The 72,089-nt window shown below is 42.2% G+C and overlaps 1 non-coding gene across 1 annotated transcript; it reads left to right on the plus strand.

Moving 5' to 3' along the window:
• Positions 1 to 33,329: 33,329 nt before the first annotated feature.
• Positions 33,330 to 33,436, plus strand: LOC141624213 (small nucleolar RNA R71). The gene has a single exon (XR_012534024.1). It is a non-coding gene; the product is annotated as a small nucleolar RNA R71 (small nucleolar RNA).
• Positions 33,437 to 72,089: the final 38,653 nt, after the last annotated feature.

Raw genomic sequence — 72,089 nt, forward strand, 5'->3', positions numbered from 1 at the left:
GGGGATTTTTATACTCGGCAACATGGATGGCCATCTCCTCAATAAGGTGCCACCCTTGATTATCCTCTACATTCTTCTGAAATCTTCCCTTAGCTGCATTATCAAGGATAGCCCTCTGGTCCGGATACAACCCATTGTAGAATTGGGTATATAAGAATCAGCGCTTGAAACCATGATGAGGCACAGAACGGACGAGATTCTTTTATCTACGGTGGGAAATATCGCCTGTAAAAGGCCAAGGCAAGGGAATTCCAGTCGGTTACACCGTCAGATTCCCTGTCTAAATCTCTCAACCATTCCCGGGCATCATCAGTCAAAGAGAAGGGGAAAAGGACTCCCTTCACTCTGTCTTGTGTTACCCCAGCAGCAAGAGGAATGGTGGAACAGTACTCTGTAAATAATTATATATGCTTGCACGGATCTTCTCTAGGTACCCCCTGAAGAGATTTCTCTCGACCAGTTGTATGTAAGAGGGGTGGATTCCAAAGGTCCCCGAATCAGTAGTGGGTAATAGGAAACCTTTTGGAAGGTAATCCACCGTAGGCTCTGAATGACTGGCTATATTTGGCATCCTAGCAGATAGAATTTACAGTGAATCAGGTACGACAATGTTCTCTTCTAGAACGGATATCCTGCAAAACTTATCAAGAACTAACAAAAAATATGAGATCAATCTGAAGGAATAAATTCCTTGAGATGAGAGATAAACTTAATACAAGCAACAAAATTACGCCACCTCGCCGGCAACGGCGCCAAAATTTGATACCGCCGTCAGGTACCAAAAATAAATACCTAGATACAACTAACAGAAGTTAGCAGCAAGTAGGGTCGATCTCCACAAGGAGATGCGAAAATGTCAACTTAATTAAGTCCGTCTAGTAACAGTTCTGGGGGTTTTAATTGTTTGTTCTAATCTAAAAGAGATCAAGAAAGAGAGGAAAAACAAAGGAATAAAGGTTAAGCAAATAGAGAGAAAACAGCTAAGACATTAGGTTCACCATGATTATTTAGTCATGCAATCTGGATCTCAGGTCAATGCAAGTATGGTCTATGGGGCAATGAATATCTCCTTCCGGTCTCAATTCACCCTAAAGCACAGATAGCTTAGCTTCCGCCCTCACCACGTTCCCTAATGTTCGCTACAAGTCTCACCCTTTCCAATCTTCCGATCTAGGTCAAGGTTTACTGCGGTTTAATGACTAATTGCATCGACTCAATTAGGCAGAAACAATTAAAGTAGCGATTAACAACATAAACTACACTAGCATTAAACCTAATAATTCGATTTACAATTCCTTCATAATCATGGATTCCCTAAGTCTTAGCAAGAGAAATTAACTATGCATTATTATTGTGATAGTAACAATCATACACAAGCAAGATGAAAAAAATAGTAGCAAGTAACAAAAGATTGATGATAACAAATATAAATAAAGAGAGAATGAAATTAAAGAGAAGCAAAAGATAAAGATTAAGATAAGGAAAGAGATACCGATTACAAGATTCGATCCAAGCAATAATACAAGAGTAAGAGTATGAGAGAGTAGAGAGGAAGAGAGAGAGGATCGTAGTCTAAGAGATGAAGAAGAAGTAGTATCACGTCCTACTTAACCTAATTAAATACTAATTACAAAGCCCACTCTAAATAAGGCAAAAACACACGTACAAGGTGAAACCTCTCGATCGAGTGGAATGAAACCACTCGAGCGAGGACATAACCAACAATCCCTCTCGGTCGAACAGAATAACCATTCGATCGAGTACTTCTCGTTTTAGCCCTATCGATTGAGTATCAAAACAACTTGATCGAGTGAATCTTCAATAGATAAAGCATTCGATCGACTGAAAATTGGTCGATCGAGCTATATTAGCACGTAGGACTCCTTGACACCTTCCGAGGTCAGCTCACGCGTCTTTCAAGTGATAGATTCCAAGCTCCGATTCCTTATTCTCCACAAATGCATGCAAATGAGACAAGTTTAGACTCGGTTTATCTCCTTTCTGGTCCGTACCTGCAATTTACACAAGATAAACCAAAGTAGACTATTCGGGGGTATTTGTAGCTAGATGCTACATAAATAGTACAGAAATGCGTGTAAAAATGAGGTAAAAACCTTATATAAAATACACGCATCGTTGTTGTAGATCTACGGACAATATTTTCTCGTTTCATGTTGTTGTTGTTGTTGTTGTTGTTGTTGTTGTTGTTGTTGTTGTTGTTGTTGTTGTTGTTGTTGTTGTTGTTGTTGTTGTTGTTGTTAATGTCGATTTTATGTGTTCCAACAGTTTGTGCAAAAAAATTAGGGTTAAGACATGATAAAGTTTAGTAATAATGTTCGTTTTATTTTGTACTTGTTAAATTGCGATTTATTAAATTAACTTTCGTAAAATACTCGACACCTATTACTATAACATTGTTACTGTAACATTGGTACTATAACATTGGTTCTGTAACATTATTACTCTAACACATTTACTGTAACATTATTACTGTATGCCCTGATGTAGTTATTATTGAGAAATCGTTCATTACTGTTGAACTGAACTTGAAATATTGTTACAACATTGTATATTTGATATTGTGTGATTTAATCCAATTAAATTTGTTGGTATAACATTGTCTTTAATTCCCAAGAGATGTTGATCACTAATGATGGATTATCGGCTTTCACATATATTTTAATCATTAATGGTCCAATGTTTTGTTTTGAATGTCAGGAAATTTGAAGAAGAAGGTTTGAGAAATGAACCAACATATAACAAGTCGCGCAAAGAGACGGTGTATACAAAGAAGAGAAAGACGCTGACAAATCAGTTATGAAGATAGGAGTGAAAAAAGAAACTTTATTGAAGTTGAAATGCTAGTAGAGACTTTTAACATTCTGTGTGATTATGATGTATATTTCCTGTAAACTTTTCACATTATTGTGATGTGATATTGCAAAAACATTTTAGCATATCATGGTCGGCTGGACTGGTGTGTATTCACTGGCGTTTTGTAGTGGAAATAATTTAAGTTTGAACTTTAAACATTTTTTTCGTTTTACTTTGATGAATCAATGTTGTTACAGTAACATAATTAGTGTATCATTGTTACTTTAATGAACAAATGATGTTACAGTAACACCGTTACTTTAAATATGTTTAAAATTAATCTTTACCATTACATTTAAGAACTACATTATACTCTGTCTTATATAATAAATGAAATAATTAATTTTTATTGTAATATTAATACAGTAACACGATTACATTAATATTGGTCTACCTTTGATGAATTAAATAATGAAACGTAGATGTTACAGTAACACTGTGTTACTCTAATGAATAACTGATGTTACTGTAACAATATTACTGTAACATGGCAGAATAAGGAGTGGTTGTATCAGAATTAAGAGGAACGCACAGAGTTCTCTAATAAACTAAAACAACAAAGCGGTATTGATCCTACAATAAGCAACATTAGACTATACGGCTTGTTAGAAAAGTTGAAATACAATCTTAAAGTAACTAGATAAGCCTATCATCCACTTTTTGGCGACATTTTTGTGTTGTTTGATTTCTCAAACCTTCTTTTCCAAATTTTTTGACATACAAAACAAAACATTATTTAGAGTGGAGGGAAGAAATTTGAATAATATCGTCTTCTTCACGCCTATCTTGTTGATGACTTTTAAACGAAGAACATGCTCCAATCTCTATGTTTCTTCCTTCTTTCTTGCATTGCTATATGCCGTCTCTTTGCACAACTAGGGTTTTTTGTCTGTATCGTCTCTTTACACAACTCAACTTTTTTGTTGGCTGATTTTCAAACCTGAATAATAAGTATATTATTCCATGAAGTAATAATGTTACAATAATAATATTACAGTAATAATGTTACAGCAATAATATTACAGTCCGCAATGAAATCCGCAACGAATTTATTGAACAGGTAAGTAACAACACTAAAAATAGTTAAAAATTGACAAATCAAACAAAACGAGGACAAAGCAAACACATATATCAATTAAAAGTCAACAAAATTGAACCGCTGTAATTGTATAAGCATTTTAAAAGCAACTACAAGATCTAGATCTAGAAATAACCTATAAATTAGTTGAAAGTATGTGATCGAAATATGCAATTTTAATTAAAAGATCTGAAATCAGAGATTAATTAAGTTGTTCAAATTACTAAACTGATTCAATCTTGGATTGATTGAATCATGAATTACTTGAACTGATTAAGCTAATGGAATCATGAATTGCTTGAATTGATAAAATCAACATTCTAACTTGAACATCAATTAAAGAAAATGAAATTTAATAATAAAAACGATTTGTTGTAATTGAATAAGAATTACGAAATCAAATAGAACAAACAAGGAAATCGATTGAAAACGAGCGATCGAAGTTTGCGAAATAAGGGTTTAATTAAACTGCTCTGATTTATTGAATCGTAAATCATAAATTGTAAATCGACATTAGGTATGCGATCAATCCAATGATCTGAAACGCGAGCTTGATTGAATTGTTCAATTGATTGATTCTTGAATTACAAATTAACACTGTAACACCCCCATACTCTAAGTGCCTTATCAGGACCACTTAAGGTATGAGAACGCTACCATCTCGGTTACCCGAGGCAATGATAATCAAATGGACAATAACGAAACGTACTTAAGTAATAACAATGTTTAAGTGATACAATCCCAAATCCCAAAACTGATAAAAGAAATACAAATGTTCTCAAAACCCAAACGACTAAAAGCAACTAGTTCATGACACAGCGGAAGACACTACGACATGTGATGACTCCATCCCAGCTATCCCTCGCGTAAGCCATCATATCTTCTCAACAACTGCTCACCATCCCCGAATGGATCACCACAGTTTTTAAAACAATTAAACGGGGTCAGTACGGATTACACAAAACAACAGCTGCAATGAAACAACACTACAAACAACTCAATCAGCACAACTCAATCACCACAACTCCATCTCATCTCCACACATCTGACTACACACTGAAGTGTGTAGTACTGCCAGAGTACCCATCGCAACAAGTACTGTTCGCCGCCAGTGGGGGGCCGCATCCGTTCCCACCTAAGCCCCGCTCATCTCATCCGAGTGATAAACCCATGTTCGTTAATGTGCACATCCCTTCTGTGGCGGGTTCCACGGAAGGCGAATCAAGGGCGTGAAGCCACTCCCGCAAGTGAGTCCACTCAGCCAGGGACGCACCCCGAAGATCACAGACAGTTATACAACAATTACCTTACACAATCACAATCACCAAAACCAATTCCAATATGATAAATAATCAATCAAAAACAACAAACAATCACCAACACATTATGTAACCAATACTGAGTAGGGACACCCTACCTGAAAAGCAATCACCACTGACGATCTAGCAGCTAATCAGAATTTCTCCTTAACGAATTCTCCTTCTATAACACGTATACATACAATTACTACCAATGCCATACTAAACACCCTAAACCCCAAATATTACCCAATTAGGGTTTAACCAAAGTTATCAAAACATTATAAAAATTATATAAGAAGCTTACCCTCGACACAACGATCACAATGGCGTAAAGAACGAGTGTAACACCCCAGTTATTGAGAGTAAGGTTGTCCCCCATCGGGGAATTGAGGAGGTTGTGATATGTTTATAAGGGATTCCACCCACCACTTAGTAACAAGGCCTTGTACTTTTGGGCTTAAGTGAGGACAAGTAATGGGCCCAAAGGTAGGTATCCCATATTATTGGGTTGCGTTACGATCGTGGTGGGTCGGGTTGTTATAAATGGTATCAGAGCGACCCTGCGACCGTGTGGTGAGCCCGTGGTCGGGAGTACCCGGGTCACACACCTAGCGGGGGAGGATTCTGGGCTTGGCTGCGGTCAAGTTGGAGGCACAACGAGGACGTTGTGTTCTTTAAGTGGGGGAGATTGTAACACCCCGGTTATCTAGAGTAAGGTTATCCCACATCGGGGAATTGAGGAGGTTGTGATATGTTTATAAGGGATTCCACCCACCACTTAGTAACAAGGCCTTGTGCTTTTGGGCTTAAGTGAGGACAAGTAATGGGCCCAAAGGTACGTATCCCATCTTATTGGGTTGTGTTACGATCATGGTGGGTCGGGTTGTTATAACGAGACAATCCGACACTCCTAGCCTTGGGATTTGTTAACAATGCGATGTATGCGATGTACGTAACTGGTAATCTTCTCTTTGAAAGGTTTTTAGAATGTTATAAGTGATTAAACAAAGTGACGGAACCCCTTTTATATTAATCTCGCATTATTAACAAAACCCGGCTAATCAACCCGTAAAACACACTTACTCGATCGAGTGGCCCTTACTCGATCGAGTCCCCAACTTACTCGATCGAGTACCCTACAGGCAGTCTACTGTTTTGCGTCAAAAACTACTCACTCGACAGAGTAAGCCCCACTCGATAGAATACCCATAGACACATAAAACCGTAGTATTACAGTCTTACCTCCTTAAATAGAACTTCGTCCCCGAAGTTCAACCCATAGACAAAAACAAAACACACTATCACCACTCCGACACAATAACATAACCAAAACTCAAAACACACCTCCCAAAACAACACTCAATCCGACTCAAGACAACTACTAAGTGTACTAAACTAACATAAAACATGCAAAAACTCCGTGCGACCATCTCCTACCCCCCTAAAGGAAACATGGTTACGTCCCCGTAACCATACATACCTGATCAAAAAAGAGACGGATACCGCTCCCTCATAGCCTCCTCCGCCTCCCAAGTAGCCTCCTCAACCTCATGGTTAGACCAAAGAACCTTAAGCAACACCGTTTCCCCATGTCTTGTTTTCCTAACCTTGCGATCAAGAATCTGTTTCGGCACCTCAAGATAAGACAAGGACTCATCCAGCTCAATGTTCTCTACATCTAACACATGTGAAGGATCACTCACATACTTCCGCAGCTGAGACACATGAAACACATTATGCACTCTATCCAAAGCAGTTGGTAAAGCTAACCGGTAAGCAACCTCACCCACACGATCCAAAATCTTATATGGTCCGATAAACTTCTGGTTGAGCTTCCCTTTCTTCCCAAATCTCATGACCCCACGCATAGGAGACACTTTCAAAAGAACCTTGTCCCCAACCTGAAACTCGATGTCACGACGTTGTAAATCAGCATAACTCTTTTGTCGATCCTGGGCCACTTTCATCTTCTGTCTAATCAGCTTAACATGTTCAACCATCTCCTGTACCATCTTTGGCCCTAAAACCACTGCCTCAGCTTTATCATCCCAGCAGATCGAACTCCTACACCTCCTCCCATACAAAGCCTCAAACGGTGCAGGATTAAAAGCAGTACTCATCTTCAAAGTAGTCCCCATCATCTCCTGCAACTCTTTCCAAAACCGTGATATGAACCTCGCATCTCTATCGGACACTATATCCTTAGGCACCCCATGAAAACGAACCACATGCTTCCTATAAGCAGAAGCTAACTGTATCTTGATCCAATTATCTTTCATCGGCACAAAGTGAGCTGACTTGGTCAAACGATCAACTATAACCCATATCATGTTATTACCACATTGACTCCTCGGCAAACCCACTATAAAATCCTTAGAAATGGACTCCCACTTCCACTCAAGTACCTCAAGAGACTGAATCTTATCTTGTGGTCGTCACTGCTCCCCTTTAACTCGCTGACATGTCAAACAACGAGCCACAAACTCAGCTATTTCCTTCTTCATCCCAGGCCACCAGAAAGTCTTCTTCAAATCTTTATATAGCTTGTCACCGCCTGTATGTACCGAATATGGTGTGCAATGAGCCTCTGTCATGATTATCTTCCTCAATTCCTCATCGTTGGGTACACACCACCTCCCATCGAATCTCACACTGCCATCTGTATGAATAGAGAATCTAGACACTGTCCCTTTCTCTACTCCTGCTCTCCACTCCTCAATCTTGGGATCCAAAGCCTGTTTCCTGCGAATATCATCATAAAGGTCTGGCTCGACTGTCAAATACCCTATAGCATCCCCTTTCTGTATCATATGTATACCCATCTTCCCCACCTGATCTCTCAACCTTATCAAAGACATAGATGTGCATAGAGAATGCACACTCTTCCTGCTCAATACTCTTGTGATGAAAACACCTTAAAGGTTGCCCCATAAAGATAGTGCCTCCAAACCTTGAGAGCAAACACAACCGCACCCAAATCTAGATCATGTGTCGGATAGTTCTCCTCATAAGGCTTCAATTGCCTAGAAGCATAGGCAATTATTTTCCCGTTCTGCATAAACACACAACCCAGCCCATTCTTTGAAGCATCTGTGTACACTTCAAAGTTCTCACTCCCTTCATGTAATGCTAAGATTGGAGCTGTGGTCAAATGCTCCTTTAATGTTTGGAACGTCGTCTCACAACTTTCATCCCAACGAAACCTGTTTTCTTTCCTCATCAAAGATGTCATCGGTCTGGCTATCTTAGAGAAATCCTTCACAAACTGACGGTAGTACCCTCCCAAACCCAAGAAACTCCTAATCTCAGCCACATTCTTTGGTGCTTCCCACCGAGTAACCGCCTCTATCTTTGCAAGATCCATAGCAACACCCTTCTTTGAAATCACATGGCCTAGAAAAGCAACCTCCTCTAACCAGAACTTACACTTAGACAACTTTGTATACAGCTGATTGTCTCGCAAAGTCTGCAACATTATCCTCAAATGCTCCTCCTTAATCTTAGAAAAGACTAAGATATCATCGATAAAGACTACAACAAACCGATCCAAGAACTGGCTGAAGACCCGGTTCATCAAATCCATAAACACTGCAGATGCATTAGACAACCCAAACGGCATCACAACATACTCATAATGACCATACCTCGATGTAAAAGCTGTCATCGGTATGTCCTCCTCCCGAATCTTCACCTGATGGTAACCCGACCTCAAATCGATATTACAAAAGACCGCTACACTGTTCAACTGATCAAACAAATCATCTATCCTCGGCAAAAGATACTTGTTCTTCACTGTAACTCTGTTCAGCTCCCTATAATCGATGCATAACCTCAAACTCGCATCTTTCTTTTTCTTAAACAAGACTGGTGCTCCCCACGGTGATGCACTAGGTCTAATGTGTCCCTTCTCAATCAGATCATCCAGCTGTTTCTTCAGCTCCTCCAACTACTTAGGACCCATACGGTACGGTGCCTTAGAGATTGGCCCCGTCCCCGGTTTCAACTCAACACTGAAATCTATCTCCCTCTTCAGTGGCAAACCCGGTATCTCATCTGGAAAGACATCTGGAAATTCTCCCACCACTGGTATCTGCTCAAATATCGGACTTTCCATACTATGGTCTCTCACATGGCATAAGATCAATGGACACCCCTTCCACAGATAAGACTTCAAGGTCACTGCTGCAATCAACTTAACTTTGGGTTTGACAACAAACCCACGATAAGACACACTAATCCCCTTGGGACCTCTAAAAGAAACCCTCTTTTGATGACAATCTATCTTAGCCTTGTACTTACCCAACCAGTCTATACCAACTATCATCTCAAAACCCTCCAAAGGAAACTCTAACAAGTCAACTGGTAGGTCAACCTACCCAACTATCATAGACACACCTCTATACAACCGCCCACAAAATACAAACTCACCCAACGGTATAAAAACTTCCTCTTTTACAGACTCATACTCACTCAAACCAAAAGTTTAGCATGCCTTGATGATACAAACGATTGTGACACCCCCGAATCAAACAAAACAAAGGTAAAGACTCCATTAACAAGAAAAGTACCGGTGATAACGTGAGCATCATCCTCTGCTGCTTTCTTCTCCATCATAAACAGCTTACCACTGGTCTTCTGCCCACCTCCCTGGACAGTACTAGCTGAGGTAGACGGCTTAGCAGCCGACCCCTGGTTATTATTGTTCGTCATCGGTCTGTGATATGAATTACCGCCATTGCGGTTAGCCCCACCATTGTTATTACTCTGACCACCCCGATTATTCCATGACCCCGTCGGCCTGTTACTAGCATAACTCTGAGACGGACCCTGAGAGAAACTCCCCTGTGAAGATCTCTGGAAACCCCCACTCACAGCACTGGTACACTCATGCCTCTTGTGGCCCAAACGCCACAGTTAAAACAAGACAGACCCCAACTGCTGCTACCACCACCACGGCCACGCCTGTAAGAAGCACCACCGCTAAACCCCGACCCTGAAGAATAAGCTCTCACCTGGTTATGGTCACCCCTCTTATAACTAGACTGACCACCACCCTCACTCTCAGCCTTTCTCTTCTCAGAATCTCTCTCTCGGTTCTCCTTGGTCATCTCAACTAACCTCTCCGTTCTCCCGGCACGCTCATACACCTCCTTGACATTTGTAAGGACCCCTACCGGCAACTTTTCCATGATCTTGGGTGTCAACCCCTTCTCGAATCTCAGTGCCAAGTTCTCTTGGCTCTGCCCCATGTCCTTAGCGTACCTAGATTTCTCGTTGAACTTATGGTAGTACTCAGCAACAGGCATGTCAGAAGTCATCTTAAAGTCATCAAACTTCCCTCTCACCTTACTACGCACATGCTCCGGCACAAACTCTCGCCTCATAGCCCTCTTACACTCATCCCATGGTATAGCAGGTAACCCCTGTTTCACATATAAGTCCAGATCACTCACCTTAACCTTATCCCACCACTCACTAGCTGCTTCCCTCAAGTAGAATGCAGCTTATTCCACTCGAAGTTCCTTTGGGAAATGAACCAAAGTGAGTATATTCTCCATCTCTCTATGCCAATTATCGAGCGGAATTGGCGCCCCAGTTCCCATCTACTCCTTAGGATTAAATCTCGCTATATGTATACTTTTTTTGGAGTGATCTGGCCCCACCTCTTTATCTTTCCCCGCTTTCTTCAAAGCCTCATTAAGAGCATCTTGGTGCTCCAACATCTTAACAATCACGTCTACAATCATGTTTTCGGCCCTAGCATACAACGCGTTTCTTTTCGGCGGCATCTTGGAACTATTTAAGAAAAGGTAAACATGAACATATATCCCATATCTCAAAACACAAAACGACCTGTGCAGCACCTACTCGATCGAGTGCCACAACCCACTCGATCGAGTTGAGCCCACTCGATCGAGTTGCCCACTTACTCGATCGAGTGCCTCGACTCCAGAACCTGTCTACAAAGTACCCAAAAACGTACTCGATCAAGCCACCTCCTAACTCGATCGAGTTGACCCCACTCGATCGAGTGCCCAAACCTGCTAGATCGAGTGCCCAAAAATAGACTACTGCCCAGAAACGAAAAACTACCTACTCGATCGAGTCACTCCCCTACTCGATCGAGTGCCCCCCACTCGATCGAGTCATGCTGACTCGTATACTACCCGCATGCATATCTCAACACTTTCAACCCACTATACTTAGATATAAAACTACAACGACAAATACACTACTCTGCATATATGTATAAATATCACAACCAACAACCCTACTCCACATGTTCCTAAAATGCCACGTTATAAAATATTCGTCATATAACTTTCTCTATCCAACCTACATATATACACACACTATCATCAGTCACCTCAACACCTCATATCCTCCACATGCATTCATCCACCAATTCACACAACACGTTACTATATAGATACATAACACACAAGGTAAACACATAGCGATCCCGACTCATATCCGATGGTGACCGGTTCAAAGTTATAAGGTGAGTTCGCGAATTTAGGACGTCTCCCAAGTCTTTACATTAGCTCCTACAACTCCTACCCGGGTTCATTTTAATTTGACTCTCTATGTTCATTAGGTTCATTGGTTACAGGTTTCAAGATCGTCGCTCAGATACCACTTTGTAACACCCCCATACTCCAAGTGCCTTACCAGGACCACTTAAGGTATGAGAACGCTACCATCTCGGTTACCCGAGGCAATGATAATCAAATGGACAATAACGAAACGTACTTAAGTAATAACAATGTTTAAGTGATACAATCCCAAATCCCAAAACTGATAAAAGAAATACAAATGTTCTCAAAACCCAAACGACTAAAAGCAACTAGTTCATGACACAGCGGAAGACTCTACGACACGTGATGACTCCATCCCAGCTATCCCTTGCGTAAGCCATCATACCTGCTCAACAACTGCTCACCATCCCCGAATGGATCACCACAGTTTTTAAAACAATTAAACGGGGTCAGTACTGATTACACATGTAACAACCCGGATTATAAAACAAAGGAAAAACATATGATATAAAGATATTATCAGAGGATGTGATAATAAAAGGGTCCAAGTGGCGGAAACACCTGCCCAATCCGGTTTGCTACTAAATCCAAAACCAAACTAATACATTATTAAAGGTTCTCAAAACATAAAAACAAACTCCTAATTTATTATTCGTCTCGCTCCTCGATGCATCCCAACATCTTCCAAACAGCGACGAGCATTCAACCTGAGAATGGGGGTCGACAATCAGTCGGGATTAACTAGACGCTCTCCCACTCATGTTTACAACAATTGAATATAACCAACAATCAATAACGGTTGAAATTCATAAACAGTAAACATGTGAAATCATCTATACTCATAAAAAATCAAACTGAGACTTACTACTCATGACATTCATAACACTAGATGGATGAGACTATATGAACTTAAACCATATGTAACCACTAGACCATGGACACCTATCACCAAACTACACACGATCCACAACACATAAGGCACAAAAGCTAGCAACAAAGCATAGCAAATAGAGCGAACGCCGCTAGAACATTTAACTGATGAACTAGCAGATGGAACGTTTAACTGATGAACCATCGGTTGTGAAGTATTTAATTGATACTCCACGGTACTATGTATAGCGTATCACCACTGCCTATATGCTTAAGACCTGGCCAGACCTCTCGATGCATTAACTGTACACCGAACGACACTCGGTACCCAGAATGTTTAGCGGCGATTAATCGGCCACCCCGAACATAGACCAATAAACCTCCGAAGAGCAGCTCTTGATTCATTCCGATAGTATTTAACTGATACTACCGTCATCTATTCGACCAGCCAACAAATAAATGTACAGTATAACTGACTGCACACGACATGCGTGAACCACATCACGACTTAACTCAGAAGAACAATTTAACTGACTGTCCAACTCATGCAAATGCACAGTTTAACTGACTGTACAACTCATGCGTGAATAACATCATGACTCAACACAGTAGAACAGTTTATCTAACTGTCCTACAAACATATGAACAAGAGTAACCAACGACACATGCACACATTGTCATATAATAACTGAACACAACACTACATGTGAAACAAGTATAAACAACAAAGGTTATAGTAACCTTAGTCATGACATGAACTCTGGATGTGAGGTTATACTAACCTCGACTATAACTTCAATATATATAACTTGAAGTTATACTCACCTCAACCATAACCTTGACACGAAACTCAAAGTTATACTAGTTCCAACCATAACCTTGAGCCACAAATCTCAGGGTACGTTAGTTTCAGCTATAACTTTCATGAGCCATAAATCTCAGGGTATGTTAGTCTCAGCTATAACTTTAACTCGTATCCAATGTTATAGTAGATTCAGCTATAACCTTGAATTCATATTTCCAAGGTTATAACTCAAACAGCCATAACTAGAGCCACTACAAGAAAAACTAAAATAGGCGACCGAAATTTGGCGACTGATAATAGTATTCGCCAATTTGGCGTCTGATTAATAAATTAGCGACTAAATCAGTCGCCAATGTGGCGACTGACTTTTTTAAAAAGGGTATCAAATTTGGCGACTGATTTTTCAGATTTGGCGACGGATTTCAGGTAGTCGCCAATTTCAGTCGCCAAAATGAATTTCAGTCGCCAAATTTTTTATAGAAACCAGATCCTCCTCTCTCCTGCTTTACTCTTTCGAAAAAAAAAAAAGGGAAGCAGCGACGAGCGACGAAGATGACACAACCACACTTCCACCGCCACTTCCACCGCCATTTCCACCGCCACTTCCACTCTCTTTAATTAGGTTAGTTTTTTTTGTTTAATTTCAGTTTAATTAGTTTAATTTGTTAGATTAATTTGTAGTTAGTTTGATTAATTTGTGGTTTGTTTGTTAGATTTATTTGTAGTTAGTATGTTAGATTAATTTGTAGTTAGATTTAGTTTAATTTGTGTTTGAATTAAAAGGGAATGATTAAGGGGGTTTGTGTTTAGGTTTAGGGTTATGGGTGGGGGGTTGGTCGGCCGTGGGTGGCGGTTGTCGGCCGTGGGTGGGCCGTGGGTGAGGTGGGTCATGGGGTGGCCTTGGTTGGGTCGTGGGTGGTGTTTGGTGTTGGGTAGCTAAGTGAAACCGTCTCATTATCATTAGTATTAAGCTAAGTGGAACCGTCTTAATTAATATTATTATTATTATCACTAAGTTAAGTGAAACCGTCTTATTATTATTAATATTAAGCTAAGTGAAACCGTCTTTTGCATTAATGGAATTAGCTAAGTGGAACCGTCTTTTGGATTAAGAGAAATTAGCTATTAGCTAAGTGGAACCTTCTTTAGGACTTGATTTTGATAAATTTAGTTTGATAATTCATGTTATTGATGAATTGAGGTTGAATAACCCTGTTTTTTTTGTTTTTCTTTTCTCCTTTCGGGGTTGTCATCATGTTCTTTGAGCAGCACCACCGTCATGTAGTAGCTGTTGCTTCTTGTTTTCTTTTCATTTTTGCTTTTACTTGTTTAGGTAACCTCCTCTTACCAGTTACCTTTTAAATTTACTAATTTTAGTTGAAATTGTGCTACGGACTCTAGGATAGAAACCTTTATTATGTTGTTGAATTGTGCTATTGATTGACTTAATTAATTTAGTACCAAGTGTTGTTGTTTATCTTACACTCTAAATTAGTGTTAGTTTGATTTGATGTTGACTTAGTACACGTTCAAGAATTAATCATTAGGAGTAATTCTTGAATAGTCCCCATTTTGGGACTGTCTTTGTACGTTTCAAGTCATTTAGGTAGTAAACACGTACTTGTGATTTATTAATGAGGAATGAGTTTGGTGGCAATCCCTTTAATGTTCTCCGAATACATGTATATGTGGAGTAATTAGTTATTCTAAATTGATGTGTATTTGGAGAACTGAAGGGAATTGCTGCCGAATTTTTTCCTCATTAATAAATTACAAGTGTGTTTGCTACTGAACTTGAAACGTACATTGAAGGGTTTAGGTTGGAGTGATAAGGACCCCATTCGAAGATGGATTACTTATTGACAATATTTATATATTGTTTTCATATGTTTATTGTATAATGTGGAGTATAATGTTTAAATTTTGTATGTAATATTATTGTTATTTTTTAAAAATGTTTAAATTATTGTGGGGTCTTCTTTAGATTAAAATGAATAGATTGGAACGTTCATGGATGTATGAAGGAAGATTAGACCATTCCAATAAGAAAAGACGTCCTACCGCTAGATTTATAAAGGGTGTTAGCGAGTTTATTGAATTTGCTAAACAACAAGATGAATATGACTTGATAGACAAAAAACTTAGGTGTCCTTGTGCCAAATGCAAAAACCTAAAATACCAGCTTGACATTGTAGTAGAAGAACATCTCATTATAAACGAGTTGAAGGCAAATTATTACAGTTGGATTTCACATGGAGAAGCATATTCTCCAATTCATGAACAAGCTCACACCCAACAAATACAAATTGATGAGAACCCATATAGAGAGATGGTTGTTGATGCTATGGATTCTACTATTTTTAATAGTGATGACAATACAACCATTTCTGAAGAACAACCGCCACACCCAAAAGCAAAAGCCTTTCTTGACATGTTAAAAGCCTCAGAAAAACCCTTGTATGAAGGAAGTAGAATGACATTGTTACAAGCCGCTTCTAGGCTAGTTACCTTGAAATGTGAGTTTAATATGCCATTTCTTGCTGTTGATGGCATTGCCTTGTTCCTTGAGGAATCTTTCCCCGATGATAATATCATGACCCGAAGTTTCTACACTACCAAAAAAGTAGTTAAAGGTCTTCAGTTACCGCATGAAAAGATTGATGCATGTCCTGAAGGATGTATGTTATTTTGGAAAGATGATGCTTTGCTTGACAAATGCAAAGATTGTGGGGCGGATAGATATGAGACAAGTGAAGGAGATACAGTTTTGGTGTTGAAAAAAGGCAAGGGTAGTAAGAGGGCCAAAAAGAGTAAGAAACCAATAGCATGTAACCAATTGTTTTACTTTTCTCTCGCACCAAGACTTCAAAGAATCTATGCCACCAAAAACATTGCCGAACAAATGAGATGGCACAAAGAAAACCCACGTGCTCCGGGGAAGATGAGTCATCCTAGTGATGGGGAAGAATGGAAACGATTTGATCAGATGTATCCTGAATTTGCCAAGGAACCCCGCAATGTACGACTTGGCTTGTGTACGGATGGATTTGATCCTTTCGGTATTTTTGGGAGGAAGTATTCTTGTTGGCCCGTTATGGTCACACCATACAACTTACCACCTTGGTTATGTATGAAAAGACCATTTATCTTCTTGTCACTTATTGTTCCCAGACCAAAAAGCCCGAAACATAATTTGGATGTTTATTTACAACCATTGGTGGAGGAGTTGAAATATTTGTGGGAAGTTGGGGTGGAAACTTATGATGTGTCTAAAAAACAAAATTTTTAACTTAAAGCTTCCCTTTTGTGGACAATAAATGATTTTCCCGCCTATGGTATGCTATCTGGGTGGTCTACACAAGGACAAAAAGCATGTCCTTGTTGCATGGGGGAAAGTAAAGCATTTTGGCTTCCCAACAGCAAGAAAATAAGCTGGTTTGATTGTCATAGATGCTTCATACGAGAGGGAAATCCACATAGGAGGAACAAGAAAGCTTTCAGAAAAGGTAAAGAGGTGCTTGATGCCCCTCCGAAACGAGTGCTTGGGGATGAGATATAGAAGACGGTATGTGATTTACCATCCCCTGTTGATGGTACCAAAGAAGAATTTAAAGAATTGAAAAAGCAGAAAAAACGGTTGGTTTAAAAGAAGCGTTCTTTGGGACCTTCCTTATTGGAAGACAATGTTGATAAGACATAATTTGGATGTAATGCACATAGAAAAGAATTTCTTTGAGCAACTAATTGACATGATCATGGATGTAGAAGGTGAAAAATGTGAGAGCATTGCTTCTAGAAAAGATTTGCAGAAATTTTGTCATCGTCCCAAATTACACATTCGCGGCGACGGGTCTAAGCCAACATCCATTTTCACTCTCGACAAAGTCGATTTGTTGATCTTAAGAAGCTGAAGTTGCAAGGCTTGAAAAGTCATGATTGTCATGTATTCATGGAGCGATTATTACCCGTTGCTTTGAAACACCTCGTGCCGACAAACGTTTGGAATGCAGTTGTTGAGATTAGTCAATTCTTCCGAGATTTATGTGCCTGTTCAATATGTGTTGATGACATGATTCGTCTGGAAGAGCAAATACCACAGATATTGTGTAAGCTTGAAATGATCTTTCCTCCTGCATTTTTTAACTCCATGGAGCATCTACCGGTTCATTTGTCATATGAAGCCAAAGTTGGGGGACCCGTCTAATATAGGTGGATGTATCCATTTGAAAGGTAATTAAGATAATCTAGCTACTTTTAAATTAAAATTAATAATAATAACTAATCTATTTATTATATGTTAACTTTATTATTAATAAAACTCATCATTAACTTTTATAGGTTTCATAATCATTTGAAGAAAAAAATTGGTAATAAAGCTAGGGTGGAAGGTTCTATATGCAATGCTTATTTAACGGAAGAGATTGCAAACTTTTGTTCTCTTTACTTTGAAAAACATATAGAAACCAAAGCAAAAAACTTGAATGTTGAGAAACCGGATGAAATAGACGGAAGTTTACCTGAATTTTTTCAAATTCAAGATGATGAAGGGTGTTCATCAAAGGGGGCAAACAAGATATTTGGATGATAAGGAGTATAATCGTGCCCACCTTTACGTGCTATCTAATTGTGACCTCTTGGAGTCATACGAAACACAGTTTGTTAATGATTTCATTGAGAGGAATCCTAATATAAGTAAGGATGATGTTTGGGACAAACATGAGGACCAATTTCCAACATGGTTTCAGAAACATGTAATTGAGTTGAATATTCAAGATGATTTGATAAGATGTTTGGCGTTTGGTCCTTCAAAAATGGTAAGAACGTGGAATCGATACTCGGTTAATGGGTTTAATTTTCAAACATTCAACCACGGTAAAGATAAGGCTAGGTGCAATTGGGGGGTTACTATTTCTTCTCTTGATGACAACGAATACTATGGTATAGTTGAAGATATCTTTGAAATTAGTTATAATGGACGTGACCGAGCTTATAAAACTGTCTTATTCAAGGTTGACTGGAAGGATAATTCTGTGGCTGGAATGAGAGTACATGAACAATACAAGCTTTTAGAAGTGAACCGTACTAGAACATACTCTAAGTATGATCCATTTATACTTGCACATCAGGCTCATCAAGTGTATTTTGCTACTTATCCAAGCACAACAAATGATAGAAATCAAAATGCGTAGTGTGCAATTTTAAGACAAAGGCACGGTCACAAGTTGATACAACTTTTTTCCAAGAAGAAAATGTTTCAAATGAAACACTTTTGTCTCCACCCGATGAAATCAACTATGAGCATGAGAATAAAGATGGTGAAGACATAGAAGAGGAAGAATATTATGATGTGAAAGAGAGACTGCCGGGGGAGGAGGAGGAGGAGAGGAGGGAAGAAGAGGAGGAGAAGAGGGGGGGAGAGGAGGTGAGGAGGAGAAGGGAGGAGGAGAAAAGGAGGAGGAGGGACGAGGGGTTTGGAGATGAAGATGATTATGATGATGATGATGATGATGATGATGATGATGATGATGATGATGATGATGATGATGATGATGATGATGATGATGATGATGATGAGGATGAGGAGGACGACGACGACGAAGACGATGATGAGTATGATTAAATTTGTATAATTTTGTATTCCTTAAGAGTAAATAATTAAAATTTAGAAGTTCGTATAATTTTCATTTATCATTATTTGTGTTATTTTTTATTATTTGTGTTATTTTTTATTTGTATTACTGCAGATGGCTGGAGCAGGTCGAGGTAGGAGGCGTGGAGGCGGCTCAGGTTCTGGACAGAGTACGCGTGAGGAGGAGGAGGAGTTTGTGCATGAGGATCCGATGCAGACAGACGGTGACGGTGACGGGGACGAGGATCAGGCTGACGCTACCGACGAGGCAGTACAGGTGCAGATACGGTACACTTCGGATCATCGAATGATACTTGAGCCGACGGGATTATGGTAAGTCTTATTCTTTATTAGTCTACTATTATTATTATTATTATTATTATTATTATTATTATTATTATTATTATTATTATTATTATTATTATTATTATTATTATTATTATTATTATTATTATTATTATTATTATTATTATTATTATTATTATTATTATTATTATTATTATTATTATTATTATTATTATTATTATTATTATTATTATTATTATTATTATTATTATTATTATTATTATTATTATTATTATTATTATTATTATTATTATTATTATTATTATTATTATTTTGTTAAATAATAATTGTTTCTAATTTTACATGTTTAAAATAAATGCAGGTTTATGGACGATTGCGTGATACGAGGTGTAACGAAAAGCACGAAGACTAATTTCGTGGGTCCAATTCCTACATCGTGGACACAAGCTTCTAATGCACAAAAAGAGGCGTGGTTCAATAACTTTCGGGTATATATTTTCCATAGTTCTTTGTTTTAGAAACCAAATAATTAATTTTGATAAATTTTTTAAGAACCAAGTTAGACTTTTATTTTATACTGATATGAAATTTTGTCGCCTTTTTTTTGTAGCAAGCATTTGCTTGGGAACCGTCTCAAGAATTGAATGTCCGTAACAGGTACAATGAGGTCGGTACTCGACGATATCGGGACGTGATCTGGAAGACGGTCAGGCGCCCGAAGGAGCCAGACAACATGAAAGGTATTTAATTAACTTGTTTTGTTATTTGTATTAATTAGCATATACTCTCTTATATTATAAATAATATCAGTAACTTATTAGTTATGATTTCATATGTGTAATTGCAAGTGAGAAGTAAGAAGGCTTAATAAAGCATACCAAAAGTGAAGCTTTTCAGAAAACGTCTAAGCAAGCATCCCTCAACAAAAAAGGAGGAAAGATAGATGCCGTGGTCGAGCCTACTCATTACGGGGGATCCTGATCGTTCTGGGATCGTGTATTGGGTGTAAGTTTGTCTGTTATTTCACACTTTTTTTGGTTTTCAACATGTTTATTTTATGTTAGATTTTTTGTTGATTTTCTAACATGTATATTTTTTTTTCATTCAGAAAGGAAAGAAGAAGTCAAAGCAGGATTCTGACAGTACGGAATCTGCTTTCGGACACGCATTCCAGGGTTGACCACAAAGGGATTAGAAGTTGGACTAAGCCAAAAGACAAGGAATTATATGTAAGTTTTCCCTAACACTTAATTTTTGTTAATTTATTCTCTTTTAAAATGTCTTATATAAGCTGGTTACCATATTAATTTACTACCATTTGTTTAATATTGTAGGTTGCATTTGAACATGAAAAAGCCGCCAATCCAGAAAACCCGGATAATGACATATGGTTTGAGTTGGTGAATGGCTTCAAGAAAGGGCACATGTATGGTACCGGAATTTCAACACCGGCTTTCTTTGAGAACACGCGTAGGAGATCGACTTCAACAATTCCCAGCAACACGTATCAACCGGGAATTATTAGTCAACTTCAAGCTCAAGTAAGAGAGCGTGATGAACGTGAAAGAAAACGTGATGAAGAATTCCGCCAAATGAAGGAAAAAATGGCAATGTTTGAGACTTGGTGGCAAGGTTGTAACCCCGGACATAGACCCGACTACGATCCTTTTGATCCGCACGGTCCACAAGGGAGAGTGGAGCCGGTGTTGGCTTCCAAGTAGTTAAGTAAGTTTAATTTAGCATGTAATAAGACTTGAACTTTAGAATATGTTAGCTTGTAAAACTTTCATTTTCAATATATGAAATGAAGTTTGGGAAAATGTGTGGTGTTGGGTTGAAATTTGAAATGTATGGTGTTGTGTGTGTTGAAGTTTGGGATGTATGGCGTTGTGGAACTTCGGTTTGTATGCAGGTTGTAAATATTTGGCTAGCAATGAAAACGAAAAAAACCACCAAAACATTCAGTGGCTTTGGCCACTCAAAAGGGATTGGGCGACTGAATTTCAGTCGCCAATTTGGCGACTGATTAAAAGTAGTCGCCAATTTGTCGACTGAAATTCAGTTGCCAAATCCCTTTTCAGTCGCCAAATTTGACTCAGTGATATTGGCCTAGTCACCCAAATTTGGCGACTAAAAGTCAATTTAGCGACTGAATTTCAGTCGCTAATTTGGCGACTACCTTGTTTCAGTCGCCAAATTGGCGACTGCCATTTCAGTCGCTATTTTTATCATTTGGCGACTGATTTGTCAGTCGCCAAATTTGGCGACCGACATTAGTCGCCAAAATTAGAAAAAGGCGACTAATGTCTGCGACTGGCGTTTGGCAACTAAAATCAGTCGCCAAATTGATTTTAGCGACTGATTGCAGTCGCCAAAATCGGTCGCCTGTTTTATTTCTTTTTGTAGTGAGCAACAACCCAAAGTTGTACTAACTTCAGCTATAACACTCGAATCATCATCAAGGTTATACTAGCTTTAGTTATAACTTTGGAGAGCACTCTTGGCCGCCTATCATGCCGCCACTAGGGTTTATTCGTAAACCATAGTTATGCTCATGACGCCCATATTTAGTGCATAAACAACATATGATATATAATTAAGACATTAAAATATATATAAAAACATGCGAAAAACATGATTAACATGATAATAAATAATCAAACATGTACCAATGATACAAATCAATCATTAAATCACATTAATTACATCAATTGCCATAAACACAATTAAAAGAGAAACACTTAGTTATCTTATTAAGCAAATATTCCTAAAGATCGTCTTCAACGTTATAAACGTCTTCTCCATGTGCAGTCTCCACGCCTTTATTGAATCATCCATGTGCCAAAGATAACGAATCTAATATATATAGATCCAAAGAGTAGGATCGATCTAAGCACGAAAGATGATGAAGGGAGGAGGAGGAAGGAGGCGCGACACAAAACCCTAGAGAGGGTGGAGGCACACGGCACAAGGGAGAGAAGAGAGGAGAGAAATAGGTTTAGAGTTTTGTGGGAAATATGAGAAAAGAAGCAAGGGTTTGGTTTCCCTTCTTATTTATAGAAGAACTCATGGGTTTATTTCAAGCTTAGGCCCAAAACTTACCCATCTACACCAAGAATCATGTGAAAACCCAAGGGAGGAGCGGGTCTTCACCGTTTTCGAGCCCAACGAGCCCAAAAGACAAGTGACGGATATTTTCCCGGAAAATAAAATATGAAATATGGGAAAATAAAATTAAAGAATTATTTTAAGGAAAATAGGGGTGTTACAATCCAACCCCCTAAAAAGAAGTTTCGTCCTTGAAAATTGATAAGAGAACTACCTAACTCGAAAAGATGTGGATGCTTCTCCCACATAGACGCTTCGGTTTCCCAAGCCTCTTGCTCAAACTTCTGACTCCTCCACAGAACCCGAACCAAAGGTACAACCTTATTCCTTAACCTCTTCTCCTGACGTTCCAAAATGCGAATAGGACGTTCCTCATAAGTCAAGTTAGGCTCAACCTCGATAACATCAGCCTGTAGAATATGAGAAGGATCACTACGATAACGGCGCCACTGCGACATATGGAAAACATCGTGAACCTTTGACAGATTCGGAGGTAAAGACGACCTATAGGCTACCTCGCCAACTCTCTCGAGCACCTCATACGGTCAAATATACTTAGGACTAAGCTTACCCTTAAGCCCAAATCTCTTAACACCTTTGATTGGCAAAACCTTAAGAAATACCTTATCGCCAACCTCAAATTCAATCGGCCTACACCGCAAGTCTACATACGTCTTCTGTCGATCCTGGGCTGTCTTAAGCTTCGCGCGGATCAACCTCACTTGCTCAATCGATTACTGAACCAACTCTGGACCAAGAACGATTGCCTCACTAGAATCGTCCCAACACAAAGGACTACGACACTTCCTTTCATAAAGTCCCTCAAACGGAGCCATCTGAATGCTAGCTTGGTAACTGTTGTTGTAGGAGAACTCCAAAAGCGATAAACTCTTCTCCCAAATAACTTTGAACTCCAAAGCACAAGCTCGCAACATATCCTCAAGCGTCTGAATCGTACGCTCAACCTGCTCATCAGTTGCAGTATGAAAAGCCGTACTCATCTTAAGCTCACTGCCCAAAGCCACCTGTAGCTTCTTCCAAAACTGAGAACAAAACCTCGGATCACGGTCGGAGATGATATCCTTAGGAACCCCATGAGGACGAATGATCTCATGCTAATAAGCATTCGCTAGTTCCTCGAGACTCCAAGTCTCCTTCATCGGAATGAAATGCACGACCTTAGTCAAACGATCAACCACGACCAAAATCGCATTCATTCCTCTCGGCGACCTCGGCAAACCCATAACGAAATCCATCAAAATCGAATCCCATTTCCATGTGGGAATCTCCAAAGGTTGCAGTAGACCACCAGGTCTCTGATGTTCGAACTTAACCTTCTGACAGATCAGGCAACGACTCATAAACTCGGCGATCTCTTTCTTCATACCCGGCCACCAAAACCTTAGCTTCAGATCCTTATACATCTTATCACCACCAGGATGAACCGAATAGGGAGTACTATGAGCCTCCTTGAGAATCTTACATTTTAAGACCTCACAGCTAGGTACACACCAATGACCTTGGAATCGGAGACCATCATCAGGTCCAACGTCGAAGTCTCTGGCGCGTCCTTCGCTTATAGCGACTCGAACTCCTTCTAATTATTCATCCTCTCTTTGCTTAACTCGGATCTCATGAAGGATCTCGCGTTCAGCAACCATCGCACTCAAATCTAAAGTACCAGGAAGAACTACCTCAAGGCTCATCTTCTGGAACTCTCGACTCAAGTCATCAGGTAACACCAACACAGATCTCATGGCATGACACACCTTGTGACTCAAAGCATCAGCAACCACGTTTGCTTTCCCCTCATGATACTGCAGCTCAACCTTGTAGTCATTAAGCAGCTCCGACCAACGTCTCTACCTCATGTTCAGGTCTCTCTGAGTGAAGATATACTTCAAGCTCTTATGATCCATATAAATGTTGCAAGAGACTCCATACAAGTAGTGTCACCACAACTTAAGCGCAAACACCACTGCTGCTAACTCAAGATCGTGAGTCGGATAGTTCATCTCGTGAACTTTCAACTGACGGGAAGAATAAGCCACAACTCTGCCCTTCTGCATCATGACACAACCTAACCCAAACTTTGATGCATCGCAGAAAACATCGAACTCAACACCCTCTTCTGGTAGAGTCAACACAGAAGCGGTAGTCAACCTCTTCTTCAACTCCTGGAAAGCAGCTTCACAAGCCTTAGTCCAAATGAACTTGGATTCCTTCTTCATTAACTGAGTCATCGGTCTTGCAATTTTAGAGAAGTTATGCACAAACCTACGATAGTACCCAGCTAGTCCAAGGAAACTCCAAACCTCGTTCACATTCTTTGGACTCTTCCACTCGACCACAGCTCGAATCTTCGACAGATTGGTCGGTCCGCTTTAAGCTTAGATTTCGGTTACTTGTCGTTAGGAGCACCTAGACCAAAACAATATTTATAACTTCACAAACAACTCTACTACTAGTAAAGAGGCAAGTAAAGGTCGGATCCCAAGGGACGGGTATTGATGTAGGATTTTCTATTGCGAGTAGTGGTGTCTAGGGGTGTCACAATTTGGGTTGAGATAAGAAGATCACTAAACTAAATATCAATAAAAGTAAACAAGCAAGATGGCTAAAAAGAGAAGTAAACAATTGATTAAAAGCACTAGGGAGTCATGGGTTCATAGGGGATTCATGGGAATTGATCATACAAACATATTCTCAAATTATAAGCAAGCAATTATTGTTGTGATAGGATCGAGTTGGTTTATATCTTACAATCCTAGGAAGGTTTGGGTCCCGGAGCGGAATCGATTAGATTGTACAACACCTACAAGTCGACTTAATCCTCCCTACTCAACTATATGCATGATCTAATGAGACTCGAGTTGGTTTATGTCTTACAAGTCTCATTGAAAAGGTAAGTGATGGGTAAAAAATGCAAGGATTCATAGGCTCGCATTTCATCAAACATAACATGTGCATAAGTTGAGATCACAACAAGCAAGCAAATAAATTATGAAAACATATTAAATTAAGCATGAATCATCCCCCATGTTGGTTTCCCCTAGTTTCCCATTAACCCTAGTTAAGGAAACTACTCACTCATTATCAAGTTTAACATGTTAACAAGGTTGTCAATCATATTAACAAAGCAAAACATGATGAATAAATGAAGATGATTAACAATTATTAAAAAGGGATTAAGAGAATTATACCTAATGATGATTCCAAAATAATAATGCAAAGAATAATAGAAGTACTTGATGATTGATGGAAGGTTGTCAATCTCCCAATAAACCCAAATAATCTTCAATTACCCAAATAAAAGATGAACAATAGAGAAATTAAGGAAATGAGATTTGTATTAATACTTGATTAGAAGTTGATTACAAGATTAAAGAGAGATTAGAATAATATAAACTACACTAAAGATTGATAAGAAGAACATCATAATCAAATTAGACTAATTGTGTATTTATAGTGGGGATTAGGTGCACAAATTAGGGTTACTAAGGGCTTAAATGACGATTAAGTCCTTGAGGAATCGCTCCTCTCAAGAAAAGATGCGGGTCTCCTTTTAGCTACTCTTCCAAAAATATGCGCATCTCGAATGAAGAAAGAAGAGGACGTGTTTCTCTGGAGGACAATCCGAGCATCCAAGGGTCAGGACGAGCGGATTGGGGAGCTTCTGGACGAGCGGCCCGACGAGCTTCTAGACGGGCGTCCCGATGGGTGAGACGAGCGGATCTTAGCTCAGCTTCCATTTCTTCTTTTCTTCTTTTCTTCTTCCAACAATCCTCCGGGATTTTGTCGGGGATGCAAGGATCTTCTTCATCATTGCCCATCTACTACATTATGTACAAAGGCCTTCTAGTCTTGTCTTCTCTTTGATGCTTGGTCATTAGATTCGATCAATTTAGCTCTATTTTGCCATGAAAATGCAAGGTTTGCACTCATCTCCTACCAAGGAAACAAAACCTCAAAGAATATGCAAAACAAAGGACTAAAGATATTAAATGACCCAAATATGCACTAAAAAGCATAGGAATGAGGCTAATTTGGGGACTAAATATGCTCAAATATTGATCACATCAAATATCCCCAAACCGAACCTTTGCTCGTCCCGAGTAAAGAGGTGACAAAACTAGGACCCTTATTTAAACTATCCTACTAATATAGCCGATATGAGACAATTAGCGGGTCTCTCTCCGCCCCTTCAACTCACAACAAGACAACCATGAGGTAGGATGCCTTCTTGCAAGGCAAGGTGGGTCTTGCCAAAATGGCGACACATCCAATCATTAAAGCACACAAAATCAAGTAATGGATGTATCTACAAAAAGAATAGCCACTTTCCTCATCTAAGTGGCGGAAATTATCTAAAGGGGAAGCAATTCAAGGGTACACACTCCTTCAGAGATATGGTTTCTTCAAACTACTAAGCCTAGAAGGATACCAATAAATCACCTCCAAGTTGTGTCATGCTAGGGTACCTTTGTCCTCAATCGTTAAATGCTTTTGTTAAGAATAGACTCCATATGTGTTAGAAACACTGGAGGATCGCGGAATTCCCCTTCTTTCCTAGACAAGAATAAGGGTCGTCCCCTCTCTACCATGCACAAAAATGGATATGATGGATAAAGGGATCAATAGTATTCGAGTTTCATGTGGGAGTTCGCTTTTGTTGTTGTTTTTCCCCTCAATTTCTTGTGGCATTAACTTTTGAGAACACTTTCTTTTTGCCATTTCTTTTGATGTTGGCTTTTCAATACTTGACAACTTTCAACTTTTGCATTTTCTTTTGAACATTTTCGAAGTCACCCCAATTAGTAACGAGGTTGCCTTATATTTGAAGCATTATGAGTCTATTTTTTTGCTCCTCTTTTCATTTGATGCAATTTGCAAACTTTTTGACTTTTCATTTCATTTCTTGAACTCAAATTTGAACAATTTTTGTGCCCATTCCCTTTTTGATGAAAAAATGTGGTATAATATGGATGAATGATGGTTGCATGGTTTCAAGGGTAACCTTGGAATAAACGGTAGCCAATGAGTTATCACACCACAAGGTACTCTTGACTAGGCCTTAATCCATGGGTCAAAGAATACTAGCATGACACATCCTAGGGTGTTTTACAAGTATTCTAACAAGCAAAGTCTTAAGAAGAAAAAGCATCTACTAGGGCCTATGTACACTTGTCAAGCTTCCCAAATATACGGTTTTACAAAATTTTTCCTAAATGCAACTATATGCCATGATGCAACTAACATATATACATCCTAATACATATGCTTCTACCAACTAATATGCCAAATAATCTAAACGTAAGTCCTAAGTTCACATTGTTTATACCGCATCAATCAAAATAAAGCCACATAGTCATTAACATAAAGAGGAAAAAGGAGATTGGAAAGATCATACCATGCGGTCTTCAATATCCTCATGTCTCGGATGTGGCGTAGTCAATCAATGTGAACAAGGATGAACAAACATAATATATACAAGTCTACACTACAAAGAAAATGAACTTGTTTTTGGATTTTCAATTTTTCAATTTTCTGGATTTTTCGAAATTTTTGATTTTTTTGGATTTCGAATAAAAGTCAAGTTAGAATTTCCCATCCCCACACTAGTATGGGCATTGTCCTCAATGGCCAATACGATAGGAAATTATGCAATGAATATGCTTGATTTCTAAACTAAATGCAAACTATACTAAGCTACACTACATGATGCATGTGTTTTTGTTATGGCGGAGGGCATAATTTGGATTAGCTCCCAATGCATATGCATAGACTTCCCCAAACCAAAATAGACATTATTTCTAATGTCATGAATTTCGGGGGAATTTATGCACATGGAATGCAATGCATGAAACTAAAGATTGTCATTTTGGATTTTACAAGTTGGGAACAATAATAATGAACACCTTAATGAAGCCAAGGTGTTAGTCCTCCAATCTTGCTAGAACTCCACAAAATAAATGATCAAGATAAAATAAAAACAAGACAAGTAGACAAACCATAAGGGAGGTGTAAGAATGTAGGAGCCTCCAAAGTTTGCTAATCCTCACCCATCGTATCATCATCATCATCTTCTTCCTCTCTTGAGGCATCATCAACCTCCATAGATGTGGAATCATGTCCACTCTCACTTTCACTTGCTTGTTCTTCCTCACTTTCCGCTTCCTCTTCTTGGGCTTCTTCTTCTTAAACCTCTTCTTCTTCTCCTCCTTCTTGGTCACCACCCTCTTCAACAACCATCTCCTCTCCACCCGGTCTACCATCACTAGGAATGCTAGGAAATAATACTTCCCTATCCGCCCAACTAGGCAAAGGACAAGACGGATCAAGAAGTCCTTGCCTAGCTAGATGTAGGAGGAGCGGATATTGGGCCTTGTAAGCATCCACTCTATCATTGTAAGCTTGCTTGTGCATTTCCCTCATGAGTAGTGTCAAGTAATCATTTCCCATTTCGACATCCTTGGGTTTGAACTCGTGGTACTCAAATGGGTAAGGTGGGGTGATAATGGAGGAGGAGGGCTCGGCAATTTCGCCCCTTTGTTGTTGAATGATATACTCGGTCTCTTCGGAGAGTGGGAGAAGGTAGTTTGGTCGGTGAACATTTAATCGGCAAATTTTGGAAGGCAAGGTGAAGGATCTAGCTTCATTTGTTAACCACCCATATTTGTTGTCAAGAGTGTCGTGCTTGACCCACTTGAACTTGTGAATCATGGTGTCCATATCAACAAGATGGCCTCCTTTAACCGGCACATAAGTGTTGTTTTTGTTGAAATTTTGGTTAAAATGCTTAGCCAAATGGGTAACTAGTCCTCCATTGACAATAATGGCGGTGTCTTCTTTGCCACAATCGACATTAAGCCATCGTTCAACCAAAAGTCTTAGAGCATTGTATGGCTTGGTAAATTCCCTCCCAATGTTCAAGGCCGGCCCAAGAAGAATACAATCGAGTTTGGTAAGATGATTTGTGGAATTTCTAGCTATCAAAGTATTCCCAATGACCTTATGCCATACTCTAATGCCCGGATGGTGGACTAAGAGAGTACGACAATCATGAAAGCGTATGAATTTCTTTCCGGAAATTGCCATCCAAAGAGAAGCGGGGTCATACTTGATAGGAGTCTTTGTATATTTCGGGTTATTACTAAGGCCTAATATCTTACCCAATTTGCCATAAGTTATGCATGTATCAACATTTTCAAGACGAAACTCGATGTTGGTTCGAGTCTCCACCCTTGTGACTTTCAAGGAACTTAAAAATTCCAAGGTGGGGGAGGGGTATGTCAATTCTTTCATTGTAAACAATTTACCCAATCCCATAGACTCAAATAAGGTTTTGGTTTGTTCAAGAACACCCAATTTTGACAATTCATCTTCACAAATAAACATAGTAGGCATGATGGTTTTCTTAGCAAAGATAATGAATTTCTCCCTATGAGAGTCGGAAGTGAAAATTACCTCCGGATAATTGGATAATTGTTCAATGACCGGAGTTGTTGATGTTGTAGCTTCCATATGGGGATCTTGTTGTTGAACCTCCAACCTTGCCTCATAGACTATCAATGCCTTTGACAATTGTTTTGCTTGAAGAGCTAGTTGCCTTTTGGAAAGTGTCTTCTTTTGGGGTGCCTTGTTGCCTCCTTTAGTTCTTGCCATTCTCCTTTGCTTAATTACACCAATGAAAGATTGAAATCTTCAATTTTTAGTTATACCCAAATCAATTTAGGATGAATGAATGTTGCTTTGTATCCTAAAAAACGACTCAAAGGTTGAAGATTTTGGTGTTTGAATCACTTGTTGTTGCAAAAGGAGTGATTAATTTTTGTTGTGAGGAAGATTGGATTTGATTTGGTTGAGTTTGGTTGAGGAAATTTGGTTTTGTTGATGGAGAGGATGAGGGTTTTGGGGTTTTTGAGTAGTGGGTAGTGTTTGTAGGTTGAAGAAATGAGAATGAATGGGAGAAAAGGGTTTTAAAACACCCGTTATTTTTGAAAATGCAGTGGAGGACGAGCGGACCAGGTGTCGGGGCGCTCGAATTCTTCAATTTGGCTCACGAAAAGACGCCACAGGACGAGCGTCTTTCTGCAAAGACGAGCGGATTCTTTGTGGAGGGACGAGCGTCTTTCTGGGTGGACGCTCGGATTCCTTTACAGAGAAAATCCCAGATTGTTTTCCAACAAAAAGACGAGCGTCTTTTGTGAAGGACGGCCGTCCAGAATGAGACGAGCGGATTCTCAGCTGAGACGCTCGGATTCTTTGTCAGACCAGATTTTTGTATTCTGCAGCTCTACCAGACGAGCGTCTGGTGATTTTGGACGCTCGTGTTCTTCAGGACGAGCGGATTATCCATTTGGCCGCTCGGATTCTTCCTTGACCACACGGATTCAGGTCCATCCGTGGGTACTTCGTAACCCGTGTCATTTTCATTCTTCAATTCTCGTGTTTTTCATTGTAGGGGCACTACAATGGCATGAATAGCCTAGGCAATTGCTATCCCCACACTAAGGTAAAGCACTACACATCAATAAAAGCATAAGTCCCTCCCTCACTTCTCTCAAAATGATGAATATCTTGATCAAAGCACAAAAATATAAATCCAAAAATGACAAAAAATGCAATGTAAAAATTAAAATGCAATTTAGGGAGTTAGAATATTTACAAATGGTGGTTTAGGGAGGACTCCACCAAACTCTCATCCAATGTGAGATGTCAAGGGGGCATGTTCAAGGTGTTGTTGATGTTACTCAACACCTTGAAGAAGTAGTCGAAAGCTTGCTCATTATCATGATAAAGGTCCTCAATAAATTTTTGCACTTGTTGTTCTCCATGATGGTCTTGGTTCATAGCATTACCAATATAGGGATTGAATATCCCTTCGAACTCATCATCCCAAAGACCGCAAACTTCGTCTACTTGATCATTAAAAATTTCTTGAGTTGATGGAGACAACTCTCCTTCTTTCTTGTCTTGGCCAATGAGGCCATCTTCTTCACTTGTCATGGGTGAGCTTTTCAAGCTCTCATTGTTGCTATTTCCTTGTTCTTTTGATGGAGTATCATCCACTTTCTTTTTCCATTGAAATTCCAACTTCTTTCTATCATCCTCCGGCTAAGTGATCAACCATAAAACATGGCTCATGCAATCGGGGAGCTCTCATAGTCTTGTCAAGATTGAAAGTGATGGTTTCATCTCCCACTTCAAGGGTGAGTTCTCCATGCTTCACATCGATCACCGCTCCCGCGGTGTGCAAGAAAGGTCTTCCTAAGATAATAGGAATGTTGGAGTCTTCTTCCATGTCAACAATAACGAAATCCACCGGGATGAAGAATTTTCCAATTCTCACGGGAACATCTTCCCATACCCCTAAAGGTGTCTTTGTTGATCTATCTGCCATTTGAAGCGTGATGTTGGTACATTTGAGTTCTCCCATTCCTAGCCTCTTGCTAACCGAATATGGCATGACACTAACACTTGCCCCAAGGTCACATAAAGCTTTGTTGATTGTAGTGTCACCAATAGTGCATGGAATGGAGAAACTTTCCGGATCCTTGAGTTTTGAACGTGAACTCCCTTGAAGGATGGCACTACTCACCTTAGTGAAGGCAATAGTCTTAAGCTTCCGGATTGATTTCTTCTTCGTAAGGATGTCCTTCATGTACTTTACATAGGCCGGAACGTGATTGATCAATTCCGTGAAAGGAATCGAGACTTCTAAATTCTTCACAATTTCCATAAATTTTCCAAGTTGGTCATCAAACTTAGGCTTAGCTTGACGACTCGGGAATGGAAGTCTAATCACAATGGGCTCCTTCTCTTTGGCCTTTTCTTCACTTTTCTTTGAAACTTCTTGATTGGTGGGTTCTTCTTCCCTAGAGTTTTGCACAACTCTTTCCTTGTCACTAGCTTCCACAACTTCATCCTCAACTTGCTTCTTTGGTCCTTCATATCTCGTACCACTGCTCAAGTGAATGGCACTAACCGTTTCATGTCCTGGGGGATTACATTGAGGTGGTAATTGCCCCTTTTGTCTTTGAGAGCTTGAAGATGCTAGTTGGGTCATTTGAGTTTCCAGGCAAGGATGTTGTTGATGGTGATGTCTTTTGCTTGGCTATCTTTTTGCATTTGAGTGAAAAATTGTTGTTGATTCTTTTGCATTTGGAGGACCGCTTTTTGAACATCAAAACCTTGGTCATTTTGTTTATTGTATGGAATTTGATTTTGATAACCTTGGTTTTGGTTGTAAAAGGGTCTTTGATTTTGGTTTCTCATGGGAGGTGGGGTGTATGTTGGTTGAGGGTTTTGAACATTTTGGCTTTTGTATGAGAGATTTGGGTGAATTTGGTGTTTTCATTGTAATAGTTGGAATAAGGGGTACCACTTTTGTATGCTTGAAAAGCATTCACTTGTTCATTTGTTCCCCTATATTTACTTTGGTCATGTCCCAAAGTTCCACAATTCTAACATATCCCACTTGGGATTGATGAAGATGCCACCATGGCATTAACATGATGCTTTGGTGATTTTGAGGCTTCTTCAAGCTTAGCCATAGCCTTCTCAAACTTCAAGTTGATGGTATCAATATGAGCACTAAGTTGAGCACCCAATTGAGTAATAGAGTCCACTTCATGCTTTCCTCCTCTAGTAGCCTTGCGAGGTCTACTATATTGTGAATTATGGACCGCCATTTCCTCAATCTTGTTCCAAGTTTGATTATCGTCAACTTCGGTGAACATACCATTGGATCCCATGTTGAGAATGTTTGTCTTCATAAAGACCATTCCAAAATTGTTGTACCAAGAACCATTCGTTAAGTCCATGATGAGGACATGAGCGACAAATTCCTTTGAATCGCTCCCAAGCTTCATACAAAGATTCTTCGTCCCTTTGCTTAAAACCCGTAATTTGAGCTCTTAGCATGTTAGTCTTTTCCGGAGGGTAGAATTTCTTGTAGAAAGCTAGAGCCAACTTCTTCCAAGAGTCAATTCCAAGAGTAGCCTTATCAAGGCTCTTCAACCATTGTTTTGTGGTACCAATTAGAGAAAAAGGAAATAAGACCCATCGAATTTGGTCTTGAGTCACTCCGGTTTGTGAAATTGCATCACAATAGTCATAAAAAGTTTCCATGTGGGAATGAGGGTCTTCACTAGGCATCCCCCCAAATTGGCTTCTTTCGACTAATTGGATAAATGCGGATTTTGCAATGAAATTTCCGGTTAAGTGTTGTGGTGTGGGAGTACCATTGGGTAGGTTCTCCTCGGTTGGTACGGAATGTGATGAAAACTTAGGCATTGTGGGTTTATTATGTGATTGATTTTGTGTTGGGTTCTCCGCACCTTCTCTTGCAAAAGGGTTGATGAACTCAATAGTATTTGGTTGAATATCTACAACCTCACCAATACCTCTCAAAGTATTTCTAGCAAGTCTTCTATTGCTTGTCAAAGTCCTTTCAATTTCGTGATCAATGGGTAACAAGTTACCTTGTGATCTTCTAGACATGCAAAATATCAAACAACTCGAAAACAGTTAGAACAAACCTTGAGGAGTTTTACTTCCCCAAGGCAAGAAGACACAACTAATAACAATCAAAGAAAATCAAATTAAGTTAACACAGTCCCCGACAACGGCGCCATTTTTGGTCGGTCCGCTTTGAGCTTAGATTTTTGTTACTTGTCGTTAGGAGCACCTAGACCAAAACAATATTTATAACTTCACAAACAACTCTACTACTAGTAAAGAGGCAAGTAAAGGTCGGATCCCAAGGGACGGGTATTGATGTAGGATTTTCTATTGCAAGTAGTGGTGTCTAGGGGTGTCACAATTTGGGTTGAGATAAGAAGATCACTAAACTAAATATCAATAAAAGTAAACAAGCAAGATGGCTAAAAAGAGAAGTAAACAATTGATTAAAAGCACTACGGAGTCATGGGTTCATAGGGGATTCATGGGAATTGATCATACAAACATATTCTCAAATTATAAGCAAGCAATTATTGTTGTGATAGGATCGAGTTGGTTTATATCTTACAATCCTAGGAAGGTTTGGGTCCCGGAGCCGAATCGATTAGATTGTACAACACCTACAAGTCGACTTAATCCTCCTTACTCAACTATATGCATGGTCTAATGAGACTCGAGTTGGTTTATGTCTTACAAGTCTCATTGAAAAGGTAAGTGATGGGTAAAAAATGCAAGGATTCATAGGCTCGCATTTCATCAAACATAACATGTGCATAAGTTGAGATCACAACAAGCAAGCAAATAAATTATGAAAACATATTAAATTAAGCATGAATCATCCCCCATGTTGGTTTCCCCTAGTTTCCCATTAACCCTAGTTAAGGAAACTACTCACTCATTATCAAGTTTAACATGTTAACAAGGTTGTCAATCATATTAACAAAGCAAAACATGATGAATAAATGAAGATGATTAACAATTATTAAAAAGGGATTAAGAGAATTATACCTAATGATGATTCCAAAATAATAATGCAAAGAATAATAGAAGTACTTGATGATTGATGGAAGGTTGTCAATCTCTCAATAAACCCAAATAATCTTCAATTACCCAAAATAAAAGATGAACAATAGAGAAATTAAGGAAATAAGATTTGTATTAATACTTGATTAGAAGTTGATTACAAGATTAAAGAGAGATTAGAATAATATAAACTACACTAAAGATTGATAAGAAGAACATCATAATCTAATTAGACTAATGGGGTATTTATAATGGGGATTAGGTGCACAAATTTGGGTTACTAAGAGCTTAAATGACGATTAAGTCCTTGAGGAATCGCTCCTCTCAAGAAAAGATGCGGGTCTCCTTTTAACTAGTCTTCCAAAAATATGCGCATCTCGAATGAAGAAATAAGAGGACGTGTTTCTCTGGAGTACAATCTGAGCGTCCAAGGGTCGGGACGGGCGGATTGGGGAGCTTCTGGACGAGCGGCCTGGCGAGCTTCTGGATGGGCGTCCCGATGGGTGAGACGAGCGGATCTTAGCTCAGCTTCCGTTTCTTCTTTTCTTCTATTCTTCTTCCAACAATCTTCCGGGATTTTGTCGGGGATGCAAGGATCTTCTTCATCATTGCCCATCTACTACATTATGCACAAAGGCCTTCTAGTCTTGTCTTCTCTTTGATGCTTGGTCATTAGATTCGATCAATTTAGCTCTATTTTGCCATGAAAATGCAAGGTTTGCACTCCTCTCCTACCAAAGAAACAAAACCTCAAAGTATATGCAAAACAAAGGACTAAAGATAGTAAATGACCCAAATATGCAATAAAAAGCATAAGAATGAGGCTAATTCGGGGACTAAATATGCTCAAATATTGATCACATCACAGATCAACCATAACTCTATCGCCCGATATCACATGACCCAAGAAGGTAACTTCCTTTAACCAAAACTCGCACTTTGAGAACTTAGCATACCATTTCTGGTTACGCAGAGTCTCCAATATAACATGAAGATGATTCTTGTGCTCAGCCTCGTCTCTCGAGTAAATTAGTATGTCGTCTATGAACACCACGACACACTTATCCAAATACTCGCTGAAAGTGCGGTTCATCTGATCCATGAAAATGGCAGGTGCATTCGTCAACCTGAACGGCATCACCACAAACTCATAGTGGTCATACCTCGAACGAAAAGCAGTCTTAGGAATATCCTCATTCCTAACTGGTATCTGATGGTAACTTGACCTCAGGTCGATCTTAGAGAACACACTTGCACCACAGAGCTGATCAAATAAATCCTCAATCCTCGGCAAAGGATACTTATTCTTGATAGTAACCTTGTTCAGCTCACGGTAGTCGATGTACAGCCGCGTACTACCATCCTTCTTCTTGACGAACAAAATAGGAGCACTCCACGGCGAAGCATTCGGTCGGATAAAACCCTTATCGATCATATCCTCAAGTTGTTTCTTAAGTTCTTATAACTCAGCTGGTGCCATACGATAGGGAGCTTTCGAAATAGGACCAGTTCCAGGCAATAACTCAATCGAGAACTCTACATCTCGCCCAGAAGGAATACCAAGTAGATCCTCAGTAAAGACATCGGGAAACTCCTTAACCACAGGAATATCCTATAACTTAGGCTCAATTAAAACACCCTGAACACTGCACAGATAGATCTGATAACCCTTTCTACTCAAGCTAACCATCTTTATCGTAGAAACCCACTTAACAATAGGTGTAACCTTAACACCCTGGTAAGAAACCCTCGAACCTGTAGGACTCTTAAGCACGATCTTCTGATCACGACACAGGAACCTAGCGTCATAGCGAGATAACCAGTCCATACCCAAAATCACATCAAACTCTCCTAGCTTGAATTGGACAAGATCAACAGGAAGGATCGCCCCCGCAATACTGATAGGTACGTCCTTGAACAAAACGGAGCAAGAAACAATCTCGCCCGTAGGAAGGGATATATATGTATGAACGGATGATGAGGATGTGAATCCAGCTCGGACGGAAAAGGATTCGGATACGAAAGACATCGATGCACCTGTATCAAAAAGAACAAAAGCAGATAAAGAATGAATGAGAAAGGTACCCGTAACCAAGTCTGGACTAGCATCTACCTCAGCACGACTCATGACAAACACACGACCAGTCTTCGGAGCATCAACCTCTGGCGCTTCTGTCTTTGGTTTCTGGGGGCAATCAAGAGACTTGTGTCCCGGAGCCTTGCAAGTGAAATATGTGATCGGATCGCTAGTAGTACAATACTTACCTGGGTGGTAAGCCTTTCCACACTTGAAGCAAACCATGTCCTTCTTAGCTTGACCTTGATCACGCGGAGTATACGGATGAGCCTCATACTTTGGTTTCTTCTGGGAACTACTAGAGGCAACATAAGGCCTCTTCACGAACTTACTCTTCGCACCCTCCTCAGCCTCGGTAGCAAGTACTGAATCATAGATACTAAGAGCACGATCGTAAGCCTGTTGGAAAGAGGTCGAAGGAATGGCAGACATAGCAGTCCGGACCTTGGGAGCCAGATTCTTCTCATAACGACGAGTCCTCGAAACCTCGTCCATACCGACAGAAGTAACGAAATGCAACAGCTTCACGAACTTGTTGGTGTACTCCTCAACGGTCATGGAACCTTGCTGTAGACGAAGGAACTCCTGCTCCTTCTACCAACGCATCTTCTCGGGATAAAACCTTTTCTTCTGAGCCTCAGAGAAAATAGCCCAACCATATCCTGGCTGAACTTCCAGACCAGCTCTAGCAAGAGCCCACCAGTTGTCGGCCTCATCCTTCAGATAATAGGTTACGATATCCACCTTCTGATCCTCAAGACATCCAGTAGCGAGGAACAACTTCTCCATCTCTCGAATCCAAGCCTCCAAAGTAGTAGGATAATTCGCACCATCATAAGTAGGAGGACGGTGACGAGCAAACCGATCAAAAATAGTCGGTTGCGGATGGTTGTTGTTGTTGTTGTTGTTGTTGTTGTTATTGAGGTGATTAGTGAAACCTTCGGCCATAGATGCCAAAGCAGCCTCAAGTCTCCTGATGCGATCGGCATCTGTCTCACCATTTGCGTGACGCACCATCTGCAAGAACGAAATCTCGTTATAAGTGGTAGAACCTAAGTACCACTCCAAATAACTACTCATAAACTCTACAAACATAAGAAAACCAACAAAACCTATTGGTTTCTAACCCCATTTACTCTCACTCATTAACTAGGTCATTTATTTTAGTCATCAACTAAGCGAGAGTTGGGAGCGTGTTCGCTCTGATACCAACTGTAACAACCCGGATTATAAAACAATGGAAAAACATATGATATAAAGATATTATCAGAGTATGTGATAACAAATGGGTCCAGGTGGCGGAAACACCTGAACAATCCGGTTTGCTACTAAATCCAAAACCAAACTAATACATTATTAAAGGTTCCCAAACATAAAAACAAACTCCTAATTTATTATTCGTCTCGCCCCTCGATGCATCCCAACATCTTCCAAACAGCGACGAGCATTCAACCTGAGAATGGGGGTCGACAATCAGTCGGGAGTAACTAGATGCTCTCCCAGTCATGTTTACAACAATTGAATATAACCAACAATCAATAGCGGTTGAAATGCATAAACAGTAAACATGTGAGATCATCTACTCTCATAAAAAATCAAACTCGGACTTACTACTCATGACATTCATAACACTAGATGGATGAGAGTATATGAACTTAGACCATATGCAACCACTAGACCATGGACACCTACAACCAAAGTAGACACGATCCACAGCACATAAGGCACAAAGCTAGCAACAAAGCATAGCGAATAGAGCGAATGCCGCAAGAATATTTAACTGATGACCTAGCAGATGGAACGTTTAACTGACGAACCATCGATTGTGAAGTATTTAACTGATACTCCACAGTACTATGTATAGCGTATCACCACTGCCTATATGCCTAAGTGTGGACACGGGGGGCCCACGGGGGCGCTTGGGAAAACAAGCGTTTGCATTTTTGGAGTCGCGACCAATTTATTGTGGAAAATTGGAAACCGTTCGAATACTTCGCGTCATGTCAAGACACAAAGTAGTGACACGAACACCAAGAACTCGTTACCCTTAGCATTCTATGTCTAGAATGACTCTCGTGGATGCCAATGAACACGGATGTTCACAGAGATCTGGAGTAAGGGGTGAGGGTACGTATTAAGAAGCTCTTTTGATCGAACACCTAATCCCGCCCGCCTCGATAGCGGCCTCTACTAATGATTAGGGAAATCATCTATACTTGATATGTTGTCGATTATATGCATGCAATGCAACAAACAATAAATTAATCCTAGCATGTGAAAATTAACTAAGTCGGTGAACATATAATTAGCACTTATTAGGTCGAAGTAAGGATTTAAGGTTGATTACATGTGAGAGCAAACAAACGATAATATAGAATACAATAAACAATAATAAAAAAATACAATAATTACAATGGTTTAATGATTTACGTCAAAAATACGTTTAAAACGGATAATTTTAGAAAATAAAAGGAAAACAATTAAGGTTAGAAAACGGACAGATTAGTGGGGATATTACGATTAATAGTCAATAATACATAAGCTTACAAGCTAGGTCAAAGCAAGAAACGGGAGTTCAGAGACATAAATCACCCCGAAATAGGCGCAGCAATGCTGCGTCCCTTGGAAGTGGCGCAGTGGTCACTGCGTCTGTTCCTGAGGTGAGTTCTGGCTGTGAAGCCGGAACTGCATATTGTTAATATTCGTTGGTGATTTTAATGATCGATTATTAATGTTAGACTTAAGTAGAAGTAATTTAACGGATTATTTACATGTGAATTGGTCATAAAAGCAATAATAAAACAAGTTTAAACGGATGAGAATTAACTAAAGCGAATTGAAGTGAATTATAAACTAATCACAAATTAGGTTTATTAATACAAATTAATTAAACTAATTAATTAGGTTAGATGATGATAAACAGATGAAATATAGAAAAAGCGAATTCTAGAGACTTGATATGAACAAATCGAATCTCTAAAACCCGGGTTTGATTTTAATGACGAAAACCCGCAAATATTGATTACTTGGGATTTAAGTCGGATTTAAAGGTGATAAATTAATATGAATTATGTATTATAATTTTGCGAACGGAAATATGAAGAAAATAAGACAAAACGAAACAAAAGAGGCGAATCAACAAAGAACAAAGGAAGAAGAAGAAAGGCAGAAACTACAGCAACCTCGGGAAGAGGCGCATCAGATGCTGCGACTTTTCGAAGAGGCGCAACAGTTGCTGCGTTTCTTCTCGACGTCTGTCTTCTGTTAATCCGTGAAAATAGGTTTTGATAAAAGGTTTTATAAATCGGTTTTGAACATGCTTTCGACGTAAATCTTACATTAATTTATACAATAATAAAGATACAATAATAAAACATGGGATTTACACCCTCAGACTTACATGTTTGACGAAACGAGATTAACTAAGTTAACGATTAGTGATTGCTCGACTCGAATGTATTATGAAAGTGCCCTCGTAAGTGGAATTAAATTAAATTGATTTGATTAATTGAGTGGAGTTGGTCAAATTGGTCGGTCATGTAAAACGAGACTGGTACTCAGAAGGATCTGAGCTTACATGGTCGAAAGTTCAAGCACGTATACGTCAATAAGCAAAGAGCGCGGTCTTAGAATGCAAAGGGAGAAGAGAAGGGCGGACACTCACGTGAGAAATATGAGGAACGAAGGTCCCTATTTATACTAATCACACGGAGGAATTAGGGTTACGGTAAAACTTTGGAAACAAATCTCGAAAAGACCTTAAAATACGCAGAAAAGAGCTGGGGAAGAGGCGCAGCAACCACTACGGCCCTTGGAAGAGGCGCAGCAGGTGCTGCGTCCTTTCCCCAGAGATTTCCTCCTACGGAAGAAAGATTTTCCGCGTTTCTGTTATGGAATTGCGGTAGATCTCAACTTCCTTATTGTTTAAAATATGATTTCGAGATATATTTTGCCAAAAGATGAAAAGATTAAAATTATAAAATAGAAATATCCGGAATATTCCAGAACGTTCCGACTCGACATTTTAAACGGCTTAATAGAAAATGAAGACGGTTTTTTATCCGGACTCCAAATGAACTCTAATTACTGTCAAAACCACCGTAATGGCGTGTAGATGACGACCAAGGGGTAGACACAAGTATTTGAGCTGTCACTTGACGATAAACTTACGAACTGTCATAAATCGTTCCGTGTACCAAACATGCGGCCCAATCATCACCTGGTCGTTTGCGAGAGGTGCAGAAATGAGGTATCTACAGAGCCCCCACTTTGACTGAGGCTTGGTTAAGGCGAAAGTCAAAGTATAGCCATCAGGTCAATAGAAGATTACAACCTGATGAATATGGCGACGCGAGGCGGCTCAAGGGGTCTGAGCCAAGGACCTATCGTCGGGAACATTTTAGAGTCTGTCGACTTCCGGGGAGGGTCGTTTAAAGTCCATTAAACTACGTAAGGAATCTCGCTAGACATAAGAAGAAACCATACCTGAGACTTCTTTCTCGAGATGTTTCCAGAGGTGCGTAGGAGCTAAAGGTAAGCGTATGAGCTAAGGCTAGGACCTAAAGGATATGTAAAGGTTGTGCTAAGAGTGTGGGACCCTAAAGGAAAACATCGGCGAGAAGGCAGCCTAAGGGTAAGCATGGTTTGGGTGTAGGAACTCTAAGAAAAGGTGATCCTAAAGGATTATAATCCTATCGGTGAAGGCTAGGTGTAGGAACATGGGATAGTCTGGGAACCTATGAGATAGTTGGCATGAGAACAAAGTATAATATAATATTGAAAGCAGCAGGACATCGGTAGAAACTGCTGGGGGGATTTGCTTGCGTCGGTCTCAAACGAACCCCATATATTGAGAAGTACAATAGGCTGTCATGAACTCTTGCTGGGGAAATAATTGAGGCGTGTCGAAACACCGTCAGAGAAAACCTACTTGTTGCTGCAAGCGAAGTCTTGATAAGGTCCTGTGACAATTCACGGTCTGCTCGAAGGTAAAGTACTGCGACGATTCACAGTCTACTCGAAAACACGGGTCCGGACAAATAATAAATATCAAATGGACCAAATATACGATATATGGTGTTGGAGAAGAGGCGCGCCAAAGATGGGCCCACGAATAACGAACTTGTAACGAATTTTTGAAAATTGAATTGGAGAGAAGCTGAGGAAGAGGCGCAGCAAGAGCTGCGACTCTTGGAAGAGGCGCAGCACCTGCTGCGTCCTTTCCTGGGTTCGTCCCTGTCTGAGTAAAAACTCGACATAACCCGTGTTTATGTTATTATGACAAAACACAATTTCTTCTTAAACTCTCTCAAATTCCAATAATATTCCGTCAAAACTTGATCAAAATCTTGCATTAATCATGACTAATCGAGGTATGTGTCTTATTCTTGCTTTAACATCCGCATTTTGCTTAATTTGAATCGAAAAAATTAGGGTTTTCGACCCTAATAACTCGAAAATTTGGGGCTTTTCCCGCAAATGGATTTGTCTTGTGAAATTGATATTAGAAATGGATACTTGGTAGTGTAAGGAACATAACCATGTATTATTTTCGAATTTTCATTGAGTATTGAGCATTTGAGTAGAATTGAGATGGTTTCTCATCTGTTTTGTAAGTTGCTTCGAAAATGGCCTTAGGATTGCCAATTTGTGTTGACATTTGGTATTTGGGATCCTTGTGTTCTGCGTAAACTTCATACCATCTCGGATTTTGGATTTGTGACGGCTTTTTCAGGACACTTTCTAGGGCATAATCATCGTTATAACGAAATGCTGCCGAAATTTTGACTCAAACCCATTACTAAGCTCGAACTTAGACTTGACTTGACCCATTTTACCACATGAGTGGTCGGGTTTCGAAAGAAATGGCCAAAGGTGGCGGGAAAAGGCCATATTCGGAGCTTTAAAGGCTTGGAATTCACTTTGATCGAGGCTCGTCGTCACTTGACGCGACCTAATTTGCTCTAATTTTGCAGGTGACATTGCTTTTACATCGGGGAGGGCTCCCATGGATGTGGACACTGAATTCAACCCTTTTCTTACTTTTGAGGAGGTTTCTGAGGAGGCCCCGAGGCGGGCCAACGTCGGACGAGGCGGTCGCAGCTAGCGAGGGCACCTAAGTAGGCTGAGAAATGGGATGGTCACCATCTCATTTGGGCAGCGGAGAGCCACCTGTCTTACAGGACGGTGAAGAGTTTGGAAAGTCTCGAGCTTGTCATTCTCTCATCATCTTTCTTTATTTGTTTGCCATTTCATTTCTCCTTCACCTTGAGCTAAAGATAGCTTTGCGTCGAATCAATACAGGAGGCTGGGAACATGAGGTCCTTTTCTGGCTACACGACGATGATGGAGGCCTACGGGGATTGTCGGAGGAGGAGCAGGCCATCATCGAGCTAGGAGCTTTCGGAGCCTTGGTGGGAGCGTGGAGGGAGATCAAGGGAAGGAAGCTTCGGGCTAACCTTTGCCTGATTCGAGCCTTCTTTGATCGGTATTGGGACACGACCTCGACCTTTCACATGCCTTTTGGTGAGGTCGGGGTCACGTTAGAGGACTACGGCATGATCTCTGGTCTGCCGTGTGGAGAGGAGGCTGTGGTGTGGCCGTTGACGGCCATGAGGGTGGACTCGGCTGAGGCCAGGAGGCTGATCGGCTGGAACCTGGCAGCGAGTACTGTTACGGTTCCCGGGTTAGTTCCGAGCACTTACGTCAGGGATTAATTTGCGGGTAAGACCCCGGCGTTGGTGACGATGGATGGGAGGGAGGTGGCTCCTCCTCCTTGTACTGCGGAGTAGAGGGCTCGCATGTGGCTTTGGTGGTTTTTGTCTTCACTCTACCTTGGAGACAAGGGGGAGAGGCTATCGACGAAGCTTCTTCCCTTCCTTTCTGACCTGAGTGGCCTAGGTCATTGGGACTGGGTCACTCCTGGCTTTGCGGTCCTCACACGCTACATGAGAGCCATGGTTCATCCTGAGCTAATAGAGAAGGGGGCTTCTCCTGCTACCGTCGGCCCTGGACTGTTGTTGGAGGTATGAGCCTTCATTTTATATCATGAAAATCATTGCTTTTTTATCGAATCGTGAAAGATCGTCATCGATTGTCTTGTTTTGCAGGCGCGGGTGTACTCCAACTTTCCGGGCTTCGCGCTCAAGAGGACAGATCCTGGACCGAGGGCTTACCCCGTAGTGCGGGACTGGGTGATGTGTCATAGGAAGAGCCAGCGTTCTTCTTACGATGTCTGTCGACGGGGCGTGAATGCCCTGAAGCTAAGTGACGTAAGTATTTTTGAATCACTTTTCCTTCATTTGTTTATTCATTGTCTCTTTGAAGCGATCATAAGATTGACCCCTTGTTCACTTATCTTAGTGGGTGCCCAGGCCTTGGGTGGACTACCCCGATGCTCCTCCTTTCGTGGCTGAGGTCCTTCGACCTAGGAGTTCGAGTCGGTTGCTGGTGAGGACGTCTATGGGTCTAGTGTGGTATCTGGGCGGGCGTTTGACTCGTCAGTGCTCTCGTGATGCCTTCACGGTTCCCATCGATTTTCCTCAGACGATGTTTAGGGAGCCTTCGGATGCTGAGAGGGAGGCTGACCTGGCAGACGTTGGTGGCGACTCTCTTCTCCTCCCTGGTGAGGAGTACTCTCTATTCGTTCGTCGGAGGCTGGCGTACTGGCCGGTCGTGGTAAGTACTTCATTTTCCCTTTTCGAGTTGCTTTGACAAAATGATGAATGATCATCAAATATAGACTTATTTTGAATTATGCAGGAGGTTGAGGAGGCGGGCGTCGAGCCCCCAGCGTACCCCGAGACCCTTGAGTACACTGACGCGACGGGGATGACGACGATTTCCGAGCTCCGCGACTTTAGCGAGACGGTGACAGATGTTGGCCTGGAGGAGTGGCAGCACTTGGTTAGGAGTGTAAGCCCCTGATTCAGTTTAGCTTTTGTTGTTGTATAAGAATACATTTGTTCATTTCATTGAAAATCTTTGTTTATTGAAATACAGGTGGCGCCGTCTCGGTACGTGACATTGTGGAGGGTGGCCAACCGGCTACGGGCTACTGCCATCGAGGCACTTGCTGTCGGCCAAGGACGACAGGTATAAACCTTTCATCTACTTTGATTTCGAGTTCTGTTGTAATTTTATCGCATTTTGAAATGACTGAAATGAGGCATTTCTTTGTCATTTGCAGAGGGAGCGGGAGCTGGCACGGTCCCAGGAGGAGACGGCTCGCCTGTTGATGGAGTTGGAGGTCAGGGACACCGAGATCGCTGATCTCGAGGCTAGGGTCACCGAGCGAGGTGGCAACGAGGTGTAGTTGTCTTTGCTTGTGTTGTCGTCGGCTGTGTTGTATACATTTTGTACATTTAGGACTTCATCTTGGATTTTTGGACTTGTTTTGGGCAGGAGCCCCAAGTTGGATGTACATATGGCATTTTAATTGTATATATGATGGCCTGAGTGCCTTTGCTGCTGGGTTGCTTGTTTGTTCCCACAGGTTAGCTTAGAACGGGTTTGGTAGATGACGGTTTACGCCGTCATGCTGCCGAAATTTACATAGAAACTGCACATAAACACATATTGTACATATGGCTTAAACTAGCGCAAAACGAGAAAAAGACCTTAAAAAAATGCAAAACCTTGCCCGGAAATGAGCGGAAAAAATTGCCAAAAATGACCGGACGGTAGGGAGGGCTACCCTCTAAAAAAACGAAAAAAGAAATGTATAAGTTTGGAATGAAATGTGAAACGGGGAGTGAAATGATTCCCCCAAAAGAAAATTAAATGAAATGGGTAATTGTGCTTATTTGGCGAAAATGTCGGTTGTCTCGAAAAGCATGCCCGGAAAATTAGAAAACATACAATATGGTAATTTGACGGAATTACCAAAATAATAACCTATAAGAATAGGAAATTATAAGCAAAAAGGAATTAGGAAAGATCCAACGCGGAAAAATCACAGAAATCCTCTGAGCAAGAGGCGCAGCACGAGCTTCGATCCTTCGAAGAGGCGCAGCAGGTGCTGCGCCATTTCCTCAGTTGGTCAGTTCTGACGGAATTTAGGAAACGGCTTTTAGTATAAATATAGACGTCGAGGGAGCTTTTATTCACATATATCTCCCATCTTTCTTCCGTCTATTACATAGAAAAATTTACAAATCATGGATGCCTTGGAAAACCGTCTCAAGGAGTGGAGAAATGAATTTACAAACGTTGAGAGCATAATATGGGTGCTTTCAATTTGGGGTCGATTTTGAGTCTCAAATTGGTGAAGGTCGTGAACCCTTTCTTGTATGCTTGTCTCGAATATTAGGACCCTAATTTCCATGTGTTTGCCTTCCCTGGAGGTAATATCTGTCCTTTTCCTGAGGAAATTGCCGCAATTGGAGGATGGGACACAGAAAATATGCCTGCCATACCCTCTAGCTCTCAAGGGTATAAAAGCAAATTTAGAGATTTGCTTGGACTGAATAAAGCTGAGGTTGACCGTCTTGTGACCTCAAAAGAAGTCCGTATGCTTGACTTTATTGATCGATTCATAAATAGGGAAGACCCTTCTATCTCTTATGTAGCGAGGCGTAGGGCATTCGGGTTTTGCCTTCTGCATGGTTATGTCCTCCAAGGGCATGTTGATAAGGAAATAAGAGGAGATCCTCATTATTTGAGCTTGATTGAGCAAATTGAGCTGCGCAGGAGCCCAGCTTGTCTGTGTCTAGGAGAGATCATTCTGGGGATGGATAATAGAAAAGCCAACTGCGAGTTTCCTTACTTAGGAAGTCCTATCATTTTTCAGATAAGAACCTTCATGTACAATACCAACCGTTTTTTCTTTTTCTTTTTCTTTGTCTTTTTCTTTTTTTTTTCTTTTTTTTCGGTTTTTTTTCTTTTTCTTTTTTTTCGGTTTTTTTTTTCTTTTTTTTCTTGGTTGGATACTAATTCTCGTCTTTGGTAGGTCTGGCTGATGGAGCGTCTGCGGTTGATCGAGCCCCCGGCTAATGTTCCAAGATATCATATTAGGTCGATTGCAATGAGGACTAGGCTCTATATGGTGGACTTCACTCGGGTTTGCAACTATTGGGAGAACAAGTTAAAAAACGAAGGTGGTCCTTTGATTAGATGGGTCATGCCATGGTGGCATCTTAAGTCAGTCACTGGAGTGTCATCCTTAGACCCTACTCGGTCAGTACACATTCCCGGCTTGGAATTCATGGTATGCATCTTCCCGGAGAGATTGATGAGGCAGGTGGGCCTTAAAAAGAAGATTCCCAAGCATGATACCGTTCCTCAGACTGCAGTGGCACATACTACCGAGAGTCGTAGAGAGTGGGCCCTCAAGTGGGCTCGGAGAAACATGTGGTTCCTACATTCTTCAGTTAGTTCATTGTGGGTATCGGATTCCTATTTGCAATGGAGGAAGTCTACTACTCCCGAGGAGCGCGAGAGATTGAGGAAGTGTGAGCCCGTTGACTACAAGATTCGTGAGGTAGCAAAGGAGAACCAGAAGTATTTGACTGAGGGGGAGGAAGAAGCCGGATTCCGAGTTGTTCATCCGTCGAAGAAACCGAAGACTTCTCCTGCCGTCGAGATGGTGGTTGATCGAAATGGTAAGGCTAGACCGCGAGCGAGACCTTTGGTGATCAGGTCCAAGATAGCACAGGAGCGCCCGGCTCGTGGTCGAGACAAGAAGTATGATAAAAATGACAAAGGCAAAAGAAATATGGAATAGTAGTCTAAGTCGTAGTATTATTTATTAGTATTATTATTTGTAATAAATGGTGGGGTTTTTTAGAATCCTAGCCTATTTATTTTTCAGCATTTCTATATTATGTGGCGTATTATTATTATTTATGGAAGAAATGAATAAAAGATTAATTAGTTATGAAACTATTGTGATTTCCTTTCTTTTATTATTCTTGTCGAATTTCAAATGCAAATGCAAATGTCCTTCTATTTACATTTAGAATAATGGGTTGTATCATGCGAAGGATTGCATACGTATTCATTTAAAAAAATGAAATCAAACCCTTGTGCGTAGTTCGAGGAAATGTAAAAGAATAATTGTTCTAAGCAAGAGCTTGTAGCGAACTAGAAATTGAGCATGAGCTTTACTTACTCGTTGAATACAATTCAATTTATTTGATGATATGAGGATGACGAATTGTCAAAATGCAAGAGCAAGGTGACATGAGCTTTGTTTTAACGGGCCAGGAGCCGTTTTTTATTTCGTGTCGCATGAGTGGCACGTGGGTGTTACGCGAGGCGCGTTTCTGTCCTATTCTAGGCATAATATCGTTTCAGTTGGTCGAGGTTAGTTGGGTTGGAAAATTCGTTCCCATCTAGGTCTGTGATTCTAACCGCACCCCTCGGGAGTATGGACTTGACCAAGAATGGTCCGGCCCAGTTGGGTTTGAACTTTCCTCGTAGATCGACAGGTAGAAGAGCTCTAACTGATTTGAGGACCAAATCTCCTTCTTTGATGTTTCTAGGCTTAACCCTTTTGTTGAAGGCTCGTTTAATACGTGCCTGATATGTTTGCACATTATGCAATGCGCGCAATCTTCGTTCATCCAAGTGGATGAGTTCATCATATCTATCTCTTTTCCAATCGGCTTCTGGAATTTGACTTTCGAGTAGGATGCGTAAGGATGGGATCTCTAGTTCAACTGGTTGCACAGCTTCCATGCCGTAAGTCAAATAGAAAGGAGTAGCTCCAGTGGGCGTCCTAACGTATGTGCGATATCCCCATAAGGCGAATGGTATCTTACTGGGCCAATCTCGATAATTATCGATCATTTTCTTGAGGATTGTGACAACATTCTTAGTAGCTGCCTCTACCGCGCCATTGGTTTGCGGTCTGTATGGCAAAGAATGGTGGTGTTTGATTTTGTACTTAGCTAGCAATTGTTCAGTCTCAACCTGGAAATGTGATCCATTGTCACTGATGATTTTGTGTGGGCAACCATATCGACAGATGATATTGGTTTTTATGAACTTTGCCACGTTTTTGGCTGTGAGACTAGTGTAAGATGCTACTTCTACCCATTTGGTGAAATAGTCGATTGCCACCAAAATAAAACAGTGACCTCATGTTCCGGCTGGGGTGATCTTCCCGATGATGTCGATTTCCCAAGCAGAAAATGGCCAGGGAGATGTCATGGTGTAGAGTAGCGAAGGAGGGACATGTTGCACATTCCTGAAGATTTGGCAGTTGTGACAATGTCTGACATATTTGATGCAATCGGATTCCATTGTGGTCCAGTAATATCCCAGACGCGTGATTTTCTTTGTCATCATTGGTCCACTCATGTGAGGGCCACACTCTCTATCATGGACTTCTTCCATCACTTTCTGTGCCTGTGAATGATCAAGGCAACGTAAAACTACACCAAGAGGTGTTCTTTTGTATAACTCTCCTTGCATGAGGAGATATTGAGAGGCTAGTAGGCGTATAGCATGTTGTCCTCTCTTCTCCATAACCGGCGAATATGTACCATTGAGCTTGAAGTTTAGAATGGCTTGAAACCAAGGCTCCCCTGGGTTTTCCTCTTCATCCGTAATTTGGTGCACATAGGCTGGTTCTGACCGCCGTTCAATGCATAAAGGCATTTCTACCCTATCGTCTGGCATGTTAATCAGTGATGCAAGTTTTGCAAGAGCGTCTGCAAACTGTTTTTCTTCTCGAGGTAGATGTAGATAAGTCAATTGATCGAACAATTGGGCAACTTGGTCTATCCTGGCCTGATAGGGTGCTAGACTTTCACTTCGAATTTTCCAATATCCCGTAATTTAGTTGATGATCAAGGATGAATCTCCATGAACTCGGAGATTTTTGATGCCTAAACCCACTGCTGCTTGTAGTCCAAAAAGGCAAGCTTCATATTCTGCTGCGTTATTTGTCACCTCGAAGTTGAGTTTGACAGATAGTGGTGTATGCTCACTTTCAAGAGAAATGAGTAATACTCCTATTCCAAACCCTCTTAGATTCGATGCTCCATCAAAATAAAGGTCCCAAGAGTCTAAACTTGTTTGTAGTATGTCCTCGCCTGGGAATGACAATGTGTCAACTGTTTGGGTGTCGTTGTGGGGATTATCTGCGAAGAACTCCACGACGGCACGCCCTTTTATAACCTTCAGAGGTACGTATTTGACAGGATCCATTTTGGAGTACACCTTGACGGAGTAGCTAAGCAAGTAATGGCGTAGCTTCTTTGTTGCCCACACAAAAGCGAGGCATGTCTTTTCGAGAGGTGTGTACTTGCATTCATACTCCAAGAACTTCTTACTTAGGTAGTAGATATCTCTTTCTTCTTTTCCGACGGTTTGTGCTAGCATAGGCCCCATGGCTGTTTCGGTCACTGTGAGATATAAACCAAGAGGTTGATCTCGTTGAGGAGGCATGAGCACTGGTGGTTTGGCTAGTATCTCCTTGATTTTGTCAAATGCCTTTTGACAGTCGTCATCCCATATGGTATGATCTGTTTTCTTTAGCTTTTGAAGATGGGTTCACAGATCATGGTAAGTTTCGATATGAATCGACTTATGTATTGCACCTTGCCTAAAAATCCCCTAACTTCCTTCTCTGTCTGAGGTTGTCTCATTTCGACTAGAGCTTTGATTTTGGAAGGGTCGATTTTTATTCCCCGTTGACTGACGACATATCCCAGAAGCTTGCCTGACGTTACTCCGAATGCGCATTTCTGAGGATTGAGCCTCATGTTGTACTTTCGTAGTCTTAGGAAGAATTTGCGAAGGTTATCAATGTGCCCCTTTTTATCCTTAGACTTGACAATCATATCATCAACGTACACCTCGACTTTTCTATGCATCATGTCATGTAGGAGTGTGGTTGCAGTGCGTTGATATGTAGCTCCATCATTGATTAGCCCGAATGGCATATCAGTATAGCAATAGGTGCCCATTGAGTAACAAAGGCAGTCTTATGCATTTCTTCTATGGCCATCTTGATCTGATTATATCCTGTGTATCCGTCCATAAAGGACAATAACGCGTGATCCGCTGTATTGTCCACCAATATGTCAATATGTGGTAGAGGAAAGTCATCCTTGGGACTCGCTTTGTTTAAGTCTCTGAAATCAACACAAACACGGATTCGCCCATCCTTTTTGGGTACGGGTACTATGTTGGCCACCCACTCTGAATACTCGGAAACTTTGATGAACCCGGCTTTGAATTGCTTATCAACTTCTTCTTTGATCTTAAGAGCCCATTCTGTCCTTATGCGACGAAGCTTCTGCTTTACAGGTTTGAAACCTGGTTTGATTGGAATTCTGTGTTCTGCAATATCCCTGTCGATCCCTGGCATATCTTTGTAGAACCAAGGAAAAATGTCTTTGAACTCGTGTAGGAGGTATATGAAACTAGCCCTTTTGGTTGGGTTTAGGGTTGTCCATATCCTAAGTTCTTGGGGTTCTAGTTCAGTTCCTACGTTGATGGGCTCAGTGTTCTCTATAACTGGTGCCTCTTCCCCCTCTTGTAATATTTATTTAGCTATGTAGGGAGGTAGTTCGATTGAGTCTGGGTATAGATCATCCTCATTATCATCGTAAATAGAATTGCATTCAAAATAACACAAAGAGTAAGCAGAATCTGATTTATTCATATTAAATTTTGAAAATAGTTGAAACAAACAAGCCATCTATTCGGTATTCAGTGGCGGTAGAGGGACAGCTGTTGGGACATTTCCCAAGCTACTGTTACTACTTTATAACATGTTTGGAGAAACAAGGGGATTGGGAGTGACGACAGGAGGAGACTCTCTAAGGACTTCTCTAGACTCCGACTCTGACTCGAATTCGTTGTCTCTTGTTTCTCCTTTGAACATCTCTCCTTCTCCAGTGGTGAGTTTGAAGAGTCTTCCTTGGTTGTTTGTCCATTTGATTGACTTTCTCCATCCTTTTTGCTGATTCGAACTGGTTTTGGTGATTAACGCGCCAGGGTGAAAATGGTCATCTTGAAGTATCATGGTAATGATCTCGTCCTGCGCAGCTCTAACAAATCGATCTTCTCTAAACAAAAAGCTAATGGCCTGTTCGTCTAAGCACGGTGTTTGACGAGTCTTGACGGTAGGATCCGTTTCTGAAGGAATGAAATAGCAATCGTGAAAGATCTCGATTCCAGCTAGTTGCCTTCCTTTGTAGTGCCAAGGTTCGAGAAACCCATGAAAGTATCCTTGATTCCCTTCTCTAACAAAGTATCCATTTAGGGTAGGGAGGTAGGGTCGCATTTGGATTCCCACGTTCTTGCGGTTTTCAAACTGTGTGAGCATCTCTAAAGCTTCTTCTTTCGTGGGTTGGTATCCCAGTTCTAATGGTATCCTTTGAGAGTTTCCTTCCTTATAAAGTGCAAAGGTATTTCTTCGGACAGGATTCAGTGGCATTCCCGGGAAGTATCCCTGAGACTTGAGAATGTGGTTGACCACTAAATTGGAATATGGATTAAAGTATAAGGGTGCCAGTTTGCTTTCTACGAGGTTTATGCTATGGAAGCCCCCAAGTTCGTATACTGGATCTGTAACTACTTGCTTGCTTGACATCTTTTCTATCAGTGCCTTGATAGGTGACAAAGTGATCGTCACTACTTTGCCATCTAGTGGAATCTTGATTTTCTGGTGGAGGGTGGATGTTACCGCTTTGGAAGCGTGAATCCAAGGCCTTCCCAGAAGTATGTTGAATAATGCTTCGATATCCACTATTTGAAAGTTAACCTTTCGCTCAATCGGCCATGTGGCTATGGTGAGGTTGACTAGTCCTACTACCTTACGTCGTGTACTGTCGTATGCGCGAACACTTTGGTTGGTAGGGGTCCAATCCGACTCTTTCATGCCCAACTTATGTGCCGTTTTTAATGGTATGACGTTGACTGCAGAGCCATCATCTACCAAAGTCATCGGCACATTCTTCTTTAAGCAAATGACAGTAATGTATAGAGCCAAGTTGTGACTAGTGCCGAAAGGTGGTAAATCCTCATCTGAGAAAGTAACTGGGTTACTTAGCTTAGTTGAATCATGGAAGACCAAGTTCACTACGTCACCAGGTTTAGAGTTATGTGCCACGTTTAACATAGCCAAGGCTTGCAGTAGAGCTTGGCGATGAGGGAAGGAACTGTCAACTAGTTGCCAGACTGAAAGATCAGCCTTTGTCTTCTGTAATTGTTTTAGCAAGTGATCAGTAGACGTATCTTCGCCATTATTTGGCGTGACGACGTTGGTGTTAGTAACTGGACCATTAGCTATGGGACCTTTTTGAGAAACATTTTGATATGGACGCCCTGAACGAGTAAGGTGGTCTATATCTTGGTCTTCATTATTTTTGACTATGTTCTCACTAATCTTGACTAGGTAGTGTTCGGTGAGGTATTCATCTTCATCATCATCGGCCTATATGCCGTTGACTGTAGCAAGTTCTCTCAACCTGATGATTTCAGCTTCTAAGTGGATTATTTAATCGATTAGGCTATCAACCGCGGTTATCACTTCTTGCATTGTAGAATTTTGAGAGAGATTTAGTGGCATGCTCTCTTTAGGTATGGTGTTTGGATTGAGAAGGGATACTACTACATTTTCTAGCTCCGAGACTTGTCTATTCACACTCTTTGCCCATGCAACAAAGTCGGCGATGGTAGGAGAAATGGTGAATAACTTCCCTCATCTTCTAATGCATGGATCTCATCTTCGATTGGAGAAATGAGGTGCGAACAATCTAAGGTAGATTCTTCATTTGTAATCATTAGAACTCCAAGAGGATTCTGAGTATTGTTAGGCTTGCCTCCAAGAGGTATAGGTATGTGTAGATACCCAGTATCTGCTGAGACTCCAACAAACACCCGATGATTATCGGACTACAACATGTTTTGGGATCACAGCGTTTGATCGACAGTTTGTGTACAACTTTACGTCAGAAAACTTAAAACGATTTCGAAAACAAAACATTTCAAAAATACCTGGAGTGTTTAATGCACGGCGATGGGGTCGCGATGACACTAACTAGAGTCAAAACCGATACCGGACCAAAAACCGATTCGAAAATTCAAATCCCGACTCCAACAACGAGTCAAACCGAGTCAACCACAAAAAACAAAATATCTTCAAGCCTTCTATGCTAATTTTTCCCGGATTCATGTTGGTCAAGTACCAAACATGTGACTACAAAACCTAGGATAGAACAAATCATGATTGTGTTTGTTGTGATAGTGACAACACAACTCGAAGTGCCGCGACGTGGCTCGCGCCTCTTTGAGCAGCCCAGGTGGCCACGTCGCTCAAAACTCACACCACCACTCATTATCCTATAAATACCCCTCAAATGCCACCCATTTGAGAGTTACGCGAGTGTCCGCCCCCTTTTTTCTCCCTTAAAATTCTCGACTCGACTTCTAAAGTCACAATCCGACGCGTGTTTACGACCTACCGATCGTAAACACGAGCCTTACACATTGTTTGGTACCGTCATCGTGCATTAAATCACTTGTCCGACCACTTTGACCACTACACCATCACTAAACTTTTAAAACACTCTTTTACTTACCAAAACGGTTTTAAACCGAGTTTATTCCGATCAAACGAGTTGCTACACTTACGTCGGTCACTCGCCATAACCAAACATGTAAGTATGAGGGTGTAAAAATCCTCTTTTATTGCGTTTTCATTTGTTTCATGACTCTAACATGCTAAAACACGCATAACATGAACCAAAACAAGGAATAAACGAGCCAAAACTGATTTTTGGTCTGAGGCAGAAGCCCCTTTGGTCGCCAACTGGCTCGCGCCTAAATGGGGTGCTCAGACCAGAGATCAACCGTGTTTGTCCTCGTCATTTCCCTTAATCCATTTTTCATATTTGTAATCGGTTTCTTACCATTTCAAGTATTTTCGAAACCTTTTTATTTCATTTCACATGTTTTAACCATAAAGCATTTTTCACCCTTGGTTCTTCATACCATGACGATTAAATCCGTGTTTTGGTGATAATATTTGGTTAATGACATTTAAAAGGTATTTAAAGCCTTTTATTTCATTTCTTCACATTTTCAAACAAACACATTAGTCCCCAACACAAAATCATCCTTGGTTCTACATACCATGCCGGATTTTAACCCGGGTACGATGATGAGTTTCGACTAATGACATTCAAACGGACTTAAGACAATTAGTCCATAACCATTTTTCAAAACTATTCATGTCAAGCTTGTCAAACCGAACCCGACACCAAATATTATCAAAATAATGATGATTATTCAAGTCTAGTTCTTCAAATCAACAAATGCTGTCTAAACGACCCTTTCAAAATCAAGCCGGGTTCAAACACCCGTTTTCAACACGTTTTATAACGTTTTCTAAACAGTCAGAACACGGCATACAACCGTTGGCTAACCCGCACCTCAAGCAGGCCTCTTCTTTCTCATTTTCAAAACCAGAGGGAGGCCCCTTATACCGCCGGCTGGCTCGCTCCTCTTATAGCCGTCTGGTACAGGGCATGTTCCTTTCCAGCATTAGTCTAGGACGATCCCGACTCCGGCTAACCCGGATATAGGACGGATCAGATGACTATTCATTTATTCAAAACCATATTTGCAAAATGCCTTACTAAGACAAATGGATCATGTTATGCACCCTAAACCTAATAAGGTAAATGGATGTTTAATTTCTGTCTTGCATGCAAATCAATCATTAATCCAACTCGACATCTTATACTTGATACTTGGATTAAATCAACCGACTTAGAAAGCTCTCACATGTTAGGTTTAAACCATTGGCTGCGCATTCATGCATTTAAACCATTTTATCAATTTTTGCATTCAACCAACCAAGATCGATCAGTAGAGGCCGCTAAACGTGGGCGGGATTGGGTGTCTGATTAAAGGGCTTCCCAATACATACCTTCACCTCTTACTCAGAAACTTTGGATTGTGGACGACCTTATCCAGGGCGTACGAGAGTCATTCTAGAGATAGGATGCTAAAGAGGGACGATTTCCTTATCTTTAGTACCTATGTCAAACGCTGCTTTGTGCTTCGATTTGACCGAGGTATAAAGTGGAATTCGAACGGGTTCCAGGCATCCCACAAATTCTTGGTGGCGACTCCGAAAATCTCTAATCGTTTCGATACCCTTACCGAGACGAAACCGACCGATCTAAAACGATCCGGTCGAAAGCACCTTTACACCGCCGAGCGTGGCTTTCAAAAGACCGCTGTATGTCCACAGATTGGCTTGGCGTGCAGGTGGCCCGTGACTACGGACCGGTAGGTGGCCCAAATCCACAGATTGGCGACTCCGCTGGGGAAAACTAGGACACTTACGTCTTTGTGATCCCTAGATGGTGAGACTCGAACGAGGTCTTGGTTGGAATGCATTAATTGATATTACGGTCACGGTCGGGTTCCTTGTCCGGGCCCACAACCTAACCCTTTTCGACCAATTGGTTCGTCCCGTCGGCGTGAGTTTTCTCATCCCCGTGTTTCGAATCCCGATTGAGTCAAGCATACCATTGGCGTTACACATTTCTGTTTCATCAAAGAGTTTTCATCACTTTCGAGCACGAGGCTAGGGCACCCTTCTTACACATTTTGTTTGGATTGGTATCCCTCTCGCAAATCGGGGTTTGATTGCTTGGTGTGTAACCCACCCTTTTAAGCCAAAACCCATGTCAGCATGATGCATAATATAATGAAACTGTGAGTGCTTATGTGTTACCTGATCATAAGTCCTTCCGTGTCATTTTCAAACTTGCAAAACACCTTTTTGCGCCGCTATAATGCCCATTTCAAACCTCGGTCTTTCGCCGACCGATGCACGCCTTTCTAGGCCGTCGTAATGACGATTTTCAAACCCGGTTTTGTATAACCATTTCAACACGCCTTTCTAGGCCGTCGTAATGACGATTTTCAAACTCGGTTTTGTATAACCATTTTAACACGCCTTTCTAGGCCGTCGTAATGACAATTTTCAAACCCGGTTTTGTATAACCATTTCAACACGCTTTTCTAGGCCGTCGTAATGACGATTTTCAAACTCGGTTTTGTATAATCATTTCAACACGCCTTTCTAGGCCGTCGTAATGACGATTTTCAAACCCGGTTTTGTATAACCATTTCAAATCACCTTTTTACGCCGTTATAATCGCCGCGTCTAGACACGGATTTTAACCCGTTTCGCGCCGACAATGGCTCTTTCAAAACCCGAGAAAAGTACACACCCTTTTCTCGAGACACTCTCGGATCCCGAGGACCATACACCGTCCCCGATACCTTTTCAAACTCGATTTTCAAAACATACAATTTTGAATTTCAAAACCGTCTCGGGAAGCAACACACTGTTTTCCGAGCCGACTCAAACTCAAACCGTCTTTTGCAAATAAACTTAAGACAACCCTTTTCAACTGATCGACTTGCGGAGATTTCTATCTTCGGAAGCCGCCCACTAAAGCGACAAATGAATCTTTTTGAAAATTTCTATTTTTGAAAACTTCAGTCCACCATTCCAATTCCGCCTCGTGTCTATCGAGTCAAAGCAAACGTACTTATGGGTCTTTACTTATGAGTCGTCTCACCACGAGACCCGTCCAATGGCGTCACGCCGTCATGATTGGACTCGTGTCAAAGGTTCGGTCAAACACCGTCACGTCATAAATCGAGTCAGCACCGAGGGACCACACACGGTCACCCCGTCTTGTTGAGTCGATCTTTGTCTCGTCCTCTGTCTTGTCTGCGTTCAGTCTTGGAACCGTGTCGGATTGAGTTGTAATGTGAGCCTTTTTTCTGCCTCAGAGCCATGGCCCCGTCTTCAGCTTCGTCCAACAACAACAATGATAACAACAGAGATGTCACAATTGATCAGCTAGCCAGCCTGCTTACCGCTCTTAAGGTCACCCTGGATCGCGTCGAGACCCGTATCAACGCCCTGGAGAACAAGGAAATTGGGGAACATAATACCCGTCGAGACCCGTATCGACGCCCTGGAGAACAAGGAAATTGGGGAACATAATACCCCACCTCTGACTGAAACTGAAAAAAGGCTGAAACTCTTGGAAGAACAACTCTTAGCCCGGGGTAACAACATCCACCTTGAAAATAACCGAAGGTTCGAACCTGTTGGGGACCAGTTTCCTGACAACTTCACCCTGACTAATGTGCCTAAGTTCAAGGGAGTGGAGGACCCACTCAACCACGTCCGTGCTTTCAAAGACTACATGGCCGATAAGGGGGTCAAACAGGAACTTTTTACCAGGATCTTCCCATCCTCTTTGGAGCCGATTCCTCGCCAATGGTACTACTCCTTGGATCCGAAAAACCTTACCACCTGGGATGAGATCGCAGTTGAGTTTGCCAAACAGTATGCCGACAATGTCGAGATCCAGGCCAACACCCGTACTCTCGAGGTGTTAACCCAAAACGACAAGGAAGGATTCACTGAGTTCATAACCCGTTGGAGGAGGGTGAGTACCCAGTTTGTCAGTAAGCCGAGTGAGTCAACTCTGGTGGAAAAAATTGTCAACAACCTCCGCCCGATTTATGCCAACCTGCTGAGGTATCGGAATATCAAAACTTTTCAAGATCTGCATATTCTAGGGACACGTATTGAGGACGACCTCCGAAAGGGTGTCTTAGCAAAGACCACAGGCAGGGGTTACCAGGGATCCACCTCAACCGGATCTCGCCCTTACGGTCAGACAAACAAGATTGATGAGGTTAACCTCGTCGAACCATCTGCCAAGAAAATTGAACGCCCCCAGAGAGTGTTCACCAACATAGGGTCAACTTATGCAAGTGCCGTAAAGAGGCTCATGGACCAAGGGAAGCTACAACCGATCGGGCCCACCCCGGACCCGGCCGATGCCAAGAAATCCCGATTTTGGAACCCCAACGCCTACTGCCAGTATCATCGAGGGAAAGGGCATGATACCGAAAATTGCTTCAAACTCAAGCACCTAATTCAAGACATGATTGAGAAGGGAGATTTGCCTATACCCCCACCAACTAAGCCAAACAACAAGACGAATCCTCTGGGAATTCACGCCATCTCTGACGATGAGGCGACCCTAGACTGCTCTCATCTCATCTTGCCAATTGACGACGAGGTGAATGTTCTGGAAAAGGACCCTTCAGACGGAGTGTTCGTGTTCAGTGCTGCCACTATGCTCACTATATTTCAGCAAGTTGAGGAGACCATTGCCAGCCTTTCTGAGAGAATCACCCGACTCGACGACGCCTACCGTCGACTCATCTTCAACCCCCCGGCACCACGTCCAAGGGAGAATTCCCCAAGCATTCAAAACTACCCACCCCATGATGGATTTCTCCCGCGGCCATTCTGGCATAGACCCCACGAAAATCACCTTCAAAATAACCACCTTCACGAGAATTACCCTCAAAATAACTACCCCCACAAAAATCGCCCTCACAAAAATATCCCCCACAAGAACTACCCACCGAGGAATACCCCTCCAAGGTATCCTCGAGACCCTGAAATTAACGGCATATGGCGGGACGATGTTGAGGATGTATATGTCGTCCCGGGGAAGGAAAAGCGGACGAAGGAAATCGGATATCTCACCCGGTCCGGACGCCCCTATCAAAATCCGAGCAACCCAGTGGTCGTTCCAACAACGAATGACCAAATCGTCCCAGAGGTGGACACTCAACCAAAGGCTCCCGAGAACTCAATCCTGAAACAGCTCCAGAAAGCAAAAGCCGGGATCTCAGTTTGGCAACTGATCGCAACGTCTTTTGAGCATCGACAGGCGTTGCTGCAGGCCTTGCGGAAACTAACCATGCCCTCCACCTCTTCCCCAGAAGAAATAGTGGCGCACATGACAAGGGACGCCCCTGATCTGAGTAACCCGGTCGTCTTCTCCGATGAGGATATCCCCCTGTTCGGAGCCAACCATAACCTGGCTCTGTACATCACCGTACAATGCCTCCAAAAGAATATACCAATGGTCCTCGTGGATGACGGTTCCGCCGTGAATGTCATTCCTCTGAAAACTGCCCACGGGCTGGGTGTCAAGGAATCTGATTTGACCCCAACGAATCAAGGAGTGCGCGTCTACGATGGCACTCATCGCAAGGTCGCTGGGCTAGTCACTTTGACCGTCGCAACCGGGCCACTAGAAAGATAAACCAGTTTTCAAGTGATCGACATCGACGCATCCTTCAACATGCTCTTGGGACGTCCCTAGATTCACGCCGTCAAGGCGGTCACATCAACGCTCCACCAAAAGATCAGAGTCCCCTTCAACGGAAAAACGATCATGATCTCCGCTTCCCCAATCAAAGCAGTCATGAGAAGAGGGGTAGCCTCCCAAGCCATTGAGGAGGACGACAATGAAATGTGGGGTTTCCAAGCCGTGAACGCCATAACTGATGAACCTGCAACCTCTGAGTGTGACCCGTTCACCAACCTCACGATCAACCGTATCATGATGCGTCAGGGTTATTTCCCGGGTTTGCCGCTCAATCCACTAAAGGACCCATTGCCTCCCTTGAAACAGGCTAAGGTCCCCAGCATTCCCTTTGGGCTGGGATACGAACCTACAGACAAGGATATCCGGGAGATGAACCTCCTAATCCGAAAACGCAAGAAGCACGGAGTCATCCTCCGTCCCTACCACCTAACCCTCAACGGATACTTTGTCCCCGAGGGAGAGTCCGAGCTCTACCATGGCTTTCCGGAACCAATCTATGACTCTGTGGCGAAGGCTAGATACCCGGGAGTGGATGTCTTCAAGGACTGCTACTTTATCCCCGACAACATCGAAGCTGCATCAACCGAGTCCAAACCGTCACCATGCCTCGACGGACAAGCTATCACACTACTCTTTGGGGAAGATAACGTCAAACGCCTCGACTATGAGGACATCATCAACATCGCCCTGAAAGACAATCAGTTTGATCCAACCGCCTTGATCTCCGTCTCGACCGGAGAAAGCTACCTGTGGTGGAGGAAGACTATCAAGTGGACCGATCGCCAAGGCCGCATTCTCAAGATAACAACTGGAGAAGGCCCTATGTTCAAGGAGGGAAGTGATGAAGGATCTGAGTTTGAGTCGGAGTCAGAGTCTGTCATAGCTCCTAACACTCCTGATGTCCCAGTCAAGGTCCCCTTCCCACTGTTTTATCACAAAATCGTGGCTGATTCAGAAGCTAAGGTCACCCCCACTTCCATGAAAGGTGACAACCTGGAGCCTGTTCCAGGGGCCACTTCTTCTTCTGTCATGCCGCCTCTGACTGACCTCGAGATATCTGTCCTTTCCGAGCTATTCGCTCGTGTCAACTTAATTAACGCTAAGTTTGCTTATGACTCGTCTCAATTTAACTGCAATGCAATTCTGAATGATTACGAGGAACTTGACTTGAGTGACTACCCACCTCACTTAGCCAAAGAACTTGACAAGCGGGAAACCAGAACCCCCATCATTGAGGAAACCGAGCCTATTAACGTAGGAACCAACAATACACCTCGAGAACTTAGGATAGGGACAACCCTGGACCCCTCGGAAAGACAACAGTTCATTGACCTCCTCCACGAATACAAGGACGTGTTCGCCTGGTCTTACAGAGACATGCCTGGGATTGACAGAGAAATTGCAGAGCACCGGATACCCATCAAACCCGGGGCTAAACCTGTGAAACAGAAGCTACGTCGGATGCGTCCTGAGTGGGCCCTAAAAATCAAGGAAGAGGTGGACAAACAGTTCAAGGCTGGGTTCATCAAATTATCTGAATACTCTGACTGGGTGGCCAACATTGTGCCGGTACCGAAGAAAGACGGAAGAATTCGGGTCTGCGTCGACTTCAGGGATCTGAACAAGGCGAGTGCAAAAGATGACTTCTCTTTGCCACATGTTGACATTCTGGTGGACAATACCGTCGAGCACGCTCTCCTATCATTCATGGACGGGTATGCTGGGTACAACCAGATTAAAATGGCTGAGGAAGGCATGCACAAAACTGCATTCACTACACAGTGGGGTACATATTGCTACACGGTCATGCCTTTCGGCCTCATCAACGCCGGAGCAACCTATCAAAGAACCGCTACCACTCTCCTACATGATATGATGCACAAGGAGGTAGAGGTATATGGCGATGACATGATCGTCAAATCAAAAGAACGGGACGGCCACATCAGCGCCCTCCGGAAATTCTTCGCTTGTCTGCGGAAGTATAACATGAGACTAAATCCTCAGAAGTGTGCATTCGGGGTCACCTCCGGAAAGCTCTTGGGACATGTCGTCAGCAAAAGAGGCATTGAGATTGATCCAACCAAAATCAAAGCCCTTCAACAAATGCCTCGGCCTAAGAACGAGAAGGAGATTCGGGGATTTCTCGGTCAGGTCCAATACATCAGCCGGTTCATTGCTAAGCTCACTATGATCAGTGAACCAATATTCAAGAAGCTTCGTACCTCCGATCACACCGATTGGGACGACGACTGCCAGAAGGCATTCGACAGGATAAAGGAAATCCTATCCAAACCTCCTGTCCTCATGCCACCTCAACCAGGGATTCCTCTATCCCTATACCGATGATTACCAACACACGACCATGGGAGCAATGCTAGCACAAACAGTTGGCAACGAGGAGCGAGCCATCTACTACATCAGCAAAAAGTTCATTGAGTAAGAGACGAGGTATACCCAACTGGAAAAGACATGCCTTGCCCTAGTATGGTCAACAAAGAAGCTGCGACATTACATGCTCAGCTACTCGGTCCACATCTACTCCAAGATGGACCCGGTTAAATACATCTTCGAAAAACCCGTACTAAACAGAAGACTGTCTAGGTGGACACTCATGCTGTCCGAGTTCGACCTCAAGTTTGTACCCCTCAAGGTTATCAAGGAAGAGCAGTTGCCGATTTCCTAGCAGAAAATCCCGTCAACGAGGATCTGACGACCGACACATGGTCACTTCCTGACGAAGACATCCTTTGTGCCGACTCCGATGCATGGGACCTATACTTTGATGGTGCATCTAATCTGAGAGGCTTCGGGGTAGGAATCCTTCTAATATCACCAGAGGGAGAACATGTTCCGATCTCGGTCAAGCTGGACTTCGCCGTCACCAACAATGTCGCTGAATATGAAGCATGTCTCATCGGCCTACAAGCAGCCATCTCACTTGGCATCAAGAGACTGAGGGTCCACGGCGATTCCTCACTCATCATCAATCAGGTATCCGGATCATGGAAAATCCGATCGACGACTTAGCTCCCCCTACCGAGCAAAGATCAATCAAGAGGCCGAGTTCTTCGACCAAGTCGACTACTTCCACTTGCCACGAGAGGAAAATCAATTTGCTGATGCCCTAGCAAAGCTTGCCGCGCTCGTCAACATACCTGACGACATGACATCGATGCCCCTTTGTGTCGAGAGAAGGAGCGAGCCAGCCCACATTTGTGCCATTATCAACGACAAGGAAAGCCATGATGAACCTTGGTACCAAGCCATCCTCAATTACAAAACCAAAAACGAATTTCCTCCCAACTCTGATCAAAGAGGACAAAGAGCCATCCGTTTACTTGCCTCACAATTCGTGATAAACCAAAATCAACTCTAAAAAAGAACACCCCAAGGAATTCTCCTCCTTTGCATTGACCATCACAAAGCCAAAAAAGTCATGGGAGAGGTTCACGACGGAGAATGTGGCCCTCACATGAGTGCAATGATGCTTAAACGGAAAATCATGCGGCTAGGTTACTATTGGACAACCATGGAAGCCGATTGCCATAACTACGTCAAACATTGCCACAATTGCCAAATCTTCGCAAACATACAACATATGCCACCATCCCTTTTATACACCATGACGTCACCCTGGCCATTCTCAACCTGGGGCATTGACATCATCGGGAAAGTCAACCCGGTAGGCACCAAGGGGCATTGCTTCGTCCTCGTCGCCATCGACTACTTCACCAAATGGGTGGAAGCACAGTCCTATGCAGTCTTGACTGCCAAACAAGTGGCCAAGTTCATTCAAAACAACATCATCTGCTGATATGGGGTACCCCATGAAATCATCAACGATCAAGGCTCTCACTTTCGGGCGGAAACTCAAGCCTTGCTGGACAAGTACAAGATCAAACGACATCGATCATCCCCCTACCGTCCCCAATCCAACGGAGCGGTGGAGGCAGGGAACAAAACTCTTGTTACCATTATCAAGAAAATGCAAGACAACTACCGCGATTGGCCGAGCAAACTCCCATTCACACTCTGGGGATACCGAACCTCCATTCGAACACCGACAGGCGCCACACCCTTCTACCTAGCATACGGTATGGAGGCGGTTCAACCGGTGGAGTTAGAGGTCCCATCTCTACGCATCCTACTGGAGAGTCAAGTCCCTGAGGCGGAATGGACCCGTCGAAGGTACGAGCAGCTCACTCTTCTAGACGAACGGCAACTCAATGCCTTGCACAACATCCAGCTATACCAACGACGTATACAACGGGCATTCAACAAGAAGGTCAAACCCAGAAACATCCAGGAGGGCGACTTGGTCCTCAAGTCAGTTCGAGCACCATTACCCGTCGATCCGAGGGGAAAATTCATACCCAACTGGGCCGGGCCATACCTGGTCAAGAAAATACTTTCGGGGGGCGCAGTGAGACTGAGTGACCTAGATGGGGAGGACTTTAAAAACCCGACCAACCTAGACCAACTCATGAAATATTACCCTTGAACCCTAGCAACCAACAACCTAGCCTAGTTTTGCAACTAGTACCGACCTCAACCCTTTTCAAGTCAAGTTCCTCAATACGTTCTGATTTGAAATTGCATGTTTTATCGAGTCTAAGTTGCGGCACCTTGCCCGTTTCGAATGTCCTTTGATCCGTCAAAGGTAACGTCCATTTGCACTACAAAAACCAAACCCCCTGAACTACGAGCATGGTTTGATTTCACCTCTCCCGGTGAATACGTAGGCAGTCCCTCATATGCCTGAGGGATACAACCACAAAACCCAATTCAAAATTCACAAAACATTTCGAACTACGATCATGGTTTGATTTCACCTCTTCAGGTGAATACGTAGGCAGTCCTTTCTTACACAAGAAGGATACAACCATTCCCACAATCAAAAAACAAACATCCCCGTTAAAAAAAAGAAGAAAGGGAAAACCATTCCCTTTCCCACCAAAATACAAAAATGAACCTTTCTCCATTTCCACAAGATACCACTTTCCCAAGTGCAAATGTTTAGGACGATTCAAATCGAATTGCCTTTACCAAATGGATGGAAGAAACAAACGTTCACAATTTTCGACACGGGCAATCCTCTTATTTAATTAATAATGGGAGGGATCACAATTTCAACAACAAATAAAGCTCGACGAGTCTACGACTTGTCAAAGCTAAGGTGTCCACTAACACACCTCACGTAGTAAAACTAGCACAAAACACACAACAACTAACTAGTACAACATAATAAAAACCTACAACAATAATACAACATAATAATAAAGTGGGTAATGGAGGTCTTCACTCTTCCATTCTACCCTTGCCTTTTCCTTCGGGGTACATCTTCCCCTTGTTCTTCTTGTTGGCCCGCCTAGCATGGACTTCCTCCTCGGAACGGATCCTCAACGGATCTAAGACGGCGACGGCCTCCGGTCTAGCACAAGACCTCATGTTTGACCCAAGACGAGCCAATGCACGGCCCACCATATTCTTGGGGCCGAAACTCCTCCTCTTCGGTGGTCTCATCATATCGGGGGTAGCTCCATCAACATACTCCTCAAAGAAGGCACGGTTGGCCTTGCCAACCTCTCGGTACTTCAAATCAACGACCTCGTCCTTACGAAATTTGGATCTCTCTTCCAAGGACGGAGCTCGTGACCACTTGACATAAGCGGGAGTCACCCATGTCGTGGCAACGGGGTTTGGCACCTCCCAAAGCGGCCGAATGGCCCACCACCCTTCGAAGAATTCCACAAGCTCGGAGTTCCGGAACACATTCTCTTGGACAAGAGTATCTTGAGCGGGCGCCTTTTGTTGACGCCCCATTTGCCTCATGAGCCTTTCGGGATAAATGAAGGAAACAACCTTCAAACCCACCACCATCAAAGAACGAGGACTAGCACCCGAAGCGGGCAGCCCCATGAAGGACCTCAAGTGCCACCACGGCACCACCCAACGGATATGAGGACCACCCTCCTCCGCCAATCTTGCGGCCCAATAGGCCTCGGTGGAAGCAAAACTATTCGGGTACAACTTCTTCCTCATAGTAAGGTGACGGAAGGAGTAAGAAGAAGGATTAACCGGAGGCTCTACATACCTTAGCCTCTCCAATAGCCACACTTGGAGGATCCTTGGCGATCCAAAAGAGGGAGCTTCTCCACAAGAGCCTTCCTTGTCCAAAGCTTGGATAATCTCTCCGAGCACCAACCATGATGGATCTCTACCATGCTCCATTTGCTCAATCACATGGATAAGGGTCATGATACCATGGCATCTTGGCCCCTCCTTCTTCAAGACATCAACAAAGAGGTACACATGGACGAGGCAAAATGCAAGAGCCCTTCTCCTAGCCACCTCCGAGACATTAGCATCTAACCGATTCGAGAAGATGTTGATAAGAGCCAACATATCCACACCATGTGGAGCAAGAAGAAAGTTGATTTGGCTTGTTGACAAGCCCAACATGGAATGGAATTTCTCCTTGTAGCACAACCGAGTCGGAGGAAGCACCGGAGCACAACCCGGCCACCCACCAATGGCTTCAACTTCTTCGGCAAGAGGACAAATTTCACCTTTCGGGAAAACGAAAACATGATGTTTCGAATCCCAAAACCGAGAACACGCTTCAAGAAACGAAGGTTGCACCTTGACTTGACGAAGCACCAACAATTGACCAACTCCCATGCAATCGAGTTGATACTTCTCGGGAGGCGACAAATCCCAGCACCATTGTCGCAATGCGTTCTCAAAAGCATCCATGAAATATTTTTGTGGAAGAAGAAGAGGTTTTGTAGAGATGATTTTGTGTTTCGGATGATGAAACAATGAAGCGCAAACGTCCCTATGATCAGCGCATTTTTCAGAAAAACAGGAGAGCCGGCTTCCATCGCCGAGTAGCTCGCGCCTTTTTGAGGCTTCTCCAGGATTCCCGCTGTTGACCTGTCTCTTTCAACATGTATTTTCTCCTGACACCTCAAATCTCTCGCCAGGAACCTCGCGCCTCTTCGGGATGATCCGGGAAATTTTGTGTTTCTTCACACTCATATTTCCTAGTTTTCGCGTTTTACGAAATCCGATGCGGTTTCCATGACGCAACTTTAAACATACGGATTTTTTCTTTCTTTTTTAAAAGGGGGGAAAGGCTAGTCGCCCCAATCCGCGATGGATCGTTTCCATGTCAGTCGAATTCCGAAAATTTTTCGCTTTTTCGCAAAACAAAAATCAAAATCGAAAATTGATAACACGACATCAATTTTCCTCAAAAATTCAAGCACTTACAAATTCGACTCTTGACCTCAAAAGCCAAATATACTCGTAAAAATCCTTTTCTAAAATTATTTCCTGGCGGTTTGAGTTTTATATTTTTTCGAGTCAATTTTCAAAATTTCAATGCAATTTAATTCACGACACGAGTTAATTGCTCAAATTTTCAACAATTCCTTTTGAATTCCGAACGCGACGATTTGTCACGGAATTTTCAAAATTCATTTCAAATTTCAATTTTAACTTCAAGTCATCTTGGTTAATTTTTGTTTCAATCAAATGCTTTTACGTGTTTACGTTTTTGCGTATGTGTTATCTATTGCCTGTTTTCTACAGCTACTGATGCAGGAACTGGTGCAAACATCAAAAGGAGAAGCAACAGCCGACAAGCGCTCCTCCGAAACACAACACAAAAAGCCAAAAATCACAAAACAAACCACAATCCAAAAACACATATATACAAACCGCCTTTCGCAAAATACATCAACAAACGTCTATCATACAGACACTGGCCTAAAACAAACGTCTATCATACAGACACTGACCTAAAACAAACGTCTATCATACAGACACTGGCCTAAAAAAAACGTCTATCATACAGACATTGGCCTAAGACAACGAACTGGGGGCTATCTGCCACCTACCGAACTAAGCACCTCTATCCTCTCAAACAGAAAGGAAAGGGAGCTACACGGGAAACAGGGGAGCAACAGCGAAAGCAGAGGAGGTTACCATGACGATAACCCCTCACTCCTGCTCCATGACAAAAAAGAAGATAATGTCTTGCAGATTTCGGACGATACGACAACCGGGGACCGTAGCTTAGCATGCTACCCCGATGTTGGACCCCACTCAGCTGAATTCAACTGAGATAAAGGTCAACAACAGGGGATAACACACTCGTACTGACCCCCAATCATCAGTCATCCTATCCATGAGCCACAACGAAAAGTACAAACCGGCCATATTAGCCGCCTATCCGGATCTCTGCAGACGACGACCCACGATCGATACCCAATCATTGGCCGGACAAAGGCCGCCAGGGAGAAACACAACCAAGCCTGTAACAAAAAACAGTCGACTCTCCCCCCTCCGGGAACGACTTCCTCTTCCAAAGCCTCGACAACGGACCCCATCGGTCCCAGACGATACCTTGCGATAAAAAAAAAAAACAACAACAAAAAACGTCAGCCGAAATTTCGACATTACGACGGCATGAAATGGATAAGTCCAAAAACAACAAAACCTGCAATACAAAAACAAGGGGCAATCCCGCCCCAAACCATTCACAAAAAATAACACAAAAACGACTCGCCCCTCTTTTCAAGCAAAAGACGAGTCAAAACCCCAAAAACGGCATTTCAAGACCCACATAAGGTCTGCCAACAACCCGAAATACACTCCCGACACAATGGGGGTTTTACATTCCCGACACAATGGGGATTTTTCTACGGCTCAAAAAGGCAATTCATACGCTAATTTGAGCCCAAACCGGTCAAAAATTCAAAAACGACCGCAAAAAAGGCAAACGTGATTTTATCACGCCCCAAGGTGACCTAAAATACCAATAAGGTCCGTTTCAAGGCAGACTGACTCAATTTAAGCCCAAACAGACGCTTTTTTTGTCAGACGTAAGACCGTCGCAAAAGGCAAAATTCAATTTTGCCCACAAACATCCAACGAAGGTCCTTAGATGGCAAACACGGGTTTTCCCAACTATAATACAACCTAGTGGGACCCACTACCCAAGCAAATAAACTTGGCATTGTGAAATGAGACGGTTTCTCGCCTCACTCACGTTTTTCGAGCATAGGGAGCGGGAACGGGGACCAAAATGCAAACTAAAAGCACCCCTATACTCCTAAACAGGTTTCTAACCTAATGCAAACATCAATTTCACTCGAAATTGGCTCAATCAAAAACGCCCAAATCGATTTTTAAGGCAAAATCCGCCCTAATTCAACTAAGCTAACAATCAACAAATTTGAAGGGATTCAAGAGGAAATACTTACCTTGAGATGACATTTGTTGACAATGGCACGAGTGAAAGCAAGCTTGAAGGTCCTTTAATGGCGATTTTGTCGAGATTTTGAGGTTGAAGATGAATGATCATCCGCAGCTCAACCTCGCGTCTTTTTAACAGAAAATAGGGAAGCCGGCTTGCATCGCCAGGTGGCTCGCGCCTAAACCAGGCCTCCCCTTTGCTTTTTCAGCGAAATTTGGGCTTTGGCCCAATTTCCCACAACAAACTTCAAAATTTTTGTTGACGATATGAATGTCGTCATTTCCTCGAAAACAAACAAAACAAATAGTGAAAATTTAAAACTCGCTATTTTCAAGCAAACGGCGATCAAAACCGCCAACTTCAAAAAATAATAGCGAAAGTTCGAAAACCGCTATTCTCTCCAAATTTCGAGCAAACGGCGATCGAAACCGCCAATTTCAAAAATAATGGCGAAATCAAAATTCACCATTTTCCTTCAAATTTTCCAAAAATAATAGCGAAAATTCAAAAAACCGCTATTTTTCAAGCAACGGCGGCACATAAACCGTCACTTCAATCATTAGTGAAGATTCCAAATTCACTATTTCTTTCAAATGTCAACGGCGGCACATAAACCGTCACTTCAATCAATAGTGAAGATTCCAAATTCACTATTTCTTTCAAATGTCAGCGGCATAAGCACATAAACCGTCACTTCAATCAATAGTGAAGATTCCAAATTCACTATTTCCATCAAATGTCAACGGCGGCACATAAACCGTCACTTCAATCAATAGTGAAGATTCCAAATTCACTATTTCTTTCAAATGTCAACGGCGGCACATAAACCGTCACTTCAATCAATAGTGAATATTCCAAATTCACTATTTCCATCAAATGTCAACGGCGCCACATAAACCGTCACTTCAATCAATAGTGAAGATTCCGAATTCACTATTTCTTTCAAATGTCAACAAACGGCGATCAAAACCGCCACTGCAAATTCAAGCAAACGAATGGTGAAAATGCCAAATTCGCTATTCTTTCAAGTACCAGCAGGGGGCTTCCTCGCGGAACCCGCTCATTCCAAAAACAGTGATAGTGAAAATCCAAGCTCACTATTTCCACAGCGGCATCATGAGTTCGCTGCTTTCAAAGCAAGCCCATTTGACGCGGCTACTCCCATGGTCCATCAACCGAACTTATCACCATGGCTGGTGAGCCTTTGTCCGCAACCTATTCGAGGACACATCTCTAAGATGCCTCGGGTACATTTTATCACCATGGCTGGCGAGCCTTTGTCCGCAACCTATTCGAGGACACATCCGGAAGATGCCTCGGGTACATTTCCTCACAATGGCTGGCGAGCCTCTGTCCGCAACCTATTCAAGGACACCTCCCGAAGATGCCTCGGGTACATTTCCTTGTCTCGGCTGGCGAGCCTTGCAACGCTCCGCGGCTGGCGAGCTTTACAACGCACCGCGGCTGGCGAGCCTTACAACGCACCGCGGCTGGCGAGCCTGACAACGCACCGCGGCTGGCGAGCCTTACAACGCACGGCGGCTGGCGAGCCTTACAACGCATTGCGGCTGGTGAGCATTACAACGCACCACGGCTGACGAGCCTTTGCCCGCACCCCTCCAAGGACACATCCGGAAGATGCCTCGGGTACATTTCCTCGCCATGGCTGGCGAGCCTCTGTCCGCAACCTATTCAAGGACACATCCCGAAGATGCCTCGGGTACATTTCCTTGTCTCGTCTGGCGAGACTTACAACGCACCGCGGTTGGCGAGCCTTACAACGCACCACGGGTGGCGAGCCTTACAACGCACCACGGCTGGCTAGCCTTACAACGCACCGCGGCTGGCGAGCCTTACAACGCATTGCGGCTGGCGAGCCTTACAACGCATTGCGGCTGGCGAGCCTTACAACGCATTGCGGCTGGCGAGCCTTATAACGCACCACGGCTGGCGAGCCTTTGCCCGCACCCCTCCAAGGACACATCCCGAAGATGCCTCGGGTACATTTCCTTGTCTCGGCTGGCGAGCCTTTGCCCGCACCCCTCCAAGGACACACCCCGAAGATGCCTCGGGTACATTTCCTTGTCTCGGCTGGCGAGCCTTACAACGCACCGTGGCTGGCGAGCCCTCCTCACATACGCACCGCAGCTGGCGAGCATTTATCCGCAACCATGCAAGGACATATCCGAAGATGCCTTAGGTATGACTCCTTCTTATGGCTGGCGAGCCTTTGTACGTAGTCTAACGGACTTTAAACGACCCGAACAGGACAGTCGACAGACTCTAAAATGTTCCCGACGACAGGTCCTTGACTCGTACCCTCGAGTCGCCTTGGCGTCACCCTTCCCGACGCCAGGTCCTTGGCCCAAATCCTTTCGAGCCGCCTCGACGTCGCTTGGGTCTTCAGGTTGTAATCATCGATTGACCTTGGGACTCTACTTTGACTTTCGCCTGTCCAAGCCTCGGTCAAAGTGGGGGCTCAGAGATACCGATGTTTTTGAGACTCCAACGAACACCCGATGATTATCGGGCTACAACATGTTTTGGGAT

This window comes from Silene latifolia, chromosome X (genome assembly GCF_048544455.1).
Source record: "Silene latifolia isolate original U9 population chromosome X, ASM4854445v1, whole genome shotgun sequence".
Lineage (NCBI taxonomy): Eukaryota > Viridiplantae > Streptophyta > Magnoliopsida > Caryophyllales > Caryophyllaceae > Silene > Silene latifolia.